Source organism: Polyergus mexicanus, unplaced genomic scaffold (assembly GCF_030449975.1).
Source record: "Polyergus mexicanus isolate NDT 795.1 unplaced genomic scaffold, iyPolMexi1.0 SCAF_8, whole genome shotgun sequence".
NCBI lineage: Eukaryota > Metazoa > Arthropoda > Insecta > Hymenoptera > Formicidae > Polyergus > Polyergus mexicanus.
The window spans coordinates 9,915,950-9,988,038 of NW_027223328.1; the positions used below are offsets into that span (position 1 = coordinate 9,915,950).

Here is a 72,089-nt window from a genome sequence, read left to right on the forward strand (position 1 = left end):
GCATATGTGCGCGTCCTCGTTATTCGAAACCACCGATATGCAATTTCGTTTGACGCAACGCGAACTGAACGCGATACACCAGAAACTCTCCCTAATGATGAAATTTTCACGATGTGTCACTGTTATTGTCGTTACATTTTTTTTTACAGATTATTTGTATATATATTATAATATTATTAAAGAGATATCTTACTTACCCACATAGATAGATATGCCGTACACGTTCGCTAGAAAATATTAGTGGCTCCAAATTTGCCATTAATATTTCAATTTCCTGATTTGCGTATACCGTTGTCTGGGCCCGTTACAAAGCAATTGCCACGTTCTAATCTGGCATACAGAACACAACCGGCAACCCAACGTCTTGCGGTCCGCATTAGATTCGGAACACTGAATAGAATGGGGCACAACGCTCGATTGGTTTGCGGTCGCATCCCTTAATAATGAGCAGATGGCACGTCTCAGGAAACCCATTAGAACGATTCTAAACAGCATGACCGATTCGCACAGATCGATACAAATTGGGCAACCAAGGCGTCTACTTCATATATATATAATCACGCTTTCTGATGGCTCTTATCAATATAATTAAGATTTATACGAATTTCTACAATTTATTTAAAACAAAATTTATTTTAGATATGCTTAGATTATTTATTCGTTTATGCGATTAAAATTTTCATTAATTCTATAGCATAATTAACATAAATAGCCGAAGATGATAAGAGATAGGATTAGGTAAAGGAGCGTGATGATATAATATCAAGACACGTGTGTCAATGCTTTCGGCGTGTTCACATTTATTCAATAGAAAAATCAAAAAAGTACAATAATGGTACGGCGACGCATAAGTGGCCACCGCCGCAATCGACGTTGCGTAACGTTACGATATATCGAGATAACTATATAAAAGTGAAAAAATCTGTACAATGAAAGACATGGTGGGTAGCGGAGAGATGCCCCCGTCCCATTGCGAACTCCCAATGGTCGTCGTCGCGCCGCGAAGGCGCCGCGCGTCACGAGAGATACGAGAGCATGCGAAAAGGGAGAAGAGAACAAAAGTGTAGTCGGTAAATCGGACTCCTCTCTCGTTGCAGCAGCGGCTCCAGAGGCGCTTCGTCGACCGGCGGTCGGACAGCGGACGTGAGAGCGATTCGTAAAAGTAATCGACTATGGGGAGTGATGATGATTACAAAATATTAAGATTACGATGATAATATAATTATAATAGTAATGATATCTCTTTTTTAATATTATAATATTAATAATAATAATAATAATAATAATAATAATTAAATCCGGCAATAATATTAATAATAATAATAATATAATAATAATAATAATAATAATAATAATCTATTAATAGATAATAATAAACGTTCGCGCACATAGTACTTAAAATCATACTCAATAAAATTAATAACACGAAAAATTGTCATAAACTAAAACCAAAAGTAATCGATAACATATGGTATATGTAATGACTTATAATAGCACAGCATTGTATGATTAGATCTGCGCGTCAGGTACGCATCGGCTTCTCGTTATGCGGTTTTTTTTTTTTTTTTTTTTTTTTTAATCACTTTTATACGTTATCCCCTTTTTCAATTTGTTCGGGGATAATTCGACAGCATCCCGCAAAAATTCAGTTTCGCGCGAGAAGCCGAAGCACATCCTGACGATCGCGCGACCATACGTTCGTTTAAAACTAAAAACATCAATAAGACGCGAAAGAGGAGAGAGGAGGATACGAAAGGGAGAAGAGGAAAAACAATGAAGAAGAAACGGTAGGGGGGGGGGGGAAAGGGAAAAAGAAAAAAAAAGAAACAGAGATATATTCTCTCGAGCGTCTCTGCATTCTGCGTTGATTATTACGGCATTCTCGCTTCCGTCGCTGCTCCAGGTCGGAGAGACGGGAAGAAACGACAAGAGAGGAGGAGCTCAAGAGTTTTCCGTTCGGGCTTTTCTCCTCGCCTCGAAAACACTCCTAGACCGCTCAGAGAGCCTCCGTCTTAAGTCGAAATTTAATTGGAGGCGAGGAGAAACAAAACGTGAAAAAAAAAGAAGAAAAGAAAGTAAAGTCTGGTTGCGGAAGACGAAGGAGACAAGTGGATCGTTACGAGAAAGTCAAAACGATCGAAATTAATAGGGGAGATAAAGGGGAGATAAAACTAAAACAAAAAAAAAAAGGAAACAAATCAACAGTACTCTGCTCTCTTTCGCTCACATCTGCACTAAAGAAGGAAGATTATTACATAATACCATATATTTTGTATAATATATATCACGTGACCGCCGTACATCTTCCGTCCAATCACTCGCGTCGGGATAATCGAAGCAAAAAAACGAAAGATATACATATATCTAAGAATAAAAAAAAAATAATAATAAGAAAGAAGAAGAAAAAATATACGGACACGCTTATAGCATCTCAATATCGCATCTCATTGTCATCTGTTGTCGATAGAAAAAAAAAGAAAAGAAAAAGAAAAGCACCTCAAGCGTCGTGCAAAGTGCTCGCATCATTTCCCTCCTCACTTATTTGGTCGCTTCTTTGGATTGGTCAGCTGGACGAAAATTGATCAACGAGATATATTGTCTTTTCCATGTGTGTGGTGTTTTTTTTTTGTCTCTTCTATGTTTTGTTATACACATAGATTGCGTATTTCATTGACAGTCTTTACAGCCCGATTATATATTATCTCTGTCATGTATCGAAATTATTTGCAGTCCAGACTCTATCACAAGGCAGCTGCGAGCTTTACATACGACTTGAGAGACCCCATAACAGTCCGTTCTGGGGGGAAAAATTCTAACGATTAAAATTTCTAATTTTTTTTTATCAAGTTGTTCTCTCTCTCTCTCTCTCTCTCATTCTCGCTCTGTTTGTATCCCTTTCATACGATCTCACGCACGCTCGATCGATCCAAATATTTCTTCGTTCTCTCTCTCTCTTTCTATCGTTTCCCTCTTTTCGCAAATAACGTATAGATCGCGGCGGTCTATATGGTCCACGGGACATTTGGCTACAGGTAACGTATTTTTGTAGGCATTCAGAGTTTACGAGCTTCTTGCTATTTTAAGTGGAGCGCGAAACGTTATATAGCAAAGAGATAGGCAAAAGTGATCCACCGAGTGTGACTTGCTCGCTTCTCGTCTTGATTCGATCAACTTTTCATAGAGTGACAGATTATGCATTATTTGTGAAAAATATTGAAAGATTTCTATGAAATAAATATGATAAAGATTTGCGAATCATATAAAGAATCCACAATAAAACTCTCACATGTTGGAATATTTTCCAAGAAAGAGATTTCTTTTGTCCAGCAATTTTTCTCTAAAAAAAAAAAAAAAAAAAGATTAACTATATTTATAAAATTTAACAAGAATATATAGATAGATATTCTTTCGTCGTGTTTGTACATTTGAAAGCTTGTGAGGTAAAGCAAAAAGTAAGCATTAAATAAGACGACACGGTTACACAAATACTAAATCGACGGGCGAGATTAAATCGAGATACGTATTTCGATCGTCGAGCGAGTTACACTCGAGAGACTTAGAGAAAAGCGGGGGTTTCCAAGTGGCACGGTGACACAAATGATTGACCTATCGATCGGAGCCGTGGATCACTGTTACGTGTCCCAGCGTGCTCCGCTAAAGAGAACGAAACCGTGAGCGACGGTTGGCACCTGACTGTGGCTGAGGCGACAGAATCGCGAATAATTCTCTTACTTCTAGACACGAGTACTACACATCTGAAGAGAACGTACACAACAGTCATTTTATGGCAAACTTATACAGTCTGAGCAAACGAAAATTTCTCATAGAACCTTAGACAATTACAATAGTATTAAGGGCAAGTGTATGCTCACGTGTAATCATGTAATATGCATATCGCGTGTGTATGTCGTGTCAGCGTATATATATGTGTATATATGTATATATATATATGTGTGTGGTTTTGTGTAGGAATTCTTGTATCTCCATATATTCAAATTTCCGTGTTATTTTGAACCGGAGGGTAAGAGGAGCTCGTCCGTTTAGCGCGAAAAGAGTATCGATCATAATGACGAGAAATGCTATGATAATTTATTACCGGTAGAAGAGTGCGATATTACGGAAAAATACAAGTGCCAGTGCATCTCGATATTCTTTGTCTTGCATCGAGTGATATCATGCAGAAAGAGCCTATCAAAAGTTTATCATCCGCGCGCGCGAATCCGAAAGAGCCCATCTCCCCTTCAATACTTTCGAACTCGATACTTCGGGATAGCAACTACAGGAAAAGGCAAAAATTGCCCTTCTTAGGAGGAGGGAGGTTTAATGGATTGTTTAAAACAAAACAAAAAAAAATATATATATATATATATGTATATGTATGTATGTATATATGTATATAGGTATATGTATGTATGAAAGGGAAATCTCAATCTTAGAAAATATGCGTCGTTAAACGAAAATACACGAATCTCAATGATTGGTCCGATAAGACTAGTCGATTATCTCTTTATAGCGCCGGGGAGTTTGAGACCTCGAGCTTTCACATGTTTTGCGACGAGTATAATAATAGAAATACTAAAATAATCAATAATACATATTATTAATAATAATAATAATAATAATAATAATAATAATAATAATAATAATCAGTGATCGTACTATGTCGTAGATGATTACTGAATACGAACGCAGTGATAAAGAGTTTTTTTCGTTGCTATAAACTTAGCTATCCGAATAAGATCGCTACAACAACGCCGTTATCCTTCGCCTCACGTCGAATATAATGGTTCATCTCTCTTTAATTCTAATAATCCTATCTTTATCTAATTGAGATATCGGCCAATCGAGCCCCGATGCCGTTCGTTTTGACGAACCGTTTACCGAGAGAGAACGAAAAAAGTCGAGAACGAGAAGAGAGAGAGAGAGAGAGAGGAAAAGACTTTTTGCGCGCGGACGGGCGGAAACGAACGGCGTCGACCGCTGAATTCGCGCAACAATCGATACCTCCAGGAGATCATATGAAAGATTCATTAACATATACTTAATCTTACGAGATTACTACAAACTAACGCGCGCGCGAACGCGTACTAAAAAAAAAAAAAAAAAAACGAAAGAGAAAAAAAAACAGAACAAGGTGGGACAAAGAAATGCAATGAGAGAAAAGCGCAACCGTAGTTGCAAAAGTACGTTAAATTGTGTCTCCGGGAAGCGGGGATTTTTTTGTTCATAGAAGGGGGAGGGAGGAAGGGGAAGGATGTATTATAATATTCAATGTGATTATTCGTTATAATAATCGGATATTTTATTAATAATTATGAGATCACAGTGACGCTTTGACGCGCGGGGATCTCGGGTGGGCGGGCTGCATCTACTGCTGTACTGCTGCATTCTTTTTCGTCACATTGTATGCGTGTGTATGTGTGCGTGTGTGCATTTGTCTTATTCTTATATATTACGCGTGCAAAATACATACATATATACATATGCTGCGGATTCTTTTTCCCCTCTAACGCAGAAAGACGGTCGAGAAGACCGCGTTTCTCGTGTCTTCCTACGTCAAAAGTTGTTTAAAAGTTGTGGTTAAATTATCCCAGGTGAAAACTCCCTCGCGAGTAAGCGTATCAACAGCCTGCCCCCCACGATCCGCATAGTCACAGTTACAGCTTATTTCCCACCTTCGACTTACGCCCTTCGACCTCCATCAATCTCCGAAGAATCGTCTCGTCTCCATTTATAATACCACCTCGCCGTTATACTTTTTCTCCGGGCACACATGTCCCATCGAAATATACGATTCTCTTTCCATCGCGCACAACGAGTTATCATCTCTCTTTCGAAACAATAATATCTCCGAATATACCATTTAAAATATATATATATGCTTTTATATATATATATATATCTTCCATATTATATATATATATATTTTTATATATGCGTTTATCTATATATATCATTATTATATCCTCAATATGGCTGACTACTATCTAAGTGCTTTTACAGAGCAATTAAAAAACTGAACAAAAAAGTAAAAAAAAATATATATCGGGAAAAAACCGTAGTTCGAACGTTATCGCGTTTTTTACGGCCCCGAAAAAGCGACTATGTACATGCGCCGTGTTTTCTCACTTTCAAAATTTTTCTCCGACGAGTATATATATATATATATATTTAATATATTCCGTCCCCGGGCCAAATTCGGCGGACTCGCTCTACCTTTCCCTATCTATACGGAGTAAAAAGAATTAAATGGCTGCGGCCTTTCCTTTAGTTAGGCCGTCACGCGCCACGTTTCACCGCGCTGCAGGAAAACGGGAATTTTCCCTTTGGTCGGAATGCAACAACCTCCACGAGAATAAGAGTCGTTCCCTCTTAAAACTCGTGGCCCTCCCCGTCACAACGACGAACACTATCTATATCGTATCAATATGTATATACGATAATCTTGTACCGTTGCGTGCTCTCTCCGCGAAAGGAGCAAGCTGCACAGAGGAAACCCGATCGAAGATTAGAGATTCTGCCGATGAGAGTGGAAGGCGAGAATCACGCCGTTGAATCCAGACAAATTTCTCGCAACAGCTGTCAATGGCCCTGACAGTTGGCGCGAGTTCGATCATCGGCGCGAGTATTATTCAAATTTTGACAATTTTATCAAGTTTTGACAATTTTGACACGCCGATTGTAGGAGCCAAAGTTCCGAATAAATATGACAAAAAATTATTTATGTAAAATTGTAAATATTACCGCGTGAAATTAGAATTCCAATTGAGATAACTTGTGTGATTTAAAAGCTTATAATTTACATATATGTATATAAAGAACATATCCTTTAAACCTTCTGTGATTATTTTTCATCTGTTTAATAAATTCAAAAATATGATAAAAATTGTTATTTATATATTAAATTTATAAATTTGTTATACATTAAATTCATTTGTTAAATACGTCGATGGAAATCTAATCTCACCATATGAGAGGTTGGATTCAACGGATGGCCCGCGTTCCGCAGAAATGGATTTCAGTTTCTAAATATGAGAAATATGCTCGCAAGAACACGACAGAATGGAACGCTAAATACGAATGAAAATACACACGATAAAGGCTCGAAAATTTGCGCGTACTGAGATTAAAATGACGCGTTAAATACTTATTTTTTCGTCGTCTAAGACGACTTCTCCTTGCAGCGCGTTTCACGAATTCTCGTATTCTTCGTATTCCCTTAAGCTAACGCCAGACTGTGCGCGTATTAGCAAATCGTGATTCGTAATTCGCGGTTCGTGAACGGTATAAAGAAATCTGATTGATTGAATTCGACGAATCTTCCATCCACACTATTCACGAATTATAAACGAATCGCGAATACGCGCATAGTCTGGCGCTAGATTTAAAATATCTATGTCTCGACGCTAACAATACTTTCGTCTTTAAGAATTACTGACACCGATATTATCATTGACTTTCCACAAAGCCGCTCCCACGGAAGCGTCTGGCGAGGATTTGCTTATCTCGAAAAATGGCAGTAATATATCTCGCCCGTGCATATATATACTATTTATTTCTCGTAAACGCCTATTAGACGAATAGAAAAACTGTATCGTCTATAAATAAATACTATAGACCTACACATTGGAATACTTCGACGGAGTAACGTCACAATCAGCCTATCAATAGGGAGACAAAGGAAAAACGCAATAGACTTGCACTCGGGGAAATAAGAAAACGCGGCCCGTAGGGACGACTGTACAGCAGCCTCAGATAGTTTTGGTCTCGATAGTCTGCAACCGAAAGCCCAAGCATATATACGCGTTTCCTCCCTTTCACTCGCTATTTTCTTCGCCGTTCCTATAGAACTCTAAGAAAAATCACGAAAAATGAAAAAATCTGGCCCGCTCGGCCGTGAAAATCGAGACTCTCTGGATTGTCGAGTGTGAAAACAACATATGGTATTCTTATCGATACACGCTACCGCTCGAGATCTTTAGAGATTACGTTACGTCGCGTGCAACAAAACCATCACCGATAAATTACATAGAACTGCGAAGCGGGAAAGTGAAACGTAGAGAATCGCGTAGAAAACTGAGAACAGATGAGTCACGGAGCGAGAGAATCGATAGACAATTTGCCGATAAAAGAAAAAGGATAGAAACGCGCGGTAAAGAGAAGGAAAGGGAAGGATATAGACGAGTTGTAGAAAAAAGTACGCACAGGGGAAAGAAGGGAAATGCTCCTTCCGATGTGTCGCGAAAAGGCGTCCCGCGCATGGACGAGGGCGCCCACCTAATAGCTAAGCTACCGGAGATCATTTGAAAACTGTCCACGGGATTCGCAGCTAGCCAATCAAGATGCTGCGATCCTCGGCCTATATAATCGATTATCTATTTTAATTATTATAACATCGACTTATTTTACTGAGTTTGTTTATTATTTTAGATAAAATCCTCTATACATACACAAGTTTGCTCCCCTGTCTCCACCTTACGTCCTCGCTCGTCCCCTATTCTCTTATATTTTTGGAATACATCGTCATCTTTCTCTCTCTCTCTCTCTCTCTCCCCTCTCTCTCTCTCTCTCTCTCTCACTCTCTCTCCCTCCCTCTCGATATCTCTCTGTGTATATATACATGCGTTCCGTCCACGTCACTCCGACATTTAGCAAGGCCGATCGATCATAATGAAAATGTCAATCGATTGTAATTCAGACGGAATAGATTCGTTGATTAGATTCGCGGTATCATCAGATCAAGTGTACATTGAGCAAACCTCGCGAAATGTCGTCGCGTAGCGCGACGTCGTTAGAGAAAACAGATTCGGACAAAAATTTTTGAGCGGTATCGTTGGCGAGACCGCGTTATCTACAAACCGTACACCGAAGAGTAGTCTTTCTATCTTGGCGAGACCAAGAGAGGGACGGACGCGTAAAGAGAAGATGTCGGAGAATAAGGGACGTTGCGGTCCGCCCTCTCTCGTTCCCGTGTAATCACACTACTTTATTTAATTCTCTTTATTTATCCGTAATGAGATCATCATTTGATTATTGGGTTTAATCCTCTTTGGATCTCGTCCTTGGCTCGCCTCTCTATACCCTCTCCCTCCTCGTGTCGTCTCGGGCTCCGATCGACGCGACGTAATACGCAATTCGGTTACTCTCGCCCGGGTTATCTCCCCTAAAACTCTCCAGCCTTCCTCCTGTCTTTCACCCTCCGCTTACGGATTCGCAGGGCGAACTATCGGCACGTACACAACGTTCGAGAGAATGACTCCTGCATCGCGCGAGAATGGGCTTGTACTTTGTAATTTCCTGCCGTCGTTACTTCTCGCCTCATCAGTTCGTGGCAATCACAGTCATAATTTATCGACAGCGCAAGGTAGAAATACAATAAATCGGGCGAGCGAAAGTTCTTTCGAGCGCCGATGTCGATTTAATCGATAGAAAATAATCAAGAAGTCGGAATTCTGCAGATAGGTTCCTAATCGGAGATCTTCTTATCCATTCATGCCGAAAAGAAATGAAGAGGAACACATTTAATAGAGAGCGACTCTGATTCATCAAATCAATCGATAATCAATTATCACAATTATCAATTAGTAAATTTATCAATCATCATAATCATAATCATTATCAATTATCAATTGTCAAATCAATTATTATAATCATCAATTATCCTAATAATCAATTATCAAATAAATCAATTATTATTATTATTATCATTATTATGAAATCGATCAATAATCAAATTATTTATCATCAAAAATTAGAGATACATGGATCCACTATCAGTACTTTTATCGTCATGATCAATTATATTAATATCTTCTAAGCAGTCAGATAGTCCCTCGGGAAACGATCAAAATCGGTCAAGCGCATTCTCGCGTAATCCGCGTGCGGCAGGGACGCGCAAGATACAAAACAGATATACAAAATACAATTGGAGTTATCGGAGTGAATATTCAAACGAGTGACTGTTCGTCTTCTCGATACATTCTACCTCGATCATAATCCATCGTCCGATCGCAAAGTGAGATCCGCGGTACGCGCCGCAGACCGCACTCCACCTCCTCTCGAGATGATCAGTCCGGTCGAGGATTCCAGGACTTCCGGAAGACATCCGGAAAGAAATTGCTGGCGGAAGTCCGTCCGTTCTAACGGCTCACAACGCCGTCGTTCCGGTCGCTGACACGATCGACGATCGGGTCCGCGGGAACGATGGCTGGGCGAGACCGGCGCATCTATCGCAGGCGGGAGACGAGTCTCCAGCCGAGGTACAGAGCCACCGTTGCCCAGAGGGTCTCTCGCAACGGCGTCGGAATCAACAGCGACAGCAGACTGTCGGTGGATGACGAGTTGCTGTTGCGACCGTTGGACAGACCCGGACCGATCACCGGCAACCTCGACTTCTCGGTCTCGGCATCCTGCAACAACAAGCAACAACACCGATCGTTCAACATCGTTCGATTCTATGACGCGAGTAAAGAGAGTGTCGTTAAAATTAGTTATTTAAAATGCTGAAATGAACTTATAATACCAGCGATTAAGTCGCTAATCTCTGTAAAAATAAACAGTGCAGAAGTATCCAACGGTAAGCGAGCGCGTAACCAAGTTTCTCAGATACTTTCGTGAAAACTTGCCGATGGTGACCTGTCGTAAGTCTCTCCTCGTAGTAGATCCGGAAAGTTGGAGAATGGGAAATACGGAAAGGCGCGCGGGGTTAAGGTTCCTAATTGGGAGTGTCCTAATTGGACGGAATTACCGACGATCCGGCACTCTCTTGCGGCTAAGCCTTCGACGGAGAAGAAAAAAAGGGGAAGAAAAAGCGGCGCGGTCGTTTTATCGAGTCCCCTTATCCCTACGAATTTACACGGAGAAACGACGACTGCGACAACGACGACGACGTTGTAGAGGGGAAAAAGATTGCGTCTCGCAAAGTCCACAGCGTGTCCCTTACGTTTTCTTTACGCGCAAACCACTCGCGACCCGGAAAAAAAGCCTGCTTATTAACGACACTAATTACCCAATTAACTTCCATTCCGCTACGTCGACTGACGCTCGCGGCTACTGATGTTAGTACTTCGTGCCAAGGATCGTGCAAATGGCTCGCGCGTAAAAAGAAATTCCGTTAGAGCGTACTTACGAACGATATTTATCCAATTAACTATCCTTCGATATATGATATCTGGTATAGAATAATTCCGCGCATCAACGGTTCGCGATAATGCTGCATTAAGGAAGGCACAGCTAAGACTGCTCTGCGAATTTTTTTGCAAAAAAATTTATTTGTGGTAATATCGATGAATATTCCATTCTCGGCGAAAAATTTAAAATTTATATTTATCGTCGATTTATTTCTCGAGACTATAAGCGAGGTCTCGTGCCAAAACCGATTGATATATCTCTGTAAAATATAGCCGGAGAAGTGACCTTATCTAGGATACAATACGAGGAGAACGTATAAAAAATCCATTACATCGACCTAGCCAAAGTCCGAGAAAATTATCGCGGATCTTAATGCGATACGATCTCGTAATATCTCGCGTGAAAGAACAATCTCCTGCCACAGGACGATTAACTCCCAAGGGTTCCTTTTGTTTCTCCATTCTGCCACCCTTCCCTCTCCCTTCCACGCCGACGTTATCTCGACCCGCGACTTCCGATTCCCGTCTCGTCTTAATCCACTCGCCGCGACCGGACGTGCAATAATAAACGCCCGGGGAAAGCCCAATCGTCGAGGTGGCGGGCTTTTATGGGACGACCATAATATCTGGACATCGTCGCTGGTTCGACCCCACGGAGAGAGAGAATGAGAATGAGAGAATCGCACGCTCTCACACGTTCGCAATCACGCGCGGGAGAAACATTCGATTCGTCGTCGGCATGAGAAGAAAGATTATCTCGGATGTGGATAGGGCGGAAAGTAAGAGAAGTAGACGAGAAACGTCACATTAAGGGAGAATTATGTGGGAGGGCGCGAGAGTGCTCTGTCGTGGGAATTCTATTCGTCAATTAATAGTGTCCCATCCTCTTGCCGCGGAATCACGCGTTGATATCGTAGGGCGAGTCTCCGTAAGGCAGGGAGAGATCCATCGGGCATGATTTACGCCCGTTAATGTTTAACACGTACGAGGAGCTGCGAGACCGACTACCTGCGACAATAAACTCTCTCTTTCTTTCTTTGTATTTCTCTCTCTCTCTCTCTCTCTCTTTCTCTCTGTGAATACCGTTATTTTCCGCGCGTAAAAAAAGCTATAGAAATATCACTGTCATTTTATAGCTCCACGGTTTTTGAGAAATACCATACATATGGTTCGTTTCGAATATGTCATTCGTATACAAGCAGAAAAATATGTTTTATGTCAAGATTGTTTTATAAAAAAATGAAATGTGACAGGTATTGTTTATATTTATATAAAAAAAAAAGTGTATTATATCTGTGTAACGAATTTTTATGGTATAAATTGGGATAAAATATTAAATATATATAGAAAGAACACACATTAAATTATTGTCAGAAATTAAAATGATCGATGTGTGCGTTTACACAAAGGAAAATGCGCCGTCGCGACAGGTGAGTCAATCCTGTCGATTCGAAGAGAGAAAAGAAACAAGGGCATACGCATACATACAATTATATATGGCAAGTAGGACAATACAATGAAAAGTATAATTAAAATGCATCATGGATTGGAAAGTAAATTGTCAGAAAAAATGCAGCGCGTTCGTTGCTTTACGACGGATGAATCGTAAAATGTAAATTTCCCCGTGATTGCACGTACTGCCAACCGTAACCAAATTCTTCAAGTACATTACGAAAGGAGAATCCAATACGTATATCGCATTTTCGCGCTTACATTCTCATCTCGGTACATTTGTTATACTAATTTGTATAAAAAAAAAAAAAAAATACCAAGTCACACTTTAATGAACAAAATAAGAATTCGCTTATTTCCTTTTATATGTCGCAAAAGTAAATCAATTTGCGTGCGGTAAGATAAATCATCGAGATAAAAATCATGCGCCGCAATTTATGGCGGATTCGATCGCCGCGGAAAAGGATGTCAAAAAACGATTACGCACGAGCGTTTTTTTTTTTTTGCGAAGAGAAAGAGAGAGCGCGATGCTAAACGAATCGTTAATCTCTTTCTCTCTTCGTTGAGAAACGTGGCGCGATAGAGTGGCCTTTACAGCCACGCGCGACTACTGGTAAGATGGATTATTGTGCAACGTTATTACGTGGTTTGCCGTGGAAACGGCCAATCGCCCGGTTCCAACGTTTTGCCGCGGAGACTAAGTAAGAAAAAGCTGATGGAAAACAGAAGTTGCGGTTGGCGCTCGTTCGGTAATGCGGCCGATGAAACAAGCCGCGCCTATCGATACCGAATGATCGGCCATAACAAAAGTATCGTTTCAAGCGGAGACGAAAACAAGATCGTTGAATGCACCTTGAGGTGGCACGATCGCGTATAATAATCTTATTCCTTAACCAATATATCGCTTCGAATGTTTAAATAAAAAGAAATTTCCCATTATTATTGGTTAACGCGTTATATTACTTATGATTGGTAATAGTTAAATGTCGATCAGCGTTAATTTTCTTACGATTGCATGATTTCCGTACACGAATATAATATACGAAATATACGAAAGTAATAAACTGCGTCTATGGGATACCGATTACCAACGTATTGCAGAAATTATTCGCGACTTTCACTATTTTTCGCGAGGCGGTCACTTATCTCAAGCAGAATATTATTATTATTATTATTATTACATGTATCGTTAGATGCATGAAGTATTATATAAATTATCGGCTAAACGACGCCGGCAGGCGGAATCGAACAGGCGCGGTATAGGGTAATAATTTTCTCTCGTTTTCAATAAAGCAGGAATGAAGGCGGGCGAGCGGGAAAGTTTGTGCCGCGTGACAAAGTGTCATAAATTTACGCGCAGATTACGCGCAGTAGTCGCGTTTCGCGAGAGGATAGCAAAAGCGGCATCGCGAGAGTGGGTAGGGTACACCGGCGAAGGTGAAAATAAGACGTAAACGAGAGTTTAAGCGGTTTGCGTGCGGTGAACACGTAAGCTACACGGCCGAAGAAATATCGACGACTTTCTTGCGTCGAATCCCTCTCTGTCCTCCTTCCCTCTCATCCCCCCCCCCCGTGAAAGATCCGTTATCTCACCGCGCGAAGAGGGTATACCAATGTATCGATTTGCGCGTCGGTCAGATCATTTAAATTACTAGATAAATATCAGCGCGTTTCGCTGTCAGACGCCGTCGCCGCCGCGGACACGTTATTTCGCGAAGTTCTCTCCGCGCGAAGATAAATTGGATCGAGTCATGTTTGGCAATTTTTTTAGACAGACCTTTTCGATATACGCGAGGATTCGCGAGTAACGAGTCTCTCGAAACGGTATATGATCGGTATTCTGTCGCGGGGGAAATCGCCCGACTTCAATTTCCCGAGCAAAATACGGCGAGGAGAATCGGCTATTTCCCTGTTTCTGATACGTTGGAGCGCTATATCTCGCGTTTTATTTTATGGCATGCCCGCGCCCGCTCACTCATATAATCCTGTATATTATATAAAAATCAGCGAGTTACCAGATGTAACCCTCTCTACGCAGAGGTCAATGAAAATGCGTACGACTATCTCATTTACCGAGCAAGTGTAGAAGCGACGATAAGTCGAAAGGCTAATCGAAAGAGCGAGATCGCAGGAGGAGCAAACAAGCGGCGAGGGGAGGAGGAGGAGGAGGAGGAGGAGGAGGAGAACTCCGATTGCGCGAGATAATTGAAGATAATTTTCTCGGCCTGTGGCCACGGCTCGTGCCGCCATGCCCACTTAACTTTCACGTAAGGGGATGTGGCCACTTAGCCGTTTACATGCTCGCTTACTCTCCATGCATATGTAAAGCGCAGTCGGTGATCTCCCGTGATGGGTAAATGCAAGGAGAAGGGGCGAAGGGAGAACAGATACGAGAGAATCTCTCTGTGACTTATGACGTATTCCCGGAAATCTAGGCCGTGAAAAGCTTTTAGTCGCGTCGGGAAAACCGCGATCCGCGGTGGTGAGTTTTGACCACTACGTGCGGGCATGACGACACCTCTGACATTTATTTATGAATTTATACAAATTTGTACAAATAGTGCAGCGATGACGTATGTCTCGCGTGCGTTTCTGTCATGCGAGGAAATGCCAAGATAAAAATATTACAAGTCAAATTTGGCAGATGCGATAAATTTGTTGCATTTGACGCGATTTGTATCGACGCTGAATATTTGTCAATGCAGATTTTAACGCATGGCGAAATGGTTTAAATTTCAATTTTTATAAACGCGATATAGACGTAAACAAGGCGCAGTTCGCCGACTTACGAACCATGTTGCCAGCGGTAATTAATCTGACATTTCAATTTCTTCGGACGCGCGCAAACAAGAGAGACGTAGGACGAAGACGACCTTGCTGAGAATTCTCGGCAATTCGTATTATCAACAAGGCGCTCCTCGAGCTACCATGCCGAGATACCGATCGGTATCCGATCTCGTCTACAGGCGGACGAAGAGGAGAAAGATTTCTTCAATTTCACGGGTCTGTTCGCCCCCTTCAATTACCGGCACTTAACCAGCAATAATTAGACGTTCCGGGATTGGGTATCGCGCCGACAGACCTTTAAAGCGGATAAAAGAGAGGCGGAATAAAAGAGGAACACCCTTTCCACCTCGTGTTTACGTCCGATTCTCTTCCCTTCACTTCTTTTTCTTCTTCTTCGTCTTTCTTTCTCTATTAACGTCTCATCCTCCCGCCATTCACTTTCTTTCAATCCGCAGCGGCAAACAAGAGTTGTCGTAAAGCTGGGGGGAATTGTCTCGTTCATCGATACATATTTGATTGAACGACTCTCAGTCTTCTAATGGCGAGGGGATGGATATCTCGTAATTCTGTCCAAGTAGAAACTTCCCGCAATAATCGCGCTCGATAATTTATTTCGCGCATTCTACAAAATCGATGAGCCGGATGAATCGTCGATATAATATTAGCGTAATATGCTTGTCTCGATTAATAATAGACACTAACAAAAGATTGCATTCGTAATAAAGTAAAATGTGTTAAATAGCGTTTGAAATTCAAATTTTCAAGAAACGAGCAAATCTCTAGTATGTTTCTTATATGCAATTGATTTTCCGCAGCACGAAAGATATTTTGCCGTTTCTTCTCATAGCAAAGAGTCTGAAAATCCTCCGTATATATATATTGTATATATCTTTCTCTCTGTTTCTCAAGCTAAGAATGCGCGAGGATATCGATCCGTCAAGATAATATCGTAGACACCGTTTCAACCATGCTGCGTTAATCTCGCAAATGATGACATTACATGCCTTCACTACATATACCAAACATCTCCCGGTTCATCTCTCTTATCCGCTCGTTCGTCAATACGCACACAATCGTTGCTTCCTTTCTTCCGACCGCAAACGAGAGAGGGGAACCGTCGTAAAATCCGGGAGAAGAACCATACCGGTCGGCGATACATATTTGATCGAACGACCGAGCCGCGGTCGTCGGAAGGAGGAAAGAGGGAGGGGCGGGTGGAGTTTTGATGAAGTGCCGGTGGCATGGGGCACGCACACACGGGGGGCAATACTAGACGTCTCGACGATGGTGAAGCCGATATTTATTGCACCCACGGGACATGCACACACGTACATATATATACATACATCGTCGGTATATACTTTGATATAACTAAATTCGCGTTTAAGCGCCCCGCCCATGCTACAATGATTTCTATCTTTCTTAAAGGAAAAAACACACCTTCTAGGTACGAATCCATCGCGATGAAATGCCTGAAAGTTTCGAGACGAAACGGGAAGCTCTGAATCATTCGCAACGCTATTAAAATCCTGGAATATCAGGAGGATCTGGATTCTTTCCGGTTCCTTCTCGGCCAAAATCGATTTTTCGCGCGACACATCGTGCGATGTCGTTGGGATAAATATGGACCGATCAGATGAGACAGTTATAGGAGAACTGTCCGTGAAGGTATTGAAATAATAAGAAACTTGGATGAGTTTTATATAAGGAAAATGTCAATTTTAATTATGTTGAGCTAAAGATATTTCGAGACCCGTCACGCTTGACAGAAAAATTCATGTGTGAATAAAAGATATTATGTGGAAATAAGAGAGACATATATACGTTTATAAAACTGGCGATAAAATTTGTAAATTAAACAATAGGAATTTAATAGTAGATTCGAGGGCGAGCAAAATTTTAAACTAAACACCCACCGGAGGACCTCTTGTTGCGCGTATTCGTTACGTTTTATAATACCCGCGACGCGAGGGTAGCTTTATGACGAATAAAAGCCTTCATGGGGAAGATGAAATTGCGACGCGTGGAGTGAAAAGTTACACGATGGCTCCCGTGCGTGCGCGAAAAACCGTGGGTGCCGTACAATTTTTATACGAGGCATTTTACACCTGCACTCCTCTCACCGTAAACTGCTTCTGTATTATGCCATCAGCGACGAATAGAATAAAAAACGTCGATGACAATGTCAGCATGTTCGAAGAATTACCGACGAACTGATGTAAAGTAAAACTGATATCGTAAAAACGCGCAAAATTTTATGTAAATGATTTGATAAATATTCCAATCCTTTTTCATATAAATATACAAAGTATTAATTCGATCAAATTGCGGAGAAAGAATGCAAACTATCTCAATCTATCTAAAACGTTATTGCGTACCGTACCGAGATCCGCAATCTGCATTCTTTTCCCGCGATTTAATCGTGATCGCGGATCTCGATGGGAAATAACGATCTCGCGTGTGTAAGACTGACCTTGGTCCTGCATGCGTGGAAGTCGCCGGCGATGTTCCTGAGATTGGCACCTACGCTCGTCCACGATTGCCTCTCGTTGAGGATCAGACAGCAGCAGGTGCTACCGTTGTTGCAGTTGCTCACCTCGCTCGAGCCTGTCTCCATGATGGAGCTCTCCGAGGCGAAGCGTCTTCGTGGCCGCGGCCTTGGGCTCGGCAGCGGCGCATCGCCGCCGTTGACGCATTCGGGAAACTGGAAAGTCGCGTCTCTCATCGGGCTGTTGGGGACGGAAACTGTCACCTGGGGCGACAGTGGTGGCAGCTGATCTACGGCCGACTGCACCAGATCCGGCAACGGCAGGTTCGACAGATCTTCGGCGCTGCCGGGCTGCAGCAAGATCACCAGAGGCTGCTGGGCCTCGGGACCGCCGGGTCGACGGGGTGCCCGATCTAAAAAAAAAAGCGCAAACGTCTTCTTTTAAGACTAGTTTTACAATAACTTAAATACAATACGTATAGACAAAAAGATGATCGCGAAAGAATTCGTCATCTCGACGTAATTGGAAATCGACTTGAAATTCTCTCGTCGCGAATGCGAGTTTAACGAGCACTCGCGTGACATGTAAATTAATAATGAGATTGCGTTTTACAACTCCCCGTGCGCATCAACGAATGTAATAACACCGGGTACTTGTGTCGCCACGCTCATATAACGACAATTGATTACACGCAAATTACGTCACACAATAGTAGTGACTTTCCATTCCGGTGACGGGAGCATGCTGAGACAGTTACTTCGCTTATAAGGTTTTAATACCACAAAGTGCTCGCTGCGAGGTAAACATGCAGTCCGTGTATGGCGAGAACGACATTGTTGGGTAATGATAGCTTTAAAATTTCTAACGGGTGATTCTCGCGACAACCTTCTCCTCGCAATTTCGACATTTGTTGTATGTCACGAGAGAGAATCTTCTGAATCGCATATATATATATAATTTTATATCTAGATAAAAATATATTGTAAGGAATATGATATATATATTTAATCGTGCTCTCTCTAATCTGATACAAGCGATTGTACATGTCGAGGCTCAATTTCCTTGGTACGAAAGATACTTTTAAATTCGCGAGAACATCTCTTCATGATTCAACAAACGTCAACAATATCGTAGCGAGAGGCATCAGATGGATTCAACTCCGCGAGCTCGAACAAACATATATCACTATCTATGCTTGGAAAACGTGCGTTATCGTGTCTCGCGGCAGACTGCCTGTCTCGTGTCTGGATATGTACGCGCGCCTTTTTTTATCTCGTCTCTACGATTTCGTAGAACAGTCCTCATCGATAAAGTCTCGACTCGCCGCCACTTCTTCTGCTACCAAGAGTGACACACGCTTTCCTCCGCGTACTTATGTCGTCGCTTATTTGCCCGTCGAGATAATATTCTTCTCTTTACTATCGCGTCATCTCGACTAACGTAGTTTTATTTATTAGATAACTACGTCGTTTTCTCGAGTTCGAGAACAAGAGGATTCTAATATTCTTTAATATCACACAGATAGCTGATTATAAATAAATATTTCTTCATCTCGTGTAATCAATATCAGATACGATTGCATGTCAGATATATCAACGCACGCGAACCGATGACGTTATTCCTTCCCTATAGATAACGGAGCATCGGAGAAGACACTTGTCGCGCGTTACGAAACAGAATCGCGCGATATTATCACGCTACTCTGTTCTCGCGGTGCAACCTTGAGAGCCCATCATACGAATCCGTAGTGAAAGCAGCGTCTACTACGCGTTGCTTACCGTATTGTAAGGTTCTAGAAACATTTAGACACGGCCACTTTTCATTACGCGCGATGGATGGATGCACGAATACGTGGTCGAAGATTTCCATGCGTGACAAAATAACAATTCTACGGTGCCTCCCGGTCGCCCATTGTCTCATGGACTCTGCGCATCCCTCTCTTTTCTCTCCCTCTCTCCCTCTAGTCTTTTCTCGCAAGTAACCGCGCACATGGTTGCATCCTTGACATTTCGAGTAGAGGCCCCGAGGCTCTTTCACTTGTGCAACGGCACACACATCGTCGTCAGCTACACTCGATTAAAGTCTCCGCCACTCGCCGGAGTCGCGGAATCTTCAATAGCTTGTCGAGCGCGCTGCAGCATCCGCGACAGAAAGAGAGAGAGAGAGAGAGAGAGAGAGAGAGAGAGAGAGAGAGAGAGAGAAAGAGGAGATACAGCCGGCCGCACTTTTCGTCGCTTGCAAAACATACGTGGCATCGACGCCCCGTTGCTTTCTACTTGCTTTTCCAACCAAATGTCACTCGACGTGGACCGCGTGAGAATGCACGCGCTGGAACCTTTGCACAGAGATTTATAATAATCGAACTCGATGTTTATTATTACGACTTGATGTATAGCTTCTGATGGAGAGATTGGCAATAGTTATTTGTAATTCAGCTGCGAGACTTTATATCTCTTTGGAAATTGATTTCTAATTTATTTAATCGGCTAACACGCAAACGTCAAAAGTTATAAATCTATGAGGAACGATAGGGCGTACAAATAGATTTCGTAAAAAAGTGTAAAAGAATTAATCGAAAACGATATCGCTAATCGAGGTGTGCCACATTTTTATCAAAGATAAATTATCTTTCTAGGAATACATGAAATTTTCAATTATAATTCATCAAATGTATTATAACGATAATGCAACAAAATAAATTATTCTAAAACAATTGGACGACATACTGATCTAGATAGTAAGATAGTTTATAGGAATAATATAATTAAATGAATTATTTTTTCAAAACGAGACAATGTGTCTCTTAGAATTTCATAAAATATATCACACGCAACAAACCTTGAGAGCGAATCGATTCACTACACATTTCTGGCTGATAGCATCGTTATCAAAGAAAAGCTTGACAAAGTATTTTCACTTTACGAAAAACCCATAATGATTTCGCGCGTGCTTTTCGTTTGTCACCTTTGTTCAACGGCGTATACCGAAAAGCTCGTCGTAGCAAATCGCTGAAAAGGGAATAAAGTTCCAGCGCTGGTGCGCGCGACGCATAAAAGGCGAAGGTTGCCCCGTGAGCAAAAAGTGCAGCGCGCACGTGGCCAACACCCGCATGCACTCTTCATAGTTTCATGTGTGCACTTTGGCGTGTATATCTGGTTCGAGCTATGTGCACACTCCAAGGATAGAGACGTTGACTGACAAAGAAAGAGAGAGGGAGAGAGAGAAAGAAACAGAAAATAGAAAGAAAAGCGGCATATACCTACATACATACCATATATGTACGTATATATACGAACGAGAACAAGAGAGAGGGAAACGCAGATAAATGCAATAGGACGGAACGAGAAAGAGAGAGAGAGAGAGAAAAAGACGAAGACAGTAGCATACGCGAGCACACGTGAGTCACATGGAGCGCCCTTTGTACATAAGTGCAACGCAACTTGTTACAGTGTATGCATGTAACGGCGCGAGCCAGTTTCGACTGTGTAGGTGTATGTACGCGAGCGTGCACGCGCGCAGTGAACGCACAAAGAACCTCTCTCAAGGCCGCCGGAGCTGCACAGCATTGCGTATATACGTACACGAAATGCGTAAAATACACTGCGGCCGCTGCACCGTACGCTTCTCTACGCGTGCGCTCCTTCTCGCGCGTATGCGTGCGATTGTCGCAATCGAGTGCTATTTTTTATCGCGCTACTCTTTTACATACTTTTCCGGAACAATGAAGCAGCGAGAGCGACAGATGCGAGAGCACGTGGTTATAACTACGTCGTTTCGCAAACTTATCGTGGATCGATCGTGATTCCTAGCCAATTATTCATTGATGTTCTCTTAAGCGCGCCATTTTATCAATCATTTTATCAAGAATTGCGCTCAGTTGCTATTTAAGAATTAATCTTGTGTAATCAAATTTAATTTCACGAGATTATAAATTTCATTATTAAATTATACAATGGCTGTAGCGTAACAAAAAAAAAAAAAAAAAAAAAAAAATGAATATTGAAATAGCGAAAGACTAACAATAAACTGAAATATTTTCATTCACTTGGCAAAGTATACGATACGATTAATCGTCCATAAATATAGATATCCTTAAATATCATTCGATAGAATTACAATTGAATGAAATTAGAAGCGTAAATTCACACTCTTACTACGTAAACAGAAATGATAACTCGCAAGGTAAATGCTTCAAACAAAAGCCCCGGATTCACTATGTATTCGGTTCATGTTTAACTTGCGATGTTGAATATATTACACGTTTCGAGAAGGATTATACAGAAAGCGCGCGTACACCGGTCGAAAGGTTACACATAACGCGATGCATCGTCGATCGATTGCGGGGCGAACAGAAAGGTCGATCTGTCGTATTCGCGGCGCACATTGCGTTTAGTAATAACTGATTAATAAGAGGCGTCATTATCCATCGGCGATTTTAGTCGACAATATTACCAGGCGCGTTATCCCGCGTGGTATCGCGCAATCGAAATGTTAAATGACAAAAGAAAAAAGGAAGAAAATACGTATCGCAATAATGTTGCGTCAATCGCGCGCGCGATTACAACGCGAACGATATTAGGCATTTCCAATAACTATTTGTCTTGCCTAATGCGTGATTGACTTGGGATTAAATTATTCCTTTGACAATTGTGCAATATTTCAAAATTCAATATTTATAAAATTGATATCATGAAAATATGTCGGAAATGGATTAAAATAAGTTGTGAGTTTAGCGTAACAAATTTTTTTTTTTTTTATCTTTGAGAAAATATAGAACTGATGTATTGGAGTTTTTCTTAACGTCGTTCAGCCTGATATTTATTTGTGACCGTTCGCGTTCGCTCGTTCGCTCCGGACGCAGCGTCCTTACGCAGCGAGCGCAATTTCGATCCGGTGCAACAATCACGATTATTAGCCGCTACACGGTCGTCCCCGGCCACCGTCATTATTTCGCCAATACTCGGTAATAATAATCGGACGAGTTTTGTAGCGGGCAAACGCGCGCGCGAGAGAGCGGAAATCGATTCCGCGAAGGGCGATTCGCCGAAGAGGCAGCGATCTGCGATGCGAAGGCGCAGCCCCGGCTTCTCGAAACGCGCTCCGGGACACGTGCGGCGCAGGATGCGTTTTGTGAATCGCGAAAATTAAATAAAGTATCCTTCTTCCATTCTACGGGCCCGTTGCACTTCCTCGCGATTGTCTCATTCTTTTATCGCCCGTTCGTTTCGCGTGTTCCCTCCGTCACGGTTTCCTCCCTCGTCTCCCTTCCCCATCGTGCCGTTCTCCTCGTCGTCTCTGAATTTGCGAGGCTTGATTCGAGTTCATCACTCATGTATAAAGGTAAAAGATAAAGCGATAAAAGAGAGTACTATTTATTCTGCTCGTGCTTCTTATAAAATGTCACTTGTCAGTTTCCTATTTTTTTCGCCTCGTCGCGTTTCCCTCGATTCCTTTTCGCACACTCGTAACGACAAATTAAAACTTCTTATATTTCTTGTCATTAAATAATTTGTAATTCGAATGATAATATGTAATTTAAATTTTTCAATAAATTATATATTTCTTACATATATGACATTAAGAATTATTTTACCGCGAATAAAATCGGAATCAATTCGAATATCCGTGAGTGTTTATCGTCGCATCTTCTTCAGCGCGTAAATGAACGCTTATTTTCGACTGTCGAAAAATGTGTTTCGCGAAGCACAGAGTGCGAAGATCGCGTAAGGGCGAGCCGAGCGCATTAATCAGCGTGGTATTCGGGTGTCTTCAGATAGAGGACTGAACCTTTGGTTGGCTATATTTCATCAAAATACGTAGAAGATAACGTCAACGAACGTTGCGCATCCACAACCTCAAGTTATTTTTAAAAATCGCCAACAACTTTAATTAGTGTACGGGAGGAGGGAGTCTCTCTCATCGTGACTCGCGTACGTGTCTCAAGTTACTTTAACAAGTAACCGAGTTGTGACGCGATGGAGATAGCGAGGAACGAAAGCAACAATTTGAAAGGATTAAGGGCGTGTAAAGAAATAGGGGGGGGGGGGGGGAAGAAAAAACAATTGGTTCGGCGGCGCGCATCGAAGAATCGCAAGGACTGAATGCATACGTACTTGACTTTCACGCTCGATGAAATTTCGATGACAGACCGCGATAAATATATAATACGAGTCGGCGCGCAATCTCGGCGGTGCAGAAGAAAAAGGTTCGCGTAGATAAGATCTGCCGAATTTCATGAGCCGGTGAATACGCGTGCCCCTATCTCTGATCCGGTCTACCGTAAACGCGCGGCTTCAAGAGACCGTAAAAATATTTTACACTGCGCGGTGAAGAGAGCGAATATTATCTCGTCGATGAATTATTAATGTCGATGCAGGTAGTTAGTACTATTACACCAAAATTAACGAAGAGCCCTGTTGACTGCTTCAATCAGCGCTGGGGAATTAACAAACCGGAAAGATGCGCGTCCGTCGAAGATAAATATTCATTTGCCGGAATATGAGCAACGGCCTCATTTACGAGCGTTGATTACAAAATGATTCATAAACGATCTAAAAAGGCGAGTGAAAAACGAGTTACTTGTACGTTATATTAGAATCATTCGGACGTTAAACGGAAAATTTGTTAAGAAACATCTTTCTATTTTTACATTTACTTTCCTGAATTAATATATGATTATACATTTCTAATGCGTCGCTATTACGGATATCGTAACGCGTGGATTATTCACCTTTAACTATCTTTATGTAATTGTAATAACAGATGTAAAACCTCGTTATAAAATCGCATAAAACGGACGCACGGTTAATAATTAGAAACTGAAAAAAGTGCGATCTAGAATCTAGACTGATTTCTTGCTACTATTCCATTACTTTGAACCGCATTATTACGTTCTGTATTTCAATGATTCTTCTTTTATCTCGATCAGCGACGCTTGCATAACGACCAACGACCGCATCGACAATTAATTAAACGTCCACTTTTGTCCGTGATCCGGAAACCGCTAGAACACGCGTTTATTATCGTTTGCTTTTCGCGCGTATGCTGATTTATCGACGTTTAACGAGGCGTCCCCGAGAGAAAAACTACGGAGAAACGGAGAGCAGGAGAGAGAGAGAGAGAGAGAGAGAGAGAGAGAGAGAGAGAAATTCGATAAGCTCGACGGGCGAATAGATAAAAAGAAGCGACGTCGTGCCCTCGAGTGTGTCTGCCTTGCGACGAGATAAAGCGCGGTTTACACACTTCCGACAATAACGGATCACCGATTCGTGAGAAAGAAAGAGAGAGAGAGAGAGAGAGAGAGAGAGAGAGAGAGAGAGAGAGAGAAACGGGGAAGAGAATCGGAGGATCTCCGTCCGAGTGAGGGACGCGATGAATTTTTGAAGAATTCTGTCAATAGCAGTCGCTCTCGCCGAGTATATATGAATGACGGGAAGCGATGGAGAGACCCGACAATCTACAATGACGAATTCCTTTCAATATTTCATGAGGTCTATAGACTCTCCAGTCACTGTTCTCTCATCCCGACGAGCATCGATCGCCCGTCTGCCGCTACTCTAAACTCTAAGTGGGATATCCTTCGATAAAACAAGCGAGTCATAGTCGTCGTGGTTTTCACGCTCGATTTGTCGATGACGAAAAAACATTAATGTAATTATCGATTTCTAATTATATATTTAAATTAAATCTAAATTAATTATTCGAGAAATGTCGTTTCAAGTGTGATTTTAGCGCACGGATGGGCATCCGGTCCAAAGTTGTGAAAGAGCAGCTGCTACGACAAGAGGATTTACTAGAGAGAGAGAGTAACGTAATATCAAGTTCAGTGTCAAGTGCGTATCGCATTACACGAGCGTCATCCGATCTTTCTCGTACCGAGAAATCAAACTCCTCCGATTAGAGCGTGCGATCCCGATCGCATTTGATTCGACTCTTATCAAGCCTCGTTTGTGGGAAAGAGGCGCAAGGAGGAGACAATGCGAGAGATACGTCGAATCACACGCCACGTTTTTAACCCGCAGCGTCGCGTTTCGGGAATTTCTTTGAAAATCGATTTCGCGCGAATAATAAATGTATACTGTGTACATGCATATTCGAGTACTTCGCGTTAACGAGTTGACGTTCACTCGAGCGTGATAAATTCCAGGTAAACGATTCATCGGAATGAGCGACGTTCGGATTGATTGTATCTTTCTCTTAAAAAGGCAACCAAGGACGTGGCAATCTTAAAATATATTCGGTAATCGCGACGATCATCGCACTTTCGCGATGCGTTTGCCGCTCACGCGCGACGACACGAGGGGGAAAGTTTTCTGCAAATGTGTTACGAGAGAAGAGCGCCTTTTGCGCGCGCGGGGGACTGCCAACAGCTGTTCCTATAAATAACAGCCCCTGATTTGATGCAACCGCGCGAGTGCTCGCGGCGGCAATTCTGCATCTTCTCTCGCGAAAGCGCCGCAACTATGGTTATTGACCCTCGTGTGCGCGGGCCCGAGAAGCACTATTTCCGTTCGTGAAATAATGGGCCGCGAGCATCGTAACGTGTGATTTAAACGCGCGCAAGGATGAATCCCGAGGTTCAATGCGTCGACTACGTAATCCAATATAAATGCAAGACACATTGTGTCAAATTGTTCTTTATACGTGTTTAGATATACTTGAAGAGCATGCTATTTTTTTTTTTTTTTTTTTTTTTTTTTATATATTTTGGCTATACTATGTTTGTCTCTTCTAAAGATTTTATATTTTATGAATTTCGTCACTTTCGATCTTTGAGAATGTAAAAAAACGAGATGTATATACATATAATACAATATATACATATATATTCTGTCCCGGTATTTTTTCAATAATTATTTCGAAATGATTGATGGATTAATTATATATTGACAGATTAATTATAGATAATTATATTTTGTTGTAGAGATTGAGAGAATAAATCCTGTCTGATAAATAGAGTAAATCGGAGATAAACTTTTGATATTCGTAAATCAAATGACAACGTTTTTGAATTTTCACGATTTTATCGGTAAATGGAAATAACGCGCTTGGCAAAATCAGAGTAGCGTGTGTTCGCATTAAAACGATGCATTACGATTGAAGATTTGATTATTGTCCGTGGGACATAATTACGTTCTACCTGACGTACAGCTTTATTCGCACAGCGAGCAAAATGCAATAAAATATATTATATAATGAAGCGGGGGATTTATTCGCGGATTACATTATCCATCACGGTCGCGAAAGATCAAATCTCCATAAATTATTCGTTGTACAAACGATATTTATTAACGACGCGATTCGAATAGCCGCCAAGTGTAATGTGCGGTAAGCGCACTCGTAATATCTCTACCTCATTCTCTCAATATATTTTTAATGCACCGAAACGATATATATTATCACGTAACGTATATAGTCTAGACAGAAATTTTTTCAATCACGATTATCAAACTGCAATTAAATGAAGCAAGCAAATTTTGTTACGTTTGTCGTCCGTCATCCGTCGATAAATTTTTTCAATCACGATGCTGCTTGATTTAGAAGCTTCCAATGTTAGAGATTTATCATTTTTAGCAAGCCGATCGGTCGGCAGCAATCTTCTACACATACACTGATCGATGTACATTATAATAATATTTTTATTCGGGAATAAAAAATCGCGCGACTTTAACGAGAATCGAGCGTCAATTCTTTTGCGGATTTTCTACTTAATTTAACAGAGCGGCGAGGCGCAAAGAGAGAAAAAAAACGAAACAGAGGAAGAGAGAGAGAGAGAGAGAGAGAGAGAGAGAGAGAGAGAGAGAGAGAGAGAGAGAGAGAGAGAGAGCAATCGATGATGTCACGCACTTGCGATTGATAGCCGCAATCTTTTTATGAGATGCGCCGGCACGATCGACATCCGAGATTCGGGTTTCGTCGCAGCATCGGCTGCGCGTTTTATAGCGCGTTTTAGTGCGTGTGCTGCGACTGACCAGCGATCTTTCTCTTTCTTTTTCCTTCTCTCGTATCTCCCTCGCATCACCGATCCTCCTCGCTCTTCTGGCCTCCTCTCTTTCCTTCGTAAAGGAGGCACGACTAGCGGGGCAGGGTCATGGCCGGACATCGTCTGCCATACTCTCTTTCTCTCTTTCTGTTTCACACTCGCGATGCTCTACACCCACATTACATCTGTTCTATTCGCGTGTAGTCCCCCCTCTCGTACTGCACTCTCGTAAAGCTGAATTTTATCGTGCGCCGAATATGAACCATCGCGATTTCGCGAGTGGATGCCTCCTCGTATCATCAAATAGATCTGTAAGCGATTTTTCGATACGAAATTTGCAATTGCAGGTATGGGACATATTTATGAGCTAAGTGTATTGCAGTATCTATTTCTATAGAAGTTATTTGATCAGCACACTCTCTCTTTTCAATCAAAAATAATGAAACATTGAAACGTCAAAAAAAAAAAAAAAATGATTTATATTGACATAACAAGAATTAAATATCATAATAGACACATATAGATTTTCGTTAATACAAAAGAATGATCTTTTTATTGAACTGTTATATTTTATGTTAAAAAATATCACAAACTTTCATTATATCACAAAATACAATTTATATGAACACAGAAATATAAAAGTAAAATATAAAAGTGAAATATAAAAGCAAAATTATGATATTGCTGTGAGAATAATATTGCTATATCCGCAACATGATGTAACATGCGTGAAAAAAAAATAATACCAGGATATTACTATCGCGAGGATAATGCTCGAAGCTATCCTGTAATTTTTATCTAGAGTGACGTCAAAGACGTACGCCCGAGGCATCGCACAAAGTTGAAAGTCAAGGTGTCTAGAGATCTCGCTACCTGGAATGGACCGAACAAAATATTTCGACCGTGATTCACGACAAGGACAATGACCCGGGTCAATGTAATTTTCGTCAATGTGGTGCAACACATGGCGAAAAACACGAAGTTTCTCGAAAACACAGAACAGATAGAAGAAAAGATGGTTTCATATTCTCAGTGAGTATATAATTGTATAACGCTTTCTCTTGACACATTTTAAATTTTATTTATCTATGAGACGAAAAATATACGTAATTTTAATATCGCCTCTTCAATCGATCATTTTTAACATAAATTTCACGAGAACGCAAGTCCTTACGATGTACAAATATATTTTTAACAAATATTATATTTTTCGAAACAACCTCTCTATGAATTATTCTCAACGCGTAAGAAATTAATCACGCTGGGCGTAGAAATTAAAATGTCACACGTGTGGGTCCCTCCCATATTTCTTGCGCTGCTCCGAATTGTTCCGCCACAACCACGTGTTGCACTCCAGAATTCTGTCCGAGATGTTATCGACCGTTCTCGCTGCGCTATTCTCGTTCTGATAACTTTGGCAATTTAATAGCCTTGGTACTCGGATAATTTTAATGTTTTAGATAACATCATAACAACCAGTAGCTTTAACGAAATTGGTAGCTTTAGCGAAACTGGTAAGTTCGCGTTACTTACGAAATCGTCATGAAAGAAATCAAGGGATTGTTTTGTTTTTTACAATTTAGATATTTATTGAACAATCGTAATTGTGACATTTTTACAAAAAAAAAAAAAAAAAAAGGTATATTTCTTATATCTTATTTCTTACGTTGCTACATCTTACTTCGCTTATTAATTTATAATCTACAAGAATACAATTATTATAAACGAGAATGGCACACGCTTTATTTCCATAACAATTGCGTCACGCAATCGATAGATACGTCAAGGGATACAAGGGATTCGCATCGATAATTTCTAGTTTTATGATAATCGCTCTCAAAAATATCAGGAAATGGCAAATTCTCTTTCGTGTCATTGCTCTCGATTTCCATCATGCTTTTTCAACTAGCAGAAAGAAATAAATTTTGTCCTATATCTATATACTATCCGCAACGAGCTATCACAAACACAAACTATATTTTTATAATTTTCATATACAATTTTGTAATTTTTTTTTCAATTTTGTAATTTTTTAATCAAAATTATCTTGGTCTAATTTTTAATCTTAATTATCCAAAAACATTATTATTTTATGTATAATAAATTTAATAAAATCGCATCAATCTTACTCTCTCTCCCTCTCTCTCTCTCTCTCTTTCTCTTTATTTACATACAGTATCATTAATAAATTTACGGATATACGCATTTCCTATAATGCCTCGACATGTGATAGAATTTATGCGTTAAAGCATTAATAATCAGATGTATACATACGACAGCCAATCAATTATCAACAATCACTTCGCTACTAACCTCGGAGTCGAGTTGTCCGCAGTTTCAAGCACACGACAAGTCGACTGTCGGTTATTCTCTCTTTTTTTTTCTTTCTCAGTATTTTCCTCTCACATTTCGTCTGACTCAAATCGCTCATCGTGAAAATTTGCGATACGGGTATATCCCGAGGTAGAACGAGACGCTCAAGTGCATAAATCTTAGAAATTCGTACAACTCACGATTTCGCGACGGATGGTGGGCGTTCCTGCTCCGGAGGGCATTGTGCAGAGTTACGTATAGCTGCAGCATCAGCTGCTCCTCCGCTCGCGTCCCCTCATCGTTGTCATCGCCGGGCAAGAAGAATGGTATCGCCATGGTTAAGGTGCTTTCTTTGCTTTCTCTTTTCTCTTCCTCGATCGTAGGCGCAGGTAAACGCACCCCGAGTTGTCGTTGAAAGCCCGCGTGTCCCCTGCTTCGCCTTGCAACGGCGCACTGCAACGAAAGCAAGCAATGTTCGTGGTTGAGATCACTGTACACTCTCCTCGCGCACCTCGATCGCGTTTAGAGTCTCGAACGATATCTATCTATATATAGTTCTCACACCGAATCGCGCGGCGCGTTTTAGAACGCGTATTAGATGCCGCACGTGTCCGTTCAGTTCACCGGCGCACGCACGCATTCAACGTTCATCGTAGTGGATCGCACGTGGTGCGCGCACGCAGTAGCCCCCAGTGTTTATACGGTATGCGTTGAGACCGGGAGAAAGAGTCGTTATTCTATTCTATTTTTCTCGCGCGACCGATAATCGGAGCAATCTCCTTTCGTTCGAGGAAACTACCTACGCGTTGTCTGCGCGTCTCGAGAGTACCGATCACTTTCGCGCCCTCGCGCTCTTGGTCACTCGATGAGAATATCGCGAGATACGAAACTGTCTCCCTTCCCGCGGAACTTTGCAAAGAGCGCGTGTCGCGCGAGTCCTCACCTCGAAGAAAGTCAAAAGCGGACGCTCTCTTGTCGCAGCACGGAGCGTTCAATGTCCTCTCCCCACAGTTGTCCGATAGCCGCACCAGTTGATTTCACGTCTCACTCGCAAGAGTATAACACATAGACAGAGAGGAGGGTCGACCGTGGTCGCGCGAGCCGTCACGTGAGCTCGAAGACGCGTGCGAAATTGACACGAGATGGAATCTTTCCGATATCGGCGACAACGAGCGACGATAACACCGGGTGACGGGTCAGCGACATGCGAACTCCGTGGTCCTCTTTGGCGCGATATATCACACGCGTGTAAAAAAAAATCGGGGCGCGCCGAAAACAAGAGTACGACGAGAGAGACGAAGGCGGTATAATAAACTACTATACGAGCGACACGAGATCTCGACTGAGCTCAGAGTAACGAGAAACACGTCTGTACTCTTCGAGGTCTGGCGTGGTAATGATTCTGTGCTTTCGCAGTCACTCGGTCCGCACGTTCTGCCTCGCGGCAGCACAACCGGCTCTTCCCTTCCTCCGCTCCGCTCGCGCGGTCGATTGGTCGAACGGTGGGGACACGTGCGCGCGCAACTCTCGTGGCGAGAAATAAAGCGGCTTGGGTGAGGGTAGTCGATTTACTCCGGGGTGGGGGGTGGGGTGTGTATGCGCCGCGCGCGCGGGCAGCGTGACAATACATTGTCTGCTCCTCGGACATCGCGAGAGAGCGAGCTCCGTTTCGAACGCCAATATTTACTGCAATCATGCGTTTCCAGTCACCGGATACACCACGAGTCCAGTCTACTCGACGTGAATAATATATTTTTCAAACATTCGTTATATAAGGGAGATCGATGCGATTGATAACATTTTGGACGAAATTAAAATTATATACATATATAAACGATAAAACAAAACAAAAAAATTATTCAAACCCGAGACGTAAAATTACTACTTCTTATCGAAATTAGATAGATGTAAATAATTTTCTTTCTATAAGATATATCGCGTACATTCTTCTTAAATCGAGATATTTGGCATTACGTGCCTTATGGCATTTGATAGACGAGGGCGACTCGTCCCGCGCTTGGAAGACGCAAGTGCATTTTTGCGCCGCGCGCGACGCAATCTTGGATAGAGCGTGTAGCAATGAGATCTCGACGAGGGAGAGAGTGAGAGGCCACGCACACTACCGGGGCCGTAAAGGCGCGTATGACACTCAACCGCAACTGCGCAGTTTATGCGATCAAGTGCGACCTTTGGACGGGGGTGGGATTTGCGACCGCTAATCAAAATCGCTTACGTTATAAAAAAAAGGGGAGGGGGGGGGGGAAAGAATTACACTCTCGGAGAAGCTGAAAAAGTTAAAAACGTAATTTTCATTCGTTTTTATTAGATTTTACTGGAATCTTAATATCGAGATATTATTTTTTCTTAAGAAATGAGTAGTTTCGATTCGTGATGAAATAGAGACGTGAATCATCGATATTAATGACAAATATTATTGCGACAATATCGTCGATAATAAAGTGAAACTGTCTCCGTTTATACTCTCTCCGACGATTATAATAGACGCTCGGGTGATAACGAGCATCGTGTCAAATTAACTCGAATCGTTGGAATGATTACATGCGGAGTTAATGAGCTCGTACTTATAATTAATTAGGAACGGATGAGCGAAACGGACATGAGCGAGACTCGCGCTTAATTTCCCGATAATTTGTGACGACGCAAACGATATTCACGACGATATATATATATATATATATCTCGCAAAGCGTTAAATTTTTTTTTTGTACAGCCAATGAATGGATGAACAGAGAGAAACAAAAACGCACAATATGCTCCTATTGCGCGCGCTGATTCACGATGCGGCGGTCAGGCACATACGTACACATACACGAGAGCATACACACACAGTAAGCTACAGAGTGCGACTATATAAATAAATATGAGCATATTGCTTTGCGCGCGCACTTGCACAATCTGCGTGAAAAACGGGATCCCGCATTCAACGCGAATCACGAAAGAAAATCGTACCATTAATATTATTCTCTTTGTTGTACACACAAATTACGTAATATTCGCCGAATTTTATAAATTATATATATACTGTGCGATGAAACGCACTACAGAAACGAAAGCATATCCATATCCGTATTGAAAGCGTATTGCATGTATCCTTCGAAAAATTCTTATCGATATTTACAGATCTGATTTTAGCACTTGTAATACGCAGCACCGCGTGTTTAATTCGGAGAGAAGACTGGCGTACAATTCAAATCGCGGAAGAAACGAGTGCACTTCACCCCTACGAATTTCCACTCACTGAATTGCATAACGTAAGCACAAGAGACGTGCATTCACGCTCGCGTTAAACAGTCTCGAGAGCGTAAACGTGCCCGCCACTTGAATCGATGAACGATCGAGGTCTCTTCGCGGTATGTATATATGTGTTTCTGTGTATGTATGTATGTATGTGTATGTGTATGTGTGTGTGTGTGTGTGTGTGTACACACAAGCAAGAGAAGGAAGAGAGAGAGAGAGAGAGAGAGACGCGCAGGGAGAGATATTGTCATTGGATATCAGATGCGGGAGTTAAAGGCCAGGTGAATCTCTGCGCGTCGGGGATGACGTTACAGAGAGATGACATTACCACTATAGATCGTGGAAATCGGAGTCGATGTGCGCGCTGAGATGTGCGCGCGCGCCCGTAGGCCGTTCAACGTCGGAATGGCATGTCGGGCATCGATGGATCGATGCTTATATCAGCCGCGGCGCGATATGACAAGCGAGTCAAGTGCACCGCCGGTGATAATTTTGCGCGCGCGATTTTCGACGGATTGTCCTCTCGGGGCTCTCGACCGATGGATCGATACGCGCGCCGTACGCTTATCGCGTGTCTAACGGAAATCACTTCTACGAAACCGATTGTCTCAACGTACGGGAAAGTAAAAAGGAGACGACATCGGTAACGAGCGAATTGTTTGTGCCATCATTATAAGACAAGTCGATTCTCTTGGCGCAAGATTAAACTTTGTCGCGAGAGAGAACTTTGAAGAGTATTTTCTGACACTTTTTAAGTGTGAAAAAGTAGACTTTATTTAAGCCGCGAGAAGAGATGAGAAAGGCGCGATTGGGAATTACGAAATATTGTATAATATATCTTGACAGATTAGATTAAAATCGCTAGGTAGACGTAGAAAATATAGAAACGATTACGTTATTGCTGCAAACAAATAATTGGATGAAAAAAGATTAAATAATTACGAACTGCAGTAAACAATCAGAAAACTTTAAATCGTTTAATTTTATCCCTAATCTTCATTTTCTTCAATATACATATACGTTCCGACAAGATGCGTCTTATCAAGCTTTTGATAAGCGGTTTCAATCGATATCCGAGCAAAATGGCCCTTCGATAGATAATTCAGAGATAGTACGATTATATACACATGAAATCATAACGGCGAAATTTTTGATTAAATTTTTCTTACGCATCACGCTTTCTTATCGATAAATTTCCGGCAAATAAATTTTATTGGGAATTGTACCCATTTGACGCGATTATAACGATTGTAATAAATAAATAACTTCCCCCCCCCCCCTCAAACGTTATACAATTTTCCATCATGCAAAAACGATCCTTCAGGATTCTCGAATCGACGATCGGAATCAATGTCGCAGGTGCTTCTCGTTGCTGTCAATGATCAAGATTAACGATCCGCGAGTTTAGAGTCATAAAAAAACGCTTCGGTAAAAACAATCATATTCCTCTCTCTCTCTCTCTCTATTTCTTTCTCCTATCTCTTCCACAATTCTGTCGTTTATCGTTTTATTTCGACAGAAAGAACATCGCGCAACGCAACGCCAGCTGTATCGTCGGTTATACCGTCCCCGACGGCCGAGATTTAAAACCGGTAGCACCGTAGGATCGGGCTGTATATTTTTAGAACGCCGCGGTCGCGTGGGCGGACGCTGGTCATCGGTCCAAGAATCTCCGGCTACTTTATTTCTTCAGCGCGTGTAGCTTGATCGCGATGATCCCGTCGAACCGATCGGCGTATTCCGCTGTAGTTTGGCAATGTAGGAAAAAATATATCTAGCAAAGAAAAGAGAGACAGACAGACAGACATAAAGTCCTTTAGAGGTTTGCTCGTTTTTGCTCCATTTTGGAGAAAATCACAAAAAAAACAAGTTTACGTTTTTTTACTTATTTTCTTACATTTTATTGATGTTATTATCTATTTAATGCAGATATTGTTCAAAATGGTTGCCCTCTTGCAGCAATGCAAGCATTACATCTAGCATTGACCTCATTAATTGCAGCTAGACATTGTTCTAATGATATTTGGTGCACTGCATCTATGATTCGGTCTCTTAATTGCTCTCTTGAATTGATCGCCACCGTAAAGGATAACATCGAGTATTTACATATGTAAGGAATCTTGAAGCAGAAAGTTTATTCGGTGCCAATCGACTCGAGAGAGCAACTGACAATGAGAGATTGAATTTTTGCGATTATCTCTAAAATGGAGCAAAAACGAGCAAATTCTTGTCTTAGTTTTTCGATCCCCTACACGCTCTTGAAGTTTTGCCATTTAAATTGGGGACACCCTGTATATCCATGCGCGCGATTATTATTATGTGCTAGTTGGTAGTGATAAAATTTTTTAGAAGGCGATGTATAATAACGATAAATAATCTAATTTATTGATACGTATATGTCATATTTATAAATTTATTTGAATAACTGTACTTGTGTTAAGTCTGCTTCGTACTTTCTGATATAATACAATATAATCCGAGGAGGAAGAGATTATATCGTATATTTTCTTTTTACACTTGTCTCACTCACTAAATTCCAAATTACTCTAATATTTCTTATGTTCAGCAATGCATTATTATAAAATAATAGACCAATTGCGCGCATTTCAAGCGCCTTACGATATTTCATTTTGGAGTAAGAGCTCGCTGTGATAATAAATTATAACGTATGTGTAAGAGTTATCGTCACCGTCTGTTTGTAACTCTAAGCAAAGTACACTATATCTTCTCATCCGCCTGTCGATAGAATCTCCACGCTTAAAAAATTTTCATTTCTACATATCGTTAAAGCGAGCATACTCTATCAACTATAACTGCGATGATTGAAAACTATTGCTTCAATAATATATATATATATATATATATATATATATATATATATATATATACAAAATATATATGCAAAAATTCCGGTAAACTTTTAAAAGTCAAATTGTAATTCCAATCGTTTTATGTAAACGAGATTTATATTTCACATTACGAGAAGCATGTTCATGTACTTACGTATCTGTTTAAGGAATACGTATGTATATGTATGTGTGTGTGATTCATAAATCTATAATATTATTTATTGTATCTGTTCGATCAGCATGGGAACGCCGCGAGGAAGAGAGGTCTAAAGTTTAAGGTCTTCCGCGATTAACGAAGCGCCTTAATTATCGAGGTAATTACCGCGGCGGGGAAGAGTGTTATCGCTCGTCGCGCGACACGCGTCCACATGTTCGAGCGAGTTTCATGTTTCATGTTCCTTCGCAGTATTACGGACACGCTATTGCCATCGCTTACAAGGTTAACGGCGAGAGTAGCATTATTAAACGCTCCCTATAATGGGTGGCCGACAGAAAGCAAGTGTTTGCCGCAATCGTACACATAGAAAAGAAAAAAATTACTATTTTATTATTTTATATTTTCTACATCGCAGCAACAAATAAACTTACTTCATAAATAATGCATGAAAATTGTTTGCGTTTCTCTCTCTCTCTCTCTCTCTCTCTCTCTCTCTCTTTTTCTCTCATCTTTTTTACAAGTCAGTTTAAAGTGATACTAGACCGTGGGAAATAACGGAAAAAAACGCATGTTATAAGAATCACGTCCGAAAGATGACTCAACTTATCGGATTGATGTTACGAATTGCGTGTCTTATCATTTTTATCGGGTCATTGGTACATTCACCCCTCGAGCGGTTCGTCGAACCAGATTTCGCGCACTCGTTTCTGTAAATATTAGACGTTTAAACAGCCATGAATATATCGGTAATATATATCTCGCGGACACGTTACACCGCGGGCCTCGTTCCATCCACGTGGCTGGTGATAACGGGCGAGAAAAAAAGAAAAATAATAGGAAGCTAAAAAGAATAGAGCCGGAAAATCATGGGCATGCATCTCTTTCATAGTCATTCTCGACATCCGCTTGCGTTTTGCGTACAATGTTATTGAAGGATAATTATATTCAAATAAGAATATATAAGATTAACTTATCGGATATCATATATAAAATAAAGATAAAAGGAATGAGCAAGATTCGGAGTCTTTTAACCAAATACGTTTATATTGCACAGGACAAATACAATAGTACTCCGTTATCGCTGATAACAGTTTTGAGAGATGGATAAATAAATAGAAACAAGGAAGACCATGATAAACGACGTAGGTAAATAACTCAATGCATAATTCTCATTCGTGCAAGTACAAGCGCGGCTACATGTATGTACGTACGGATTCATCGTGCAGCTGCAAAAGTACGACTAATATCAGCAATTTTGCAATTTTAAGCCGTCGCCTACGTGCTAACTGCCTGGAGTGAAAGAACTTGGTTCCGAGAACGTTCCGTAACGTTAGTCACGAAACCCTCGAGACACATTGATGCGCTTATTACGGTGATTTCCACGATAAGTGAATCCCAGTGTCAAGGGAGGAAGTCGCGGCGAGTTTTAGTTCCTCGCGAAATGACCAAAGTGTACGATAAAAGATTATATGTTATTCTCACATTCGTCGCGTTTCGACGTGCAATTATCGCGTTACTTTTAAGAAGGAATTGAATAGATATCGGTTACATTAAAAGTTAATAAATCTATTTTAATAAATATATTTTGAGATTCATGAATTTTTGACATTGCACGAATTGTATACACTTTGCGCACACATTAAATATAATTTAATAAGTATTATTTTATATCAAACTAATTTTTTTTTCTATAGTGACCGTATCATAAAAATTTTATAGTGACTGTACACAAAAATTTCTGAAAATTAAAACTTTAATTCTACGGGACATATGTTTACTTATTTAACTTACAAATTAATTATTAATTTTATATCTTAAAAGGCTAAAAGTGCTTTGTGTGCACACTTGTGTGTCAAATTCATGAATGTCAAAATATATTAGATTTATTAACTTTTGACACAGCCGATCCGTCAAGTTTCTTCTTAAAGCGGACAGTGAGAAACGATGTTTCTACTTTGAAAAGGAATGAAAGCATGCGTCGACATTGTTCGATTTAAACAGAAATAGTCTAAGTTCCACGCAATATCACAATAAAAAAATCGCAATAAATCGTACGATAAAAGATTTCGTGAACAAGAGACTAATAAAATTGAAACAGAAAAAATTTGCTTTACGTGACAAAGAAGCCTTTCTATTATATACGCGTATCAACAAATGATATGATAGTCGGACACGAATGATGGATCGTAAGGCCGGAACTTCGCGAGGGTGTTTGCGGATGTGGTAACGAAATCGTCGCTCTTTAGCCGCAAAGTTTCTTGTCTACCGCGTTCTTGCGGTCATCTAAGAGACGGCGGAGCCGTGAACCGTCACGATAAATATCGAACGTAGTTATGATCGCGGACGAGGTCTCTGCGCAAAATCCGTTTTTATCGCGGTTCGATCGCCCGGCTACGTTTTTATACACACGACGAGACGAGCTTAATAAACGTTTCGGGACAATTTTGCTTTTTCTCCTGATCCTGATGCTGTTTCAATTTTACGCACGACGGCTGAGCTTGATTTACGTGTCTTACAACGTGTCTGTTATTGACAAATACGTTCGTAACGTTAAACGCTGCGACAATAAAGAACGATGCGTACCCATTCGATAAAATATACGAGTTGCTAAAATATTTGCAAGAGTACGAGTAAAAAATATTGGATTGCACACGCAACAATCAAATGGACAATAATTGACTGAACGTTCCCAGTGATGCATAGATAAGCATGTAATACACAGGCACATACATATGTTGCACTTGAGGATAAGTATTTACCGCCAGTTATAATCAAGATGTAAAGCCGCGACAAGATATATCATTATCATTATCAATTAATTATAACGCGATAAAATGCAGATATTATAATATTTGCATTTCTGGTTTTCTTATATTACCGACATACAACATTATATAACACACAACATTATTAATACATTTACGTCGCATCACTATAGTAAAGACTTTTCTTTTATTCCTTTTTCTCGTAAAATGTGAAATATACTTTAAATAATTTCACTATTATATAACACTCTCTTCGAACCAACTTCGCATAACTATTCGATGACAAAATCGACCGTAAAATCGATGACAGAATCGTGACGTAAAATATTTTTTTGGAAAATGTCCAGTAAGAGAATTTTCTGACATATATGCATCATATATACAATATATATGTGTGTGTAACGTATCAATCTTACCTGCTTTTTTTTTTTGCTCTGACGTGGTAACCGCGATAAGCCGATGACTTGGAACTTTTAACGTAGCCGCAAGTCTTATTACAATTGAAAATGATGTTGTTCTGGAACACAAAATTAAGACACGCATGACAAAGCCGTGTTTTCGAGTGGTAATTTTGATAATTTTTTTTCGCCTTATTGCTCCATCATATATACAAAGGAGGAATCACAAATTATTTTTTCTTATTGGTTTTCTTTCTCTCGCTTACGATTCGAATAATGATGCAATTCTTAGAAATAGCTTTGCAAACGATACGTATACTATCATATACCGGATCAAGCTGCGGTTTTTATGCACATATCAACTTTTATACGTGTATATCACGCGTTTCTATTTTTACAATTTTACTTATTCCGAGGGAAAAAAGTCGGAATAAATTACATTTTTTTTTGTATTTTATAATTTTTTTTCTTTACATCTTTTACTCACATCCACTTTTCTCTCTCTCTCTCTCTCTCTCTCTCTCTCTCTCTCTCTCTCTCTCTCTCTCTATGTCGCTTTTTCTCACACACGCACTTTTTTATTCACTCTCTATTTCTATTTTCACACTTTGTTTTACACCGAAATGTTCAACATGTCATCGATTAAATCAAAGTAATCTTTCGACGCACTTCGCTTTTATCAGTTTCCAATGAATTCGGGATTAAATTCATATCTGAGATTAAGCTACGTACCAATGCAATTAGCAGATGTGACGTAAATACGACGGACAAAAATATGCTTCCAGTTGTCACCAAATTGCTCTCTAACTACTAAGTACATGGGGAAGAGACTGTGTATACTCAGAAATCTAATTGTTGAAATAAAATGCGGCTCGTCGGACGTCCTTTTTAAAAGGGTGAAAAGACGAAGAGGAGGAGAGGGGAAAATAACAGACAAAATATATCTCCTCTACCAATAAAAGTTATGTATCCGTCCTGGGAGGACGGATCTTTGAGAAACGCGTAGAAGGGCGTGACAAAGAATTGGCCCTTTTCCTGCTATTGGCAGATACTAGACAATGAATCATGTCCATCACCAACCGTCCAGCCTAAATTCTTTTGTCTGTAAAGTGTTTTTCTTTTTTTTTGTACTATTCTCTTTTTGTTCGATGCAATATGGATGGTTGGTGACCAATCAAAAAAAAAAGAACTTAATTCTAATCGAGCATGTACAATATGTACATATGTATATTACTAGGGAAGTTTTATTTCTTAAAATTGTTTGCTGTCTTTTTTTCGCCAGTCTTTTTATCCCGCAAGCACATTAAGAACAGAAAAAGATTAAGAAGAATTTCATATTAATCATATTACATGACTTTTATTAAATGTAAAACAGATTTTCTTTTTTATTTTATCGTGTTAATATTTGCACCGACTTTAAAGTGATTTTAATCATCCGGTAACCTTAGAACATTCCCAATGATAAGAATATGCGAATCAAAGACTATTGACAAGATAACGTGAATCTACTTCGCCCTTTAAATACGTCTTATATTATTTCGCATCACATCGCAACACATAAAAAATATAATATGAGATACATTTATGATGCACATATAAAATTCATCAATCAATTTTGCATTATCAATCTTATTATTATCTGCATTATCGATTTGATTGACTTCTCAGTCCTCGATCGTCCGAGTGAACCCCCCTCCCCGTCCCCCCCCCCCAAAAAAAAACAATAGTTGTGTATAGGAAAGAGGTAATAGTAATCGATGTTATTTTTATTTGTGTACAAGCGCGATATATGTAATCATTGATTCATCAAAGGCGAAAGGTATGTCGGTGGACTTTCAGCGAAATATCAAGCAGGTTACTCAGAAGCGGGATGAATCATAAACGAGATGCGACTTTTTCAAAGGAAACAGGTTTGGTTCGACCCAGCAACCGGTTGATCCGAGATTTTTTAAGGGGGAGGGCCGTTTTTCGCGCTGACCGCTGAAAGTTTAGGAACGAATCGAGTACAAACCATGTCGAGAGGAAGCGAATCCGATGACTCATCCGAAGAAACGAATTAACCAAGACGGCACAAGCGCGCTCTTACCGCACACTTGTCCGTGCATCACGTAATCCCCATTATGAATACGCTAGATTAAACTTATCACACGATTGAGAACAAAACGAAACGAGCGACAAAGTTACCACCTTGATATTAGAAAAAGTTACATTTATATAATATAAATTTTATTTGATTGATTGTCTATTATTCGCTCAGAGAAATGCTGTTTTTAAAAAATTTGTATTTTTATAAAATTTTTATATTTTATATTTATTTTATTATTATTATTATTACTATTATTATTATTTTATTTTTATCCTCTACATATTAATGTGCAAACAAAAACCTATTTATTAAGGTTTTAAAAGCAATTCTTTTTCTAAATGCTTTACGAAGAAAAATTCAAGCAGCGTGTAACACGATTATTGAGAGAACTGTCAATGCCATTCTGTCACTGACAGTTGAATACAAACTTAGCATTTTTTACTGCTTCTGATGCCAAACATAAAAAAATTTGTATTCAAAGCTATTGCTTTGAACAAAATTTATAATTATTTTAGAATTTCCATATTTTTAAGTAATAAAATAATTGAGACACATTATTAATTAATTTATTTTAACTTAATAATTTCATAAAATCCTATTCAAGATATTTAAATGTTAATTTCTTACGAACAACATGTGTCACAGGTATATCTCTAAAAAATTTTTTTATTGTCTATCCTAAATTTATATTTTAAGATAAGTTTAACCCTATGAAACTCCCTGTATATGAATTAATTGAAAACAACGTTATATGTTTTTTTTCCGATTAGATTTCAATCAGATTTAAAAAATTATTATTAAATATTAATTAATATTTTTCGATACATGAAAATATAATAAAGTATCCATCTGACCCTGAATTTTGGTATTAAATGTCAAATGCATACATCTTTTTTATTAAAATACAGTTTACTACCTGCAACCTGCTTTGTTCTTTTATTTCAACTGTCACTTCCCTTTTCATTTCCTTTGTTGTTTTCAATTGAAAGCTAAAACGTTAACGTCCATTCGTAGAAGTTAAGTATGTGAGGTTTCTGACAAGAATTATTTTTCTCAGAAACTGCGGATCTACGGAACGAACGTTTTAACTTGCACGCGGTGTAATTAAGAGATGTTCGTCGGCCGGAAGTCGCCCATCGCATAATTCGGTAATAAGGCGCTTCTAATCGCGGCCGGATCTGCCGACTTGTATTTTCGTGCAGCGCGCGATCTTGTTAATTTCGCACGGAACGACGAGACGCGACCGATGTCGGTTTCGGGAGGAAACGCGCCAGGAAGGCGATTTTTCATGCAGGATGCGGAGTTGCACAGAGCGGCCGATATTTTTACCCGATAACGCGCGAACAACGGCCGGCTTCGGAGCGGATTATAAATGCTCCTCGATATATTTCACGCGCCGCAAGAGAGATGAGAAAGAGAGATCTGTCCGATCTCTTCCCAGAGACCGGAAAATAAAGAGAGAGGGCCATAAGAGCGATGGTACGTGACATCGTGCTTAAACGCAAACTACAATACAAATCGCATATTATAGTCGATTAAAAATAATTCACAATAAAATTTTGTTTTAACGATATTTCGTGTTTAATCGGAAAGAAAAATACAAAAATGCATAGAATTTCGCGATAATAAGGACATTTTATTATTGTATATAGCATTGCAAAAATTGTTTTATGCAATAAGATATTCAACGAAGTAAATAAGAGACGACGTAAAAGATATTTTCTCCGTTGTCCTTTTATTCCGGGTGTCTATTATTTCCTTCCAGCAAGACCGAGCTTTGGTAGGTCACCTGCTGCACCTGCAAGATGCCGACAGGTCTACTACGACTAAACTACGACGAACTACTACGACTCGGATGGTTTCCCTTGTCATCACACTATTACACGACCTGTTCATACACGCCTAGATTTCCTTTAAAGATGCACAAAAGATAGAGTTGCACGATTATAGAAAAAATATGAAAGTGCTTTCGCGATTGCCATTTATCTTTAGATTCGAAGAGAATATATATTCTGAATATATTCATTATTAATTTCTCTTTCTCTCTCTTTATCCGCGCGAATAATCTTATAATTAAATTTGTTTATGACAAATTTATAACACGCAATATGTCAAAATTTTGTTCTGAAAATGTAAAATTGTTTGATTCTATGTATTACGGGGAGATATTATATTATAATATATTTAAATTTTATTACTCTATGTGAATTTATCTTATCTTATTGTTAGACAGAGAATCGTAATCTGCGCCTGAATCAATCTTGAAAGTAAACAGTTAGAAAGTTAGAGAGAAATACATTTGTCTATATTGACACTTGTTTTGAAATCCCAAGCTTCTTAAATATATTGTTAAAAGTTTCTGCTTTTTTTCCAAGAAGGTCTTGGTGTCCTAAAAAGAAGCAATTTTGTCTCTTCCCAACACAAAGACTGTTCGTTTAAAAAGAAAAATGTAAGACTATGTAAAGCGTGCAGTATCGTGTAAAGCGTGTTTCACATGATGTTTTCTTACTAGCTTACTTAGCTTATGTTTACTAGCAACTAGTAAAAAAACATTGTGTACTTTAAAATGCTATTAAACTATTATATAGCGTGCTTTTCTCTCTCTTTAACTAACATGCTAGGTCAAGTTAAAATATCTCAATTTTACTAGGTGCTAGCGCACTAACATGTAGCTAGTCAAAAAGTATCATATGTGAAACACGCTTAAAAGACAAAGTATTATAGAGTGCTCATCGAGACTGCGTAGTTTCAGATTTGTTGGTTTTGAAGAACAGGTCAAAGTGAATTTATTACTTGAACGAATCTTTTTTGTTTTCTTTATCTCGCACTTATGTCAATGTCTAACCTAAAACTGACCAGTTCCCAAAGATACTTTTATAAAAATAGCTTCTCAGTGTCCATTTAAATACGTTCGCAGGCGATGCACTACTTCAGTAATACCATAATACCATAGCTTCCATTTCACAAAAGATTTGCAAGAATCTATTTCGAGGATTTCTTCGCGTGTATCGATGTCACATGTGGCACCGTCTTATCCTCATTCTTCCTTTCTCTGCTGCCTCTCTTCCTCTCCTTTTCTTGCCGCTTCTCTTCGCCGTCCGTTTTCGTTGGGATTTCTGAAAAGATTCGCGGCGCATCACGTAATAAACGAGAGAAGAGGAGGGGGGCAGAGGGCTAAAGACCTGAAAACTGGTCCCGCTCGTCGACAAGGTTCCTATCTTTATGGCATCTCCTTGTGAGAAGGACAAAAAAAGGCTCTCTCTTCTTGTTTCTTCTCGCAAGAAGTGCGTGGTTCTTGGAATCAGGCGAGGTTTTCTGAGACTTTTGAGACTCATACGGTGAATCCTGCGATATATCGATGAGATTCTACTGCGCTTCGGAAAAATTTCGCTCGATTGATCCGAATTCGCTAGCAAACGTAAGATGAAATAAATCGGCAGGTGATGTTTCCGCGTGGAAAAGTATTTTCGGGAAAGGTGATATTGGCAGTGATGCTAAATCTATTGTGTTCTATTTGCGAGGCCTAAAGGAACGCTTTGAATAGGTGTGTGTGTGTGTGTTACCATTTGTAGCCGAAAAAAAAATCATAAATAATAATATTCTAATAATGCAAAAGTATCATTTCAGTAATGTGTATTAAATATTAAAATTATATCGACAATATTATTCGTAGCATTATCGTTTTATTACAAAAACAATATAGAAGCTCAATATAGTCCCCCCCCCCTCTCTCTCTCTCTCTCTCTCTCTCTCTGTTTCTCTTCTCTGTTCTTTTTCTCAAAATTTTATTCATCTTTATTTTTTTTAAATTAAATATATAATTATAAAAAATATATAAAATATTGATACATGTTTTTGTAAAATTCATTATTCTTTATCCAATCAGTTTGCATGATGCGCATCCAATGTTTTAAAATGCGCATAGTCGAACAATAAAAGAACAAAGGAATAACAGAATACAGAATACAGAACGATCATTTACTAGAACGAAATTACATTAGCATTAAACGCATTATTCGAGCCACGTAATTATAGGGTATAGCGAGCAGCAGATATATTCAGTATATCGGAATAACATCGATAGATCTGATGGAATGAAAACGATATGCTATAGAAACACGCTGGCACACACAACTGGTTTTTTTTATCGGCCATAAAATCCTTTTGGTCTATAAGAAAATCTCGGGGAATTCAATATAAAGACAGAAGGAAGAGAATCGTTTAAAGCTCACCATGCAGGCCGGATTAAAATCCTCATAAATGCTCGACTCCTCAAGTAGAGATAAATCGGTCCGAGGAACTAAAAATTATGCCGTTATATCGCGTCTCAACCTTCTAAACGACACAGTTCAGAAAAAAAAAAAAAAAAATTATGAAGGGCTTGGACAGCAACCTTGGATTACGGTGCGGTGCTTGAGCAAAAGAGCGGCGAAACGCGTGCGTTTTCTGTGGATCGTCATGAAGATAGAATTAGGGCACAAGCTAGAACGGTGGTTAGCGTGGGAGAGAGAGGCCCTAATCACTGTAATTTTGTTATAGGAGCCACGAATGGGGATGCTCCGGTGCGCCTTCTACACGATGCATTTTAATAAACGCGAGAGAGCAATGCTTAGCTAGTGAAAGAAAGAGAAACTAATAGACAGACCATGAGTGGGAGGGATGCGGTGCGGGGGAGCAACCAAAGAGGAAGCGGGGAGAGGAGCCCTATGGCCTGTTGCCGTATGGGAAATCGCCGACGGCGATGGTCAACGCGCATGTAATCGGTGGGCGTTATACGAGATTATTACGGGAAGCCAAAAAGTAACGATGAATTATTCTAACAATAAGTTTGCGCTGTGCAACCGCAATATGCGGAAAGCTTCACGATCTCCTTTTCGCGACCGGACCAATAGAGATGGACAATAAGAGACGTTCCTTGACCTCGGAATGAACGGAGGACCAGATCAGGTATACAAACTCGCTTTCGCGATTCTAAGGAATCATCTACCGGTTCTCTGCCCGGCCTGAGGGTCTCTCGAAGGAGCCCTTCGGAAATTATGGGTTAGTGAGACTACGCTGATCCTCGCTTTTACCCCACTCTTTCTCTTTCTCAATCTTTCTTACCCATTGGCTCTTATCCATCTCTCAGCGACGCGATCCGGTATAGCTTCGCCTTATGACATCTAGCCTGCGTGTATCTGTCTACCTGCAGTTCGGCTTCTTTCCTTCAATATCTTTTTCAAAAGTTTGAAAAATCTTTATGAATCTTTTGATTGATCGCTTTCTCAGTTTGAGAAGATAAATTCTTTTAAATCTTAATCTAAATTAAATCTCTAAAATGTAAATCTAGAGTTATCTTATTTTTCGTGATCCGGTATAGCACCATCTGATAATGTCTAACTATCTATTCGTCGTTCAACTTTTTACATTCAACTTGTTCTTTCGATGTACCTTTCCAAAAATTCAAAACTTTTCACAAATTGTTTTCTGGAGGTAATAAGAGATTAAAATAAGTTTAATAATATGATCATAATTTTCATCGAAATACGATTCTTAGTATACAGGTAAGATTATGGTCGTTTATATTAAAAAGTAGAAAAAAGGTCCGATCAAAATAAAAAAATCCGAAAATTGTGCAGCAAAAGTTGGACGCATTCATCATTTTTTACGATTGCAGTAACAGTTCACGGAAGTTATTCACCGAGTCCGTAAGAAGGAAGTCGTTCTGAATCGCAAAATTATGGATGAGTGATGTCACGTCGATCGTCCCTTCCTTCCTTTTCACTCCGCCTCATTATCTCTTCATGCTTGCGCATTCTCGCAACGAGTCAATGACACGACGATTTACGAATTTATACTCTCGAACTTTTTTTAACATCATTTATGTTACCGTACTTCTCGTCACGAAGATGGGCGTAACTTAACGCTCGCTACCCCAAAAAAGTATCGTTATCGGTAGATATAATGATATTTATTGCAAGTTTCAAGACTCTTACGTGAAGATACAAAAGAAAATTTTGTTGAACGATTGAATATATATTTTAATTGTCGTATCCAAACGTAGATTGAAAGAGATTCCGCTTCGATGAATTCAAGTTCCCCGAAACATGTTTAAACATATTTCGATTCTTTTGCCGCACGAGCTTTACTGCCGACTCGGAAAAACATATTTTCGGCCGAAGGGAAATAAAGAAGAGTAGAGTCCTCTCGTTAATCCAAACCGGGACTCGGCTGGGCAAAATCCTCTTTAGATGAAAGTATTAGTCGAGAGGAAACAAGCGGGCTCGCCAATTTTTATTTTTCTCTCTCTCTCTCTCTCTTGGATACGATGATGAATAATTAGAGAAGTGCTCGGATTTTTATTCCGCCCCTCGTAGAATTCGCGAACACGCGGTCTTGCATCGTTCGTTTGCAGGGTTATGTGTACTCGTTATCTCGTTGTTTCAGTGATCCGTTCGACCGAAAAAAACGCGCTCGCCGCGAGGAAAATTCGAGTTTCCGCTTGCGGGACGAACGAAAATCTTATCATGAGTAAACAAAGTTCTCGGGATAGATCTTACCGCTCTATCAGGATAAAGTAGAGTTGCGATGGGAAGAATTGTATCAAAGCAATGTTTACACGAGTTTATCGAGTTAAACTGGATGTCTCCTAAAAAAAAAAAAAAAAATGAAACAGTTTGTAGATGATTTAAAAAAAATTTTGCTTTTTGAATTTCACGCGTGAAATAGTATGAGCTTCAATTATATCAGTGTAAATCATGTTGTCACCTACAGTGTATAAAGCCTGCGTTTGAATTTATCAGATTTCTTATCTAAAAATACCGCGTGACTCATCGACTTTCGAATTTCAATCGTAATGTCATTTCCCAGATTTGACACAATTTCGTCGCCTGATAAATATCGGATCGTTCTTTATTTCTATTTCGAGAGAAATTTTTTTTTTCCTCCCGTTTTCAATACATTTCTAATATATAGATATTTTATCAAATGTACAAAATCAATACGGTAAGAATTCCGTGTTTGTAGATAACGCTAAGCCGATCGCGCGATTATCTTATCATGCTGCGAGCTATGCATTCTCATGGACGCACGCGGCAGCTATGATTTTACACGAATGCGAATCATTGGTGAAATTGTGTCACCTGCTTCTGGTTCAAACCGCCTGAGTTATGCGTCATGTTTAGGAACCATCGTCCGCTTGTAGAGGGCAATGCTTGATTGTGCAATTCTCCCCTCTCCCTCTCTTCGTCTTCCCATCTTCCCACGTCTCTTTATTCTCGAGGCTCGAGAGTGTGCCTTCGCTAAACGAATCACAGCGGCTACTGGTCTTTAAGAGAAAATATGGTAAGAAATGATTAGAAGTGGGAGAAAAAGAGCGAAAAGTTTGATGAACGAGGAAAGAGAGAGAAAGGAAAACTTTTCCATTTATAATCTGTCATAGTACGTATATTATTTATGTAGAAAACAACTGTCTATAATCCTCTTGCTTAATTTTTATCCCTTATTATCTGATATCTAATAAAAAAAGTCAATTATTTCTCTGTCGTTTATAGCAAATAATTGACAAATATAAGCAAGAAATGACAAAGTTTTAAAAATAATATTAAGAGATAAAGATATATTAAGATAAAGGAAAAGAGAAAGCAAACAGAAAAAATAGATAAGCCGGTCGATTAGCTGTCAATCTTCAAATCACACACACGCGCATTTTTACGCACGATACTATTATCTTGTGTTCTCGTTGCTCAGATCGTGGTAGCGGATCGACTTCACGGAATGGTACTTTCGGTTAGTTTACTACTTACTCCGGTGCAATCTAACTAACGCACAAAAAATTATTCTCGACATTCGCGCGAGCGCACCGCCTTCGGCTTTCCGCGGTCTCCCTATCTTTCTCTGCGAAGCGCACTGATGGACACGATTAACCAATTAGCAGCGGTGTTCCACTTGCACATGTATCATTGCCCCGCAGCTACGCCGCTCAAGTGGCTGGCACGGCTGAACGCATTGTTGGCGAAGTACGAACAAGAACGTTCTGTTATTGCAATCTGAAAAACGATTCTTGCTTCGCCGCGCCGAAATATTTTCCGGATGTTTTACGGTTGTTTCTCACTCATGAATTAACAATAAGGCTAATCAACGCTCGAATAAATTTTTCTGGTATTTCTTCAGCATTGCTCGCATCGATGTCTTAATGTTGAAGTCAAACAGTAATAAAAAAATTTTGTTTTTAATATCGTTTCAATATCCGCGAGCACATTCTTTTTTCTTTTTTTTTACAAAGAAGAACGTTCTTCTTGTTGCTTTCAATAATCTTTCCGAAATATGAATGTTAAAAAGAATAGTTTAGCAAAAAAAGAAAAGACAATTTCTCGTTGGAAAATAATTGAATTCTGATTAATCGTCTCATAGTATATATTATACTGCCTATAGTCTCTTCATTAATGTTCTTTGTGGAACTCTCTTCGCATGAATATCCAAATGTTGCGCGTACATTTCGACGAAGGCGATATTTTTCTCGATCTCCGAGACTATAAAAATTAATACCCGCCCCCGGTCGCCCAGGTCAACGTATTCGTATGCACCGGCGACGTCGGTGGCCGACAAATATCGAAATTCGTCGATCCAAAATACTTTGCATTCCTCGAAGATCGAACCGCCAAGTACGACGTATTCCTAGATGCTCACTTTCGCGTCAGGGACTCAGCGGCTCGTTTTTCCCGCAAAGTCGTTTGCACCGATCCGTGCGCGCGATGACTCACGCAATCGGTAGTGAATTCACGCCGTACATTGACCTAGACATCGGTCTAGTCGTCTGTTCTACACGTGCGCGGATCAGGTGGTGAACACGATGCGATGGGAGAGCGAAGAAAAGAAATTGAAAAAAAAAAATAGAAGCTCATGGTTCCGGATGACTTGATGACTAAGAACGCGTTCGTACACGTGGGGCGCGTTGCATCAACGTCAAGGGGGTAACTTCGCGATAGGGGTCTCTTAGTGATTGCCACCGCCATGATATCGTCGTCATCATGAGCATCATTATGTCCGGGGCCCCGATGAGTCATCCGACCGTTGGGCCCCTACCTGGAGATGCCAACGGTGCGGTTTGCAGGGGCGCCTTCTCGCGCGTAAGGCCCCCACGCGCTAGCCAACAGACTAGCTAACCTTGTTAGATCCCCTATACACCTTGCACGATGCTGCTAATTATTCCGCGTACAACAGCCGGTGTGTCCCTGACGGATGCCGCGGTACGGGAAGTCGGCCTGATGCTTGCGCGGTTTGCAAATAATATAGTCGACAATGCATGGTCGCGAATCTTTTTACCAGATAGCTATTCCTGTCGCGATAGTAATATTACAAAAGTTTTGTTTTATTTAGCATTATCGTGTTTATTGACATTATTTTTATTTATTATATATATAAAGTTATCTTTATATATATATATATATATATATATATATATATATATATATATATATATTGCCGTGTATTTTCTTCGGTTTAATCTTACGCTCCGTATGAGCACACACTCCGGAATGTGATCAATTTCAAGGACGCACTGAAACCTGTTCAATTTTATCGGCCTGTTTCGTCGTGAATTCCGGTAGCGTGATTTCGAACTTCGATTTTGCAGCTGCGGCTAGCCTTATCTCGGCAGCGGTGTGTTCTTTTTGTACGGTCAGATCTTGGTAGCGGGCGATGCGACGTAACTATAGGTAAAATAATGAGATAAGATTTTATCAAGTGGCAGTAGAAAGTGCCTGTGGTCACGATGATAGAGTAACGGCCAAGTTATTTTTAATATAGTGCGATCGTAATGTATGTTCCTTAGATTACTCGGCGCATGTCAACCGGCGCGAGTTATGAGTCATTGCTCTTACCACTGCATTTTCCAATAATGAATCGTATTCACGATCCTCTACGTTTTAAATAATATATCTAGTAATAAATAAATAATTTCATCGCAATGGTGACACGTTTTTTTTTTTTATTTTTTTATAAATATAATATTGTAGCATAAATACAAGACCAGAAATATAAATACCACGTAAAAATATATAAATAATATTTTCATCTGATTTTAGATTCGCAATCTGTAATTATCTCTTTGATATGAAACGTTTAGAGCTTTTGTTTTTCATGCTTTTTTTATCATTTTATATGTAATAACACGATATTATCATAGAACGGAATGCTATTTCAATCTGCGTAATATATATTGCTTACGCCATAATGGTTTGTAAAGTGATCTCGTATCGCGGAAAGGTGCAAATTCACCGTCGAGCTCTCGAAACGCGAAAGCGTAGCGTAAGACGGCTATCCGAGACGTCGGTTGGGGAGAAAAATCGGGAAAAAGAGGCCGAAGTCATTCAACAATGTCACTCCACCAGCCGGGAAATAAATGAAATGCATTTCCATAGAGTGCATACTTCGATACTTGTGGACTATTAATATCAGTATGACAGTTTGACTAATGATCCCCAATATCCAAGCACAGCTTTGACATTACGAGATTAAAATCCGACGGATAAAAAAGAGATGAAATCGGAGGATAAAGAGGAATAGTGGAGGAAAACTTTAGTCACACGACGACTTAATACGATTATATTCGTTTGGCACGTCATTTGTATCCGTTAAAAGCGCGTCTGCAAAGAAGAAGATAATCAAATCCGGAATTAAGCTCATTATACATCATCCCCTGGAAACGTTGGGCGTTATACACATTATCATTTTCATAGGATTTGCATATATAAACAATGTATTGCTACTTAAAAAAAAGAGTATATATTTGAAAATGAATTTGTATATTACAAAAGCATAAACGGATCGTATGACGCATGGAATCGATCGCTTTTATTAATTTTGTCCCATCAGAAGGAAAAATGACGGACGAGAAACGGGCTCGATTACCCCTCTCGTCAGAGTCGATCAGCGTGGCAATAAGGGGTAGTTTACCCGGACCATCGAATTTGCGAGGGTGTTAGAGTGGCGCGAGGGATGGATCGGGGGTGGTATAACAATCTCGCAGAGTGTTTCTGGATATCAGCCTTAATGCGGGGTGTCTGGTCAACCAGATGCCCTGATAGGCCGATACAAATTTTTTATTCATGACTACCGCCCTGATGGGATTTTCATCGCTGGCTCACCTGTCTGGCCACCGATCAGTGTCCGATGTGATTATCCGGGCCCATGCGTATACCGTTTTCCATCGCGGGCCGCCATGTTTTTCCCGTTTCATCGACGTTGACGATTCAATCGCTAGCATTTCCGGAATTTTTTATTTCGCGAAACCTATTCGCGCGTATCCATTGTGACGCTGATCGATAAATAATCGCAATTTTCTTTACCGAGCAAACGTTTTACTTCTAGCTATTTACATGACATACAAAGCAATGAAGTGTAATTTTTGCCTGTTTTATCCGTCAATTAGACGCAAATGCTTGTTGCTCGGGCACGCATCGGCGAAACTACGCACCGTGTCTCTGCGCCGTGTTTTCTCATGCGAGAAACTGCAACAGCCGAATTGCAAGCTTATTCCGCGAGCGAAACCCGCCTCTCCTGCAAACCTGCGTGCACAAAAATTAAATTGCGTCTTTCAATGAGAAAGGGCGCTTTTTTCCTGTCGCGAGAAACCGAATCAAATAACTGCCGAGTGGTAAAAATGAATGAAAAGGAAGAGAATGAGAGAGAGAGAGAAAGAGAGAGAGAGGGGAGGAAGAGGAAGAGAGGGGGGGGGGAAGGACGAAAGAGAATCTACCGAAATTATCGTTCATCAACGGATCGCTCATAGTCTCGTGGGAATTCGCGCTCATCCGCTCTTTGTTGCATAGCAATTAAAATTAGTGTTGTTAATTACGCGCCGCCGCTGCGGCGCCTGCAACGCTTGTTAGCGCGCGAGGGCGCGGCGAAAACTGCCAAAATTAAACGCAGAACAAAACGTAATGCGCCGCGTCTAATGGCACGGGTGCGTATGCTCGCCGTTTTTTCACGCAACGAGTACGGCCTGATTTAGATATAACGATGCGAGAGCGCCGTGAAATATTTTTGGAACAAAGAGACAAAGAGAGAGAGAGAGAGAGAGAGAGAGAGAGAGAGAGAGAGAGAGAGAGAGAGAGAGAGAGAGGGTGAGAGGGAGAGGGGGAGAAGACAATGTACGAGAAAATATTTAATCAACATTTACATTTTTTTTTCTTGTTTTAAAAAATTTTTATCGCAATCAAAGAGCAAATTGACAGAAAGATACATATATGCAGCATAATATAATTTCAATTCGTGCTATCGTACGAATATTAAATTCGATATAATAATTGAAATTTATGAGATAAAAAAATCAATCTCTAATTAAATCGCATCATTAAATTTCGTGATACTAAATAGTTCTCTAATGAGATTTATGTGACAGTTAAATATTGCGATTCCAAATACATAATCAGCTCGTCAATTTTGCCGAATCAAACGAGATACTTTCTTTGATTACGTAATTCTCGATTTCTGTTTATTTTACAGTGACAGAGTTTGATTCCATAATTTATAGGATCGGTGTAAAGTATTTTCAGATAGGGAATTCTCAGCGGGTTATTTACGAGCGTACGCCGTCCGTCATTATTTATGTGGCCATAAGTAAATTGAGAAACCTCCAATCGCGTTCATCTATCAACGGCTAACCTTTCACCACTTCTTGGCACCCACTGGGCTATCCAAGACCAAGTGACATTAATCCGGCAGCTACCTCCACGGCTTTTCCTCGTGCGGTACGACAATGTCGAGTCTCTATACGTAACGCAGATCGCCAGTGACGAAGACCACGTGATGAGGATCCAGCATGAAGAAGACAACGCGTTTAGAAGCGACGTGGCGTCGCTCGGATACTTAAACTTAATGCCAATGGACAGTGTTCTGTCACTTGACTCTCATTCTAGATGTACTATTTTACAACTTGCGATCAATGCTGCTGAAGGGGAAAATAGACTCCATACACAAGTTAATAATATCAAAAAAAGTTTATCTACATCTCATAGCGTGTAGTAAACGCAATACTGTATTTATAAGAAGACACACAGTATAAAAACGTCATTGAATATAAAAAGATGTATTACGACCTGTTTTGTATTCCTATTATGAAGTAGTTGGACAAGAAAAAAACAAAGAAAAAGTGAATATACGAGCGAATAATTAGATGCACAAAAGAGAGAAGCAGAGTTAAAAATATATCGATAAAAAGAAGTTTATTTGTTGCGATATAAATTAACAGACCTTTCACCATTAATTTGATCCCGCATATACGTAAATTGAATATTCATCTGAATGCATTATCTCTGCGATACGTTTATTATGGCAGATTCGCATAATTATATCTTCTATTTAATTATATCCTCCATCTAACAAATTTTATATGCGTGGCTTATTTAAGATATACAAAAGTCAGAGTAATCTCTTGACGTTTATCACCTCGTCTATCGCGTATAATCGTGACGTATATGTCGATTTTATTTATTTTACTAGATCTGAGATATATATACTTAAAAGAGAGATATTAATTTATTTGCTGCTGTTATACCAGCAGTTTATAATATCTATATGAAATAACGTTCTTTTACGTTTTATCATTTAGATTTAGATAACATCAGGAAAAATTAAATTGGTCTCCCGTAGTGTTCAAGAATGAAACAAAGAAATACGTAGAACACACGAGTGGCCAATCCGAATCTTGTTCATATTTAATATGTATGTGGTCAAAATCATTTTTCTTCGCTCCGATACTCATTCGTAAAGGTGGTATTGCGAGCGACTAATCCGTACAACCCTGCGGAAAAGCGTACATTCTCTCCTCCCATTGATGTATTTGTTAAACAGTTGCGTAAGTACTTACAAACAGCATCGTGATTGCGGTCACGTGGCGGCTCGCATCGCTCAAACGGAAAGTAAAACAGCGAGCGTACACGCCCCGGAGGGTGGTTTCTCTGAATGGCTGTTGATTGTAATCATCGAGTGTAAGTAATGCCCGCACGACGCCATTATACAACGGCGTAAATTCGGCTCTGGAGTCGCTCCAAAGTACAGTCGCGTCGGATGCGTACATGTGCGTGCGTGCATGCGTACGTGTCGGTGAATCCCCGAAAGCCCGGCTCGCCGGTCGCGTAGGAAAACACGGCGAAAATCTCTCTTTAAAACAAACATCCGCGTTTCCACCCGCTCGCCCGTCTGGAAAATCGTTACACGAACAGTTTATTTAAACGACTGTATGTCCGTTTGTAAGAAATTAATGGCGGTGAATTCATGGAAAGAAATTGCCGCTACACGCCGCTAGAATTTTACGCGCGAAAAATCGTGGACATTCGGAGAGATATGTAGATATGGGATTTTCATTTGTATTTTTCGAATGTTAAGTCTTTCATAATGTTCTTTTTCCTTACGAATCAGATTGTATGTGATATTTTATAAATTGATTTTCTTTATTTATTTATTAGTAACGTTACCGGAGTATATTACACTTCGCATTATATATAGCAATCGCACTTTGTCCCGAGCGAAACTCACGACGTATATTACATAAGGTGTGCGGCGCGAGACCGACTTCTCGGCAATAAAATTTCGTCGTTACGATCTTGTCACTTGCCGTACGCGCTGCAATCAATCCTAATAAAATGTTCGTTTTCGTTACACCAAGCGCGTATCGCCTTTTTCGTCGCTTCTCTCTCTCTCTCTCTCTCTCTCTCTCTCTCTCTCTCTCTCTCTCTCTATCTCCCATCGATGGGTGTGACTGTCGCTGTTTGAAGACAAATATCTAGAGACCGTAAGGCAGATCGAATGTGTTTGCCGAGCAGAAACACGCTGTCAAACTAGGTACGGAGCGGTTTGTCTCTCGGTGCACGAGAGCTCGATCCTAATTGGTCGTCGACGGTGGTATCTCGTCGCTCCTGAAACATCGCTCCGTAACTCCTTGACGGTTCTCGCCAAATTGAACGTGTATGGTCGCGCGGCAAATTGAGGAATTGAATATTCATATAGCTCCGGACCCACTCCCACGCACAAAGATGAATTCAATTACGCATGATTGCCCAGCCTCTCCTCTCATTTCTCTCTCACGAGATTCTTCCCCTTCCACCCCCACCCCCACCCGGCCCCCTTCTCTCCTCGCTCGTCTCGCAGAGCAGTTAGGCCAATTTTACGCTTATTGGTACGTAAATACGGATTAAGCCGTGGAAATCTCTCGCTTGTGAAAAGGTGCAATTCCATACACGTCACACACCGCACCCGATGACGATGAGCACTTTAAGGTCTATACGTATTGACGTCAAAGCTATCTATATACGGATCTGATGGAATCAGTGAATTTCTCCCTGCGCGAATGAGTAATCCGTCTACGTGTCCTCAGCCGATTGGAGGCTGCAAGATACGAGATCACAGGGATACGCGACGCTGTACGCACAGATTACATTACAAAGACGCGCACCTGATGAATAACACGTGTGCGTCTTCGAATTTAATGGCGATAAACTCACTATATTTCTCTCGATTTTTGTTAAATTAATTTATTATTAGTCAGTAAGAAAAAAATATTCATAAAATATTTATAAATTAAATTGGCAGTTAAAAATCGAGATAGTAACAAATAAAAATGAAAAAGAATAATTCCAGTATTACGACATAGCATGTAACAGTGTCCGAGACAGTTTTAACGGACTTTGTGCACGATTCACGATGCTACCCGTCAATTATTCCATTGCGAGAATTATGTGTTGACATCGTAGCGCGTCTTTTACGATTGTACAGTACCTAGGGTCGCGATATCCCTGGCCCTCTCTCAAAACTCAATTTCGCGACAATGCGTTTTTCGGACAATGCGCGACGCGAAACGATCCGCCCGATTATTCTCTCCGACGAGTAGATCGGAAATAAATGGAGGAAGCCACACCGCGCTCGTTAACGTACTAATAACTCATCAGTTTTACGACTACGAAGGTGACGGCTCTCGGATTTTAGGGCGACATGCATCAGCGATTATCGCAGGTGTTACGATGAACGGGCCTGTACGCGAATCGTATTCTCCTCTCGGCCAAATCCCGCCCCGAATTCCGTCAGGATTGCCGGATGTGAGTTTATTACGATAAAATATGGCGTACAATACGCATTGTGTATAGAAAACGTTACCCTCTAATAACGTTATTTCGTGCGTGTAAAAGTGCCATGACATAAGATTCTCTCTTAACTGTAGAAATATTTTATATACTTTTTTTAATACAGTAAGATTAGAAATGATATTGAAATAGGGGAATTTATATTTTAAAAATGCAGTAATTTAATAAAATCTATTGTAATCGCATAAGAAATAAGATAACTATTTTAAAAATATGTGAGGAATATAGACGCAAGTGGTTTGAATTGACAGAAACAGTTTCTTATTACAGTCAAGTAAAACGTATATAAATTTCTTCCGCGTGTTCAAAGTTCGCGACCTCGATGTCTGACTCAGCTTTACGAAAGTTCACGCCCGACGTACTCTAGATTCTTGAACACGTCAACGTTTTGAATCTTGCATTTATCGGTCGTTACATTATCGCGACCACAATTTGAATGACACGTTCGATGACACCTCTCGCTTGATCCCGTCAATCGTAAAACTAGGCGTCGCGGTGCGATCACCGGGGATCGTCGGGCACTTCGATATAAGAGCGAGGACCGTAATACGAAATAAATTATAGCCGCCGACTGGGTTATAAGACGCGCGCGCATCGTCGCCGTTATTTCGCATCGGTAACACCGTCCGCGCGATGTTAATGACGGGCGTGATTTCCACGAAGATAACTTGGCAGAGTGTGTCCGAGCGGGACCGTCATATCCTTTAATTCTTTTCGCTCTCTTTTTCCCGAGACGAGAATTTTTTTTTCGAGCGCGGTTGAAATTGCCGCGAGGTGTATAACCGGCATGGCGGTGTTAATGAGGCCGACGTGATATAATTACGGTCGAATAACACATCGGGAATCGTAATACGCGATTTGTAATTCGTGGCCGAGCCAATTGCGGTCGAAATTTGCATTTAATCCAACGGCGAACGCAATTTGCGACGAGTGCAATGTTGCAATTGTAATCGATATGACGGACTATCGATATGGACGATGATCTACGTCGCTGTTGCCAATTTATAACGTTTTTGCTTCGGATAACAATTATATTTATTTATTTATAGATTTGTTATATATTTATTTCATTCTCTCTAACATAGAAAATATTTCACAACGACGTTACATTTTTTTTTTTTGCACATTGCATGTCGGTTGAATGATAAATTATCATAGTTTCAAGGATTGCAATGAAATCTGGCGTAGAGCAGTATTACGGAAAAGCCTCTTAAATTTTAAGCGAAAGCCCGTGCCAAGAGGATGCGAGGCGGTATATTGCCTGCGAACGTTTAAAGCGGGAATTAAAACTTGCGGAAATCCAGCGGATCTGCGCGCAAAAATGTACACTCGTATCTACAACGGAGAGCTCCCCGCCGTAAACGAAATGAGACGTAAAATCTCGCGCACGATACGCTCTTTGGCTCAAGTTATTATAATATAGTTACGATAATGATCGTTGCGCCCGCTAACGTTATAACGTTATCACGCGTGGCATTGCCGGTTCGAGAATTGTTGCCGTGTGTGATCCCTGCCTTTTTTCTCCGGTCATTTTATATTCGCGCTAAATTTCACTGTCCGTCGCCACTCACGCGATCTCATGACAAATCGACCGTACGGAATACTACAATTCTCGGCGGTGATCTTTGCGATTTCTAAAACAATTTTATTGTGTACCGAGATACGAAAAATACGTGCAATAATGAAATTACCAGTTATGCGATAGATACGGGAAAAACACAGCCGGATAGATAGAAAGGAATCGCCGGTCAAAGTAAGACGTAACGATAAGCGCTACGTGCCGTTACAGAGCTCGCGATGCGGAAATTTGAATTACGGTAGCGATTGAGATTAATCGCATGCCTATATATTTCAAAGTGTTAATGATAAAGCCAAAGTAGCTAGAAGTAGTAACGAGATGATGAAGATATATGAAAGATTAGTCACGGTAAATCTATCAACATGTTACACGTGTGTAGACTGTTACTTTAAGAATAGAATTCGTCGTAAATTAATATACGAGCGTAAGGTCTTTTTACGCCCACGCGTTCTCTTCCGAAAGTAACAATATTCACACAGTAATTTACACAATAATAATGCAATAATTCAGCGACAGAAAACAAGTCGAGGATTGAACAAAGAGTGAAAGAATATACGCGCGGCAGTTGGCGGTAATCTATTATTTTAGGGATAAATATATATTTTATAATATCGAGAGAGGGAGTGAGAGAAAGAGGGAGAGACGATTAGACGAGTTTTTCAAAATAAAATCGGAGCAATTTTTATAATTATATAAGCGAAATGCTTTCTGTAAGATATTATTTCAGTGTCGATATACCGTTAATTATTGTATGATGTCGATACATGATGCATAAAGTGATGCAAAGATGACGTAGTTTCAGGCATGAATAAACATGACGATCGTGTAGCGAGAGAAAATACAGGTCATGCTTGCGAGCGCGGAACATTAAGTCGACGTAACGTCTAATGTAAAGACAGCGAGTGTAGACGACAATAGAAAGCGAAATACAGAAATGTCTGTATTCCAGAGAAAAAAAAATACCTATATTACATTCTTTCGCGGACGGCTTACGCTACACAACAATTAAAACTTTTTTTATGGTTTAAATTTAATTTTATAGAAATATTACTGAGGCAATGCAACAATATAACATGCATTTCAAAGAAAAATTTGAAAAATAGATATAATGCAACTTATTTAAATAAAGTTATGATACACAATATCAGACGTTATTGAACGCGCGATATATAGCGATCAATAAAATCAATGATACAATTAAAAAGCGATAAACTTTTGTAGCGACTCAACATTATACTCTTTTCTTTTCGAAAAAAAATATATATATATACATATATATATATATTTCGCAAATAACAGCATCGAGACCCGCTCTCTTTTTCGATCAAATAAAAGACTACGTCATTATGTGCCAATTCGTTCGTGTTAAGATTGTACACCATCTATATCAATCGAGCTAAAATTGCAGGCGCAATTAAGATACGCTCGTCTGCGAGGGAAGTCGATAGGCATTCCCGAGTCGCCCTGACGAAATAAAAGCGAAAGAATGAAAGTCAGAGCTTGAACACTTTCCTCCTTGCAGAAATGCGTGGCATTTCCTCGTCGCGGACGAATTCCTATTACGACGGCGAGATGGGAGGGGAAGGGAGGAGGTTAGAGAGAAAGAGAGACGGAGAAAAAGAGCTCGGATAGTGTTTTGTTTTGTCCGGCGTGTAGGTGGACATCATGATGACAGGGTAGAACATAAACGTGGGGCTCCCGAGGGAGTTACGGGACATAAAATCCTGCGTTCTCCCTTCTACGCTGGCGTCTAGATGTCGGGACTTGCCGCGACTTCCCACATAAAACGTACCCCCGCATCCTTGGCCCTTCGAAGCCCTTGCTCATCAACGGTGACAGCTGATCTTCCCTTTAGGCCGAATTTGTCCTACGATCGAGGAGCCAGATTGAATCGGCCTCCTTCCTTCGTTGATCCCCGTGAAGGAATCATCGCTCGTTGCTATTTGCGAGAAAAATACGTACCGGCACTGACGTAAAATTAATATCAGGAAGGCGAGGGATCAATTCTTATTCGGATATCCGAGCATCGACATTATCAAGTATTTGGAGAAAAATTTTTAATTGAGATTCTATATACATGTAATGAAAATTATAAATATAATATAAAATTATATTTACGCACGCATTTTTTGTGATTTTTAAAAAATTGTATAATTATTTTCCGTATATATCTTTATATTATATAAAAAGATTATAGTTTTACATGATTAATTGCTCTTGTAAAAATATTACATATTATTCCATAAATTTTTTTAATGCAAAAATAACGGCACTATATATATTGTATAATTATATTTATTCCTTTATAGACATTGTTATAAGTTAGCTTGCTAACTTTGAAAAACATGACAGCTCGAATATCTCGTCTCGTCCTCTTCTCCCGAAGAAATTAAAATTTTTTGTAAGCATGAACAGATACTTTTAACGATGTGTAATTGCAACAGCGCGTGTTTATGTGATATTAACGCGTAGGGGGCAGGCCTCTTTAAACAATAATCTACTCTGATTTTTTGTTTAATCATTTTTCACTAACGGGTGGATGAATGAGTTTCGCCCGCCTTCTGTTCACCGAGTCGCGCGGTAATGACTTTGTTTATCACGTCATAAGCCGTCCAGGTGAAATATTGCATCGGATTGGCGCCCGACACTCTCCGGGCTTAATTGCCACTCCATCGTCGTTTCCAAACGACTTTACGCAATAACAATCATCGTAGCACTCTCGCGCTCGCTCACAGGTGTACACGCAACACAGACTACACGCACACTCGCGCGATCGACCGCACGCACCCGCTAATGCTTGTACGGACCGATTCCGTATACCTGCTCCTCCAGACGGCGGAGTTCATCGGCAAATTGAGCTGACTCACGTCTTCCCGTTACGCCGTGTAAATGCGTGCAGTGTGCACACTTGGATGGTATAATCTTTTTCTTTCTAAAGAATGTCGCAGCCATGAATCAGAGGCACGAAATGCTTATCCTCGGATTTCTATCGATGATCATAATTATCATCGTACGGAACGCGCGGTTAGAGAAATCATGTAATTGTGAATTTATATAAAATTGTATTTTCAATATCGTAATTGTAAATGCATCTTGACAACAATATACAATTGCAGCGTTTGAAAAAAGATTAAATTAAAAGAGCTATGCATTTTCAAAAATATTGTAGTTCAACGTAAGAGTCCGATTAGAAAAAAGTAAAAGAAGAAGACGAGACAAGCCACGCGCTGTGAATTCGACCACGTGTGCCGGTTACTCATGCACGTATATGCATGTATGCAAATCTCCCCTGTCCGATTGTTATGCAAGATCTACGATAGATCTATGCTAATGGAAATCGTTAATGCATCCATGAGGATCCTAATCGGGTGCCGATAATCTTGTCGCGGGATCGCAAAATTAAAATACGCGCGCACAGGTGGGCATCGCGTGTATGCACGCTGCTAGTCGGTCCGAATTTTGCGTGACGTCATCTTGCGTGAAAGACCACACGGTGTTTCCGGAATTTTTTTCAAAGCTAGTGTATCAAAAGTGAAAATGAGATGCACAAAAGGGACGCGATGTGTAGATATAATTAATAGTTTAATAAATTCTAATTTATTATCGACCAACAAATAATCTTTTTCTCTCTCTGTGTTTTCTACGAAATATATATATATATATATATAATAAGATCGGTTATATCCGATAATAATTTTTACGGAAATAACAAATCGTTATGCACTTATTAATTTTCTTTAATTATTTTATATCAAAAAAATTGTTTTATAATTTTTTGGTCGCGTAAAGTGTGAGAATTAATATTTCATGTCCCCACACTATTCTTCGATATTTAAAGCGTACTAGAGTTGTATCGTTGAATCTAATCAGAAATCATTTTGACAATTAAAGGAGCTTATACGATGAATTATATTACGCCGGGGAGTAACGAACAGTAGAAATTGCTGCTCTACCTGTTCCGAAAAGCGTCGAATCACGTTCGAAATAATAAATCCGGTAAACGACGTAAATCCCGAAGCGTATTAATGTAAATTCATGCGAACGGGTCCTAATCGCCTTCGGGTACACCTGCGTGCGCCATATGGTGTTTTCTATTCCAGGACGACGATGTATACAAATAGAATATACAGGGCGCCCCGGCCTCGACCCCACCGTAGGTGAATTTGGAAGCGACTCCCGACCCTCAACCCCAATCATTGTAGCGCTACGGCTAGACGGATTACGAGCTATTATCATTCCGAAGTCGAGGGGTGTCCGCCGCGCGGTCAGGAAAAACGCGAGCATATGTTTAATAAGTTCGTATGGCGTTTCTTTTGGCCCTTCCGGGAGAGAGTTAACCACGTTGACACATGATAATTAACTCTGAGTAAGAGTAATTGGAAAACTTAGCTTGGAGATTAATATATCATTATGTTATATTGTACGATAATTAAATTTGATAAAAAATCTATTTAATATAAAATTTATGTTAGCAAGAATTTAAGGTATTCTAAAAAAAAAAAAAAAATGTTTTACTAACTCTTCGGAGAATTGCAATCATGGAGAAAAAAAAGAAAAGAAAAGAGATAACGTAGAATTCAAATTCAAATCTTCTTCGTCGAAAGAGATTTCTCTGCTCTTTTGTGTTTAATAAACGTCTTTTTTTCCGGAAGAGAAAAACATAATAACAAGGGAGAAACGGTTTCAGTGCCGCGTCAAGGTTTTAGAACATATTATAGGCGGCAACAGTTTATTAACGCACATATGGGTTTAGTCTCGGACCTGTCTCCAGCTCAAGTCACCGACTAAGCCGGCAAGGTAGCTACTGGTTTCCCGCTTGGCTGATCCTGTTCACGATGCTACCCGAATAAAATAAGTTTCTCTGACCAGAACGAAAAGGGAGCTGAAAAGAAAGGGAAGAAAGCGGCCAGATTCGGGCTGCTGTAGACGGATTGTAATTTCTATTTTGACCGTGATGTTGCATGATCTCTCCGTGAAAAAGATCAAACCGATGTTAATTTGATTATAAAACATTCTATATATTATGTATAAATAAGCATCTTTGTGATGTATCGAGAATTACATTAATCGTTAAATAATATCCATTATGTATTTAACATTTTAAATCTTGATTAAATATATAAACAGAAAAGAAAATATATAAAAGACATGTAAAATGTCTCTTATACATATATACGTATATCTGAATCATATGTTATGTGTGCATTTATTTGTCAATTTCTGATTTTAATTTCCACAGAAAAAAAAACTTTATAAAATATCAAAATAAAATATTGATTTTCACTTTAAATATATATATATATATGCGATATAGAGTCTCTCATGTATCGATATGAAGGTTAATACGAGAAGGTGTTTCCAAACGGAGTGTTTAAAAATTCTGATCGTTAACCCCGTGATAAATAACGAAAGTTCGAGTGTATCTTTCGAAAGATCAGGTTGGGATAATGAGAGGCAGGGGCTGAGCCGCAGGTGTGGGATGGGGACCTGCTACCGGGTTACGCGCGATCATTGGCGTAGGTACCGAAAAATCTTAATCTGCCGACACGAGTTTCGTTTCTTCGACGATATCTTTGCGCATCAACAAGATCGTCTCGAAATATTCTTAAGCTGCGTTAACCATAATCTAACAGTGTAATACAATATTTATATTTAGAAAACATATTTTTATCCGCAGAATTGAGAATATGTTCTGTAAAAGTAAAGATTCCAATCCAAGAAATAGAAATAATGTTGGAAATCTATTTCGAAATCAATTTCGATGTCGTAAGTTCAAAAGATGGAAAACTTGTAAAGTCATCACGCATTGTTACTATAGCGTGCGGTATACTCGACACGATTGCTCTACTCCGTCAATTTACCTCCTCGACTACAAGAAAGATTCATTTAGACCCGAATGACAATTTCTAACGGAATCGTTCGTGGCATTCGAATAAATCTTCCCGAGTCTCGTCGACCGCCCTTACTTCCTCTTTTGTCGTGGAGATAAATTTCCAGAATCGACGACGTTCGACGTAGCGAACGGGGGAAATAGTACCGGCTAATTGCAGGCGACTTTTATGCCGTCTGAAGAAAAGCTTCTCTTCTCTCGCGTGGATCGCATTCTACGCACGAGTACGCGCGCACGCTCGAGGGAAAATCTTGAACACGCGCGGCCGAGAGCTGACGGAATGTAATTTCGTTCCGGCTGAAATTCTGCCAAGGAAGACGCGATCCACCTTATTGGCCCTTATGCTGGACCGGACCGCCGGATGGTGGCCGCGGCATCTATAAAACTCGTCCGACCATTATTGTATGTCCTGCCACCTATCCGCGTCCAAACGTCGTACGGAAATGTGGAAGGGAATCGCGGTCCCTTTATAACAAGGACCGCAAGAAAGACACGGAAAGACGGTGGACGATATCTTTCGTCGGGCAATTTGAAAAATATTGCGGAGACTGAAGGAAAAATATTGCCTGAGAGTTTATGAATTTTTCGAAGGCACTGGTTGCGCGCACGAAAATACGCATTTTTTCCCTGAACGTTCCTTATTGTTTTATATTATTTCTTTTATTATTCAAGAAAAGAATAATATAGTGTTATTTATCAGAATCCTAAAAATTTATTTGATTTTTGCGCAAAGCTAATTCATCGAATCGTTAAAATGGGTTAGGTTACATCGCGTTACGTTACGCATAAAGCAAATTCGCGGTAAACCAAGAGCAACGAAGCTCGGCGACCTTTTAAACCTCGCCTACGGAAACAGTATTTGTTCAACGGGAGGTGCTATCGTCTGCTCGTTTCATCAGCACGCCCGCGCGATGACGGCCGATGATGACTTTGATTCGCAAACACGGCTCCCAATTATACGGGGATGGTATCCGTACGGTAGCTGACCGTGCATTAGCTGCACCAACAATGCATTATTCAGTGTATACACGTTGCGTTGACGTATTTGCCTGTTTCGTAATATGATTGCTGCGATATTATTTGATGCGCGCGGTTCAACGTACCTGGACATCGGTTCGAATTTTGCGAGCTGTCACTGACGAATTAATCCGGCCTTCTCATCGTTTATTCGCGCGCGCATAATCCGTGCCGCGATTGAATGGGAAAGAAGCGGAAGAGTAAATAATTTTTGTCGCTGCGCCAGTATAACGCACGCGCATCTCCTATACTTTCCCGTTCAATGGTTCATTATATACATATATAATAACACAATATCAGAATAAAGTTATCAATGTATAAATTTTTTTCCAATTCCTCGCTCATTATCAACATTGCCGGTACAAAAACAGCAAATGAATAAAATTTTCCGATATGTATAATTAGTTGACATGATTATATTTAACGATGTACAATATTTTACATGCGCGAGAGCTGTGTAGTTTACGTGATTGAATCAATCGAAATCTATCGCGAGTAGTAAACGTTGGCAAAACGCGATGCAATATTTCCGGATATTATCATACATTTCGCGAATGTTTATACTTTCAATTTCAATTTATAAATTTCATTCATTTATAATTTATATTATAAATATAGGATCGTATAATTACTTTAAATTATGCGCGCGAGCTTACTTACGTTGTGGCAGCGATAGATAGAGAACGAGAGGCCGCGACGAGTCGCGCGTGAAGTTAGCTCCGAGTTGTCGCGCTGATCGTAGGTCAGGTTAAGGCCGGTTCTACAATAAGTCGTATGTCGTTAGCCGTAAGCGAATTGACCAACCACAATCCATTTTTTGGGGGGAATTATCGACAGTGATTGGTCAATTTCCATACGATTAACGACATACGACTTATTGTAGAACCGGCCTAATGCGATCACTTTCCCGCTTTATTTCCCCGCCATAATGCAGTACATATGTATGTATCGCGTATAATTAACATCGAGAGTGCCGTATGTCAGTGTCGCATGATCGTCGTATTTTACTGATTAATGCGTAATAATCGTAATTAACAGTGTTTTCGCGAGTGAGTGATACGAACAAGCCGCAAAGAACGAACAAGAGAGAAGGAAGAAGATCTGGGAATATATCGGGCAACGACGAAGCAACGGACTCACCGTAGGGTGAGTAATTTATAAATTAATTTCATAGACTTGTAGAATTTTAAACAATTGCTCGTTCATTTTTTTTCGTGATAATAAACCATTTATATTATTTATATTATAATATACGCCTCACACACACATACACACATGCATGCGCGCACATTTTGTAAATATATAATTCATGTATAAAATATATATATCCTAGATTTTAATGTGAAATTTATAAAACATTCACATTTATAAAAATATTATATATATATATATATGTATAGATACAACACTAAATATATTTTTATATACATATGTAAATACGTATAAAATATTAACTTGTTTAAGATTTATAATTATTTAGATTATTTTTTATATTGTATAAAAATTATAGATTTTCAGTTATTATGTTTTATAAAAGTTTTTATTTAAAATCTAATAATTATTTTGCTGGCAATTATAATGTTAATATATCTTTTAATATATCAATTGTTTTGAACACTGTTAACATAAATCAATTGAACAATGCATAATATAAATATATTTGTATTTTATACAAATTTTTAAATATTGTGCAGTATAATTTAATCGCTACGATCGCAAATCAGTATGTTAAATTGTTCTTTAATTTCATATAATATTGAAGTAATGAATTTGGGAAAATCAATATTCAATAAATCGCTAAAGCATTTTCTCTGACTATCTAATATACAAAAATTTGAAATTGTTGCATTAACAAATTTGAATTATTTGCAGCAAGAAAATTAGAAATAAAGATTAAATAGAAATTAAAAATTTCAAATATTTAATAAGAAATTAAAAATTTTAGAAAACTAAAAAAGTTCAGAGAATTAAAAAATAAACTTTCTTTTTTTTTTCAATGTGAAATTCTATCATCGATACTTGCAGTATCTTGAACGTAAACTCGTATCGCATGATATGCATTCTGCAACTTTTAATAGATCCAAAGAACTGTGAAGCACATTTCGCACGTATTTAATTCGTGACTGTTGTGCCAATATTGTGGCTATTGTGCTGTATGTGCCATTTAACTATTCTTTGCTGAACTTCCGCGTACCTGCCTTGATTGACGTTGCAGGTGAGCGCATCTTCAGTATTATCACGTATGCTTTGTTATACTGCTTGGATCGAGCGATTGAACAACTTCGATTATAATTAATTAAGATACTATGTAAATACTTTTTTCTGTTACTAATTGATATTGTTATTGTGATGAAAAATACAACAACAACGAAATAGTAATTAGCCAATGCTACAAGGATGAAAGCAATTTTGACGAATATTTAATCGGAAACATTAATGTCGTTCAATCAATCGATATATAATGTAAAATAAAAAATTTAATTAATATATTTCTTAATTCTCTGAATAAAAATTCTTTATTCTGTAAGAATTTTCTTAATCTCTGAAATTTTTAATTCTCGATTTAATTTCTGAGTTCTTGAATCTTTATTTGCAAAATACGTTGTATTAAATAATAACTAAAACAAACGTAACAAAAAAAAATGAAAACAAGAATAATAACGGAGAGTAAATACAAATAACAAATAAATTCTACGACTGATTTCACATTAGAATATAACGATCGTTCCGACATTGAGCTGACAAATCTGATATGTGATGAAAAAAAAAAAATTTTGTTCTACCTATGAAGGGGGGATTCCGCGCGAAATCGTCGAGCACGCGATTCTGTAAAAACCGAACGCTTCCACGCGTCGTGAATTCCGACTGAAAATTCATGCTGATGCAAGTAAACAAATGCGCAATCGTTAAACAAAAATATTCAGCCAAACTGCCGAACACACAGTGTCTACCGACTAAATATTTACATAGCTGAGTGCCGGCGTCGGTAATAATAAAGGAAAATAGACGAAATGCAAACAACAATGCATCGCATTCGTGCGACACGCTACAGACAGCGGCGCGCCTTTCTAACGTTGCGGCTTATCACCCGTCCCTTTGTATTTAGGATAAAAGTACTCTTGATACGTTTCCAACCGTATAAGATTAATGTTCTTTTTCTAATATTAACCGACAGATTTGTAAAAAGGCACATTAGCATGAATTAATATAAGAGCATTTAAATTTCTTGGAAAAATTTAATAAGTATTTTTTTTTATTGCTGCGCTATTATTATAAGAGAGAGAGAGAGAGAGAGAGAGAGAGAAAATTGTTGCTCAGTTTTAAATAATAAAAACATAGCAAACAGAATTAGATACGCTTTATGACCAAAAAATGATCTCTTAACTGATATTCAATTTGCGAAGGAGTGTAGTCCGCTAATGTAATCCTACTTATCACGTCTTATCATGTGGCGCGTTTCGTTACGTCGAAAACGCAATTCCAACATGTAGCTGACAACATGTAGCCACCGACGCGCTCCCGAGGCGGTTGTAGCGCGCTCGATTTAAATTAATAAAGCTAATCAGGCTAATCTATTGACCGGGCGAGACCGCTCCGCGCCGCCATTGTTGATGGTCCGCTCGAAATATGTAAATGAGCGGGGGATGAAAGCGGATGGGTACATCAGCGGCGCGCGTCATCACTCAGGTATGGGCTCGTCGCCGTTATGGCTCGTTTCTCTGTGTATGTGGATGTGTACGCCTGTGATAATGAAAATACCGGGCTGCCAGTATAGCGGGAAAGAGGAGAGAGGGGGCGGGTCCAACCAGGGCGATCATTACAGTCATCAGCGAGATGACCGGCTCGATAGTCGATCAATTAAATGACCCTGCCGGACTCTCTCTCTCCCTCTTTCTCTCTACGATGCCTAAAATATCGATGCTGCGCAAACGAGGCGCCTCCGGCGTGTCGGAAAGAGTATGCACCCCGACGACGACCGATAAAATTATTTTAGAAAATTACCGCGTGTTACCGGTGATGATGACGATGAGAGACGCGAATCGAGTTAGGTAATATTTAATGAGCGTGTGTTTTCAAGTAGCGTATACCTTGCGCGCAAAATTGTTCGCGGATCTCGTTACGCGAAAGCTAACGCAACGATAAGTTTGTTACATCGCGTTTAGCCGGCCGTTGTACGCAAAGAGGCAGCTAACCGACTGGTCTGCGTTACATATCGTTGGTAAATGGAGTTTCGCGGATAATTACGGCGGCAACTGCGATAAGGGTCGAAATAATGTTCGGTTAGCCGGCGTTCATTGCGGAATCCGCAAACGCGGAATATCGTGCACACGGAATTTCAGTTTTCCACAGGCAATTACAAGGGGCGTGGCTCGTCGCTAAACATTTTACAATGTAATAATGCTAACAGAGATAATTGTTCTATTATGCGTCGTTCCGTTTGCGAAATATCGAGATATCGCAATATCTCCAATGCCTTCGCCGGATTTTATTCAAAAAAATAAGAATCGAATTTTAAGATTACAGATTCGAATATAAGTCCTAAGTTTCTCACAAAAGTCCCGCGAACGATCTCTCTTACGACAACAAAGAGGAGGAGCAAATATTTTTTGCGCAGATTATTTCACTCTGAAACGGTCATTTCACTGTTTATAAAAACAAGCAATAAGAGACCGGCCACAAATAATCGTTTCTTTTTACGAAACTTATTTTTTCGTTTTCCATCTACAGCACAAGTTATCGACAATCGTGTTTGACACTCGCAACGCGCTTATAATTTATATTTATACGAATCACACAACGTGTATATCGTAAACATTACATCATGATTGTCTCGTGATATATGTTAAAATAATACAATTATTTACATGAAAGAAACGCGTGCGTGCTATAAAAAAGACAATTATAATTAAAACTATATAATTATAATATAATTTCAATAGTAAAAAATAAAAAGTAAAATTAAAATTAAAATTAAAAATTAAAAGTAAAAGTAAAAAATATTTTAAAAAAATTATACAAAATATATGGTTTTCGTATTATTTTAATAAAATAGAAAATATTGAAAATGAAAAAGAATATTTAACGAGGATCTTTATGACATTACTAGAAAAGTATTGTATAATCCTATTATGTGCACTTTTAAGTGACGAGCCCTTTTGAGTGTCATTCTTTTTGTATGCATTTTTATTATGATTAATATACGAAAGTTACAGAAGGGACACTAGGTGTCCCTTTTTCCCCGAAAAACCTGATTTTCTCCTGACTCTTCATTCTAATTGGTCAAACGGTTTAACGGTTTTTAAAATACTTTAAAAACTTTTATAGCGTCAAATTTGTTTGTGTCCTTTAAGACACTGTAAATCCTAGCTTTATATAGGATAATGCTTCTACGATAAATGGCTTTAAAATCTTCTTTTTTCTTTTTGTCTTTTGTATAGTTTTGTTTCACAAACATTTCAACTTTTTATATAATAGTAACATACAATTTCCTTTAGAATCAGTATTATTTATTTTGCATAGTAAAAGCGAAAAGAATGATCTTTTTATATAAAATGACGTAAAATCTAGCTCATAAAATATAATTATATAATTTGAGATACGATACATCGAAAGAATTAAAAACGTTCAAATTAAATGATCAGTAACATTTTAAATAACATAATAATAATTTTATAACACGCACGATTCTCGACGTGATGACGACACTGAAGAAGAAAAAACGAAATAGAACACTATTTTCAAAGTACCGTCATTATACAAAGTTTTCCTCATACGGAAATCGTAAAGTTAACTGATATCCTTAAAGTAATTGCCAACTTA

At 39.6% G+C, this 72,089-nt stretch overlaps 1 protein-coding gene across 3 annotated transcripts; it reads right to left on the minus strand.

Moving 5' to 3' along the window:
* Nucleotides 1-3,323: 3,323 nt before the first annotated feature.
* Nucleotides 3,324-33,803, minus strand: LOC138935452 (uncharacterized). 3 transcript variants are annotated; one of them, XM_070300032.1, is made up of 4 exons: nt 33,739-33,803; nt 30,353-30,605; nt 17,842-18,269; nt 3,324-10,409 (listed from the first exon to the last, which is right to left on the minus strand). In XM_070300032.1, exons 2-4 carry the CDS (start codon nt 30,486-30,488, stop codon nt 10,227-10,229), a joined length of 747 nt encoding a protein of 248 aa, XP_070156133.1. In that variant the 5' UTR covers nt 30,489-30,605; nt 33,739-33,803; the 3' UTR covers nt 3,324-10,226. The 3 variants fall into 3 exon arrangements, 2 of the variants coding, with proteins under 2 accessions (XP_070156133.1, XP_070156132.1); XM_070300031.1 differs by lacking the exon at nt 33,739-33,803 and adding an exon at nt 31,096-31,575; XR_011447246.1 differs by lacking the exon at nt 33,739-33,803 and having other exon boundaries at nt 3,328-3,337; nt 9,986-10,409; nt 30,353-31,575.
* Between the last annotated feature and the right edge of the window lie 38,286 nt (nt 33,804-72,089).

Coding starts and splice junctions, on each gene's coding strand:
- LOC138935452 (XM_070300032.1), bottom strand. CDS start 30,488: ATGGCGATACCATTCTTCTTGCCCGGCGATGACAACGATGAGGGGACG. Junction 18,270..30,352: donor CCACCATCCGTCGCGAAATC/GTGAGTTGTACG, acceptor TTTTTTTTTTAG/ATCGGGCACCCCGTCGACCC. Junction 10,410..17,841: donor TCCACGCATGCAGGACCAAG/GTCAGTCTTACA, acceptor TTGTTGTTGCAG/GATGCCGAGACCGAGAAGTC.